This window comes from Aythya fuligula, chromosome 21 (assembly GCF_009819795.1).
Source record: "Aythya fuligula isolate bAytFul2 chromosome 21, bAytFul2.pri, whole genome shotgun sequence".
Lineage (NCBI taxonomy): Eukaryota > Metazoa > Chordata > Aves > Anseriformes > Anatidae > Aythya > Aythya fuligula.
Window position 1 is genome coordinate 2,015,752 of NC_045579.1, and position 60,948 is coordinate 2,076,699.

The 60,948-nt window shown below is 53.4% G+C and overlaps 1 protein-coding gene across 1 annotated transcript; it reads right to left on the reverse strand.

Moving 5' to 3' along the window:
• Nucleotides 1-15,194: 15,194 nt before the first annotated feature.
• Nucleotides 15,195-60,637, reverse strand: EPHA8 (EPH receptor A8). Its single transcript, XM_032201453.1, has 17 exons — nt 60,553-60,637; nt 46,812-46,876; nt 37,967-38,630; nt 27,179-27,334; nt 26,023-26,358; nt 25,268-25,392; nt 24,936-25,098; nt 24,495-24,591; nt 23,623-23,690; nt 22,998-23,123; nt 22,101-22,286; nt 20,944-21,005; nt 20,354-20,563; nt 18,584-18,733; nt 17,263-17,453; nt 16,752-16,907; nt 15,195-15,309 (listed from the first exon to the last, which is right to left on the reverse strand). The coding sequence occupies exons 1-17, from the start codon at nt 60,635-60,637 to the stop codon at nt 15,195-15,197; spliced, it is 2,955 nt and encodes a 984-aa protein (XP_032057344.1).
• Between the last annotated feature and the right edge of the window lie 311 nt (nt 60,638-60,948).

Consider the following 60,948-nt stretch of genomic DNA (forward strand, 5'->3'; position numbering starts at 1 on the left):
TGCACAGGGATGCCTCGCCATGGGGTGTCACCTAGGCCATGGGCCTTAGTGCCAGCTTAGAGTGATCTCATTTTCACAGCCGAAAAGCCTCCATAAGTCATCAGCTTTTGTAGGAAATGCTAATAAAGCCACAAACTCTGCAAGGAAAAGGATTGGGACAGTCAGCTCCATCCGCTCTCCTCCCGGACTGAACTCTCCCGGTGCCTCCCAGGCACAGCTGCCTCTCCCCTGGCCAAAATATTTTCAGCCCAGGAGAAGCTGGGAACACACTGGTGGGCAACAAGCACTTGGTCCTGGGACAGCCACTTCTGCCGTGCCACCAAAATGCCACCAATTTCCTCTCGGTGCCAGGCAGCCTGGAGAACTTCAGCTGCACCCAGCCCAGCCCGCCTGTGCTGGCAGGGAGATGAAAACTCGGCAGCAAAACCAAGGTTGTTTGTTCACAAATACCCTAACAGTCTCGTATCTTGCAAAGGAGCCGAGCAGGGGGTGGGTGGGGGGAGTACTTGAAAAGCAAATGAACTTATGTTTTATGCTTTTTAAGATGTCTAACAGAGTACAAAAGTTCATCTTTAATAGGAGGGCAACACAGAGTGCTTAGAGCTGCAGTTTGACACAGATACAGAGCTAAAATGCCTTTGAAGTACCTTCTGATTCCTCATTCTGCCTGAAGTAACTTTAGATTTATGCAGCAGATGGGAAATAGTCCCTCGTTACGTGGCTCTCTACTCTAGCACTGACTCCGAGATAAGGCAGCCTTATTGCATCCGCACGCCTTAGAAGAGCTCTTAGACAGTGCTTTAGTCTTCAGGGGCCTGAGTCTGTAGTTTGCATATTTTTTTTCTGTTTTTCTCTAAAATTACTCTTGATAAGTCTAACATGTTTTGAGCATCTTCAAAGGAGAACGTGGAGGAGAAAAGTTAGTCGGTGGAGTAGAGGTGATTCATTTTAATTCATTTGAAAACAGCTCTGTGTGTTCGGGGAAAGAGCTTGTGGAGAAGCGACAGGGAATGGCCTCGCCGTGACCCCAGCCTCAAACACGCCAGCTTTGAAGAAGTCTCTAAAAAAGCTTTCGTGCCAGTCCCGTGACTGCAAACCCCAGTGCAGCCTGCATTCCTGCAGCTTCAACTCCCTGCCTGCTCCATGCAAGGTGAGGCGAAGCCCCTCGCTCACCCTGCACATTGCTTCTCTCTTCAGCCCAAACCCTGCCCCTGCAGTGAACCCTGCCCCGTCTGAACCCTGCCCCTCAAATATTTTCCTGTGCCAAAGCTCTCCCCCGAGGTGGGCTGCTTCATCCAGCACGGCCAGAGCAAAGCTGACCAGTGCCAAGGGCTGGAGCATCTCCTTGCCCCCAGCAAAGCACAGGCCAGCCCCAGGGTGTTCCCATAGGGTGCCTGCTGCTTCCAGGGACATTTCGGAGCACTCCTGAGCTCTCCAGAGCTCAGATGGGATTCTGGCTGATGGATGCTGGATGGGACAGAGCAAAGCTGCTGTGCCAGTTGTCATCAGGAAGCCTTGCACATTATATCGCAAATTAACCGAAATAATGGAGGTTGTGCAAACGCAATTGGTCCTAGCAGGATTCACAGCTGTGACTAAACTCACTTTGTCTTTAGCTTTGAAGTTTTCCCCACTGACCAAAGGCAGAGGGCTGTGTTGTTTATCCTGTGCAGGAGGGCATCGTTTTGCAGACACCTTGGTGCTTCCTTTTTCGGGTTGCTTGCAAGTTTATCCAGAACGTGGCCATGCTGGCATCACCCTCCCAGACCCCATGTAATGACTTCTGAAGCCTCCTCGCCCATCGCCCCTGCGGGCACCAGTGCAGACACAGTCTCCTTTCCTGGCCCTGCCTGCAAAACTCCAGCACGTATGACCTGGCATCATGCTCAGCTGCCTTTCCTGCTCACTGCTGCCTTATTCCTGCCTTCGAGTCCAATGCTGGAGAGCTGCTGAAGCCCGGTACCCTGAAGGTATCCCTGAAATTGCTTGTGTGAGGGGGGAGAGCATGGGGGGGCTCACGTAATTGAAACAATCCTTCTCTCAATCACCGTTCTGCAATGTTTATGCCTCACGCTTTGCCTCTGATGTCGAGAGCAAGCTGATAGCCACGGTATTAATAAGTTGTTTGTACAATAATTGCTGCTTAAGATAAATGATTCATAAAGTCCTACCATGGTCTTGGAAATGGTGTAAACAGGGAGAGCAGCTGGAGGACAGCCGTGGGATGCTAATGAGAGACCACCACGGGGGAGTAAATATATGAAGACTGGGGAGAAGGGGGATTAATCCAGCCCCAAGTGCTAGAAAGCATCCCGCTTCCAGAGCTCACCTGCAGCACAGAAGCAGAGCTGTCCAGCCCAGTGGGTCATTAGACCTGAAGTAAGATGTTTTCAAGAGTCACTAGAAACTAGAAAAAGCCTGGGGATGGGGTGAGCAGCAGGTGTGTGCTGTGCTGCCTCTGTTCTTCCACCCATCTCCAGACCCTCTGCAGTGACAGCACTGCCAGGTGCTGTGAGCAGGACCCATGAAGGTGGAGCTGCCAGTCCAGGAGGTTAAATTAGAGCTGTTGTGAGCTGCTGCTTCACTGGGAAATCACAGCGTGCAGTTTAGAGCCGGCTGACTGGCTCCAAGCAGGAACCAGAGGGGCCTCTGGAAGCCTTTAGTCCGGAGGTGGGTGAAACACGGGGCTGTGCTCCTGAGCTGCTCCCAGCTGGGCTGTGGCAGAGGGAGATGGTGCCAGGGCAATGACACCCTCCTGCCAGCATCATCCCACCAGGTGCAGTGTTAAGAGGGGACAAGAGATGGCAGCAGCCCCCACCACTGCCAGCATCCCTGCAGAAAGGCCAGGCAGCCTGTTCCCAGCCACTTCCACCCTTGGGGTGAAGGTGGGAGCCTTCCTGCAAGACCAGGACCGGGATGAACCTTTGGGGATCCCCAAAAGTTGCCCCAACAGCTACTGGGATGTGGCCAGAGGAGAAGGGGCTGCACGTCATGCCTGGTGCTGGCTCTGCTGAACCCCAGGAGCCTTGGGACAAATGAAGAAAATGACAGGCTAGAGGGAAATTAATAGAGCAGAAAATTTGAAATGATGTGGAAATAATTCTTCTGGCTTAAGGAGAGCTCCTCGTATGCTTAATTTCAGAACACAACTGTTTGCATGTTGCTAAATTACAGTATCAAGGCAAGGAGCCCTGACTGGAGCTTATGGGACACGGGGACATTTCCACTCGTGTGGAGAGCTTTCCCACCTGGAGCAAGGTAAGGGTAGGGGTGACCCTAGTTTGCTGTGGGGTTGGATCACGGGGTGGTGGAGGCTTTTCTTGGAAGATCTGGAGTGCTGCTTATGGCCTTCATGAAGATTTGTCCTGTCACCTTTTCATTCCTAGCTCGGCCCTGCCATAAGCAGCTGGGGCAGGGAAAGGAAATGGGGAGGTCTCTGAAGTTTCTGCTGCCTCCAACCCCGCAGCATTTCCAAAACTCTGCTCCCTTTTCATCAAAGGGATGTCTGTCCCATCTGTTGTGCCAAGCAAAGAGGCTGAAACACAGCCAGGCCTGGGACCTGGACAAGCCAGCAGAGACAGGAGGTAGCAATGATGGGAAGGGAGGAGGAAAACCTTTTGTTGGATGGAAACGTCTTGAATCTGCCCTGTGTAAGGGGTCTGGCACCAGCTGCGAGGATGCCACCAATGCCCTGACCTGGTCTGCCACCCCACAGCTCCCTTGGCCTGTGGGATGGATGAGTGGGGGGGATGCCCCCACCACTTTTAGCCATCTAGGAGCAAATGCCTGATCCTGTGCAGCTCAGCCAGAGAGGGAGAGAGCACAGGAGGCTCAGCTCTGCCGCCGTGACAGGATCCATGGGGCTGGGGTGAGGCTGTAGGTCACAGACGGGTCCATGCTGCCCACCTGGAGAGCTGAGGTCTCTTAAGCAAGAGCAGCAGAGACCAGAGACTGCTGTTGAGGGAAAACAGGCATCCATGGTGATGGATCTGTGGTGCCTGCTGTGCCCCATCCCATCCTGGGGGGGCTGTGTCCGGGGGTCTGCGGCAGCCCCCAGGCACAACCTGCCCCGAGGTGCCAGGGGAAGGCGCAGAGCCAAGCAGGGTGGGCGTAGGGAATTTGCTCTCTCTGATGCTGGAAATCTGTGGGGAGGTCCCCAAGGAGCCCCGGGAAGAGAGAAATCAGCTTCTTTCCTGACAAAAGCACAGAAGTTTTCAAGGTGCCCTTTAGGCTTCACAGCGCTCAGTGAGATTGATCTGTGCTCAGCCCCCCCAGAGAAAATCACCGGTCTGTATTTTCGTCTTCCTCACACACAGATGGGCAGGAGCAGCCCACACCTCCCCGTCACTGCTGGCTCCAGCACAGCACGGGGTGCTGCTCTCCCCAGGGTGCTGCTTTCACCCTTTGCACGGGCACCACGGGGTGCCAGAGGGGCACGGGCAGGCAGAGACCCAGCCCTGGGCACGGTACCAGCAGGATCCTCTCATTTGGAGACACTTTAGGCTCTGCAAAAGCAGCTTTTTGCTGTGTGTGTAACCACACACACCTGTGCCCCCCTGGCCATCCATCAGATGCCCTCCCCTGCCCTGCAGATGCCCGAGCACCAGCCTTCCTCTCCCCACATCGTGCCCCCAGCACGAGGCACAGCCTGGTCCTGCCCCATAGCAGCAGGGTGCTGGGCAGGTCCTGATGGGGCCCTCCCAGTTGGGAAACTGGCGTGGGACATCTCTGCCCCAGTGCTGGGCAGCACAAATGCACAGGCAGTTCCCCCGTATCACGGGGACATCCCCAAAAGCCCTGAATCACACGAGCATTGCTAGAAGGACCAGCTGGAATAGCCCACGTCCTCTTGCTGCTGAGCTAGACCACTCCTGGCATCTTTTCTAACCAAGCTGAGCGGAGGTCTCAGCTTCCTCGGGAAACACCCGGGATTCCCAAAGGCTGCAGCCATGTCCTAGTTTTTCCCTGCGTGCCCTAGTTTCATCCCGCTCACCGCTGCGCGCCGGCAGCACTGTGCAGTCAGCTTGGTGCCAGCTGGGGAAATTCCACTTTTATTACAGCAGATGGAGTCCAAAGCCCGAAGTCCAGAAGAAGCACACGCCGTCGGCCTCCACCTCAGCCTGGCAGCCCCAGCAGGAGCCATCGCAGCCCCTCACCATCCTCATGCCCAGGTTAGCCAACCCTTGCCATACAGACTGCAGCAGTGCAGGACGGTGAGGATATTCCCTGTTCCTCAGAGCCTGGATTTCCCACCTGGGTAGGACCTTCTGGGCCATCTCCGTGTCACACTGAACTTTTCAGGGTTCCAAGGTTATCCCTGCTGCTCTGCCTCTACCTGGCTGGAGGTCATAAGCTGCGGCAGTGAAATGCAGCTCACTGCTGGCCCCAGCTTCCCGCAGGGTGATGCCAGAACCAGATACCCCACAGGTTAGCAGAAGGGGAGCCTGGGGATGCTTCCAGGCACCCAGACGCAGGAGCAAAATGACATCTGGTGACACAGCAGGAAAGTCCTGCACACGCAGCCTCCTGCTCACCAAGGAGTGAGACACAGCAGGGCTGAGGAGGGCCCTGAGGAGGCGAAGCTGGAACTGAGTCACCCGGAGGGACCTCGGCTCGTGGTCAGAGGCCACCCTCACTGCCGGGGACCTCCCAGGGCAGGCACACAGCTACTGGCAACTGGAACTGGGAGAAGACTGGACCATGAAGATCAACCAGAAAATCCAAGAACAATAAATCCAACTGGAAAAAAAAATCAATTAACTGTACCATGTGGGTGGGGTGGGTGTTATTTGCTTGCTATGGCATGGGTGAACGTTCAGCTGGCCCAGCATCGCCCACCAGTGACTCCAGTCCAGCGGAGAGTGCACTGGAAGAGCCATCCCCTTCCTCAGAGGGGATGCACGGTGTCCTGGGGCAGCAAGGAGCAGAACGGGGAGGACAGCAGAGCAAAGGCAGCAGAGGCAGGGCGAGGATTACTCACGCTGCCAGAGCAGCAGCTGCTGGCTTTGGCGTGATGGTGGGAGCAAGGATGGGCCCGTGGCGCTGCGGGGAGGAGCGTGTGTGTCAGAGAAACCCCTGGCTGCTTGCTGTGTTGTGCCAGCAATAGCGTGTAAAGCGCTGTCTGCGCGAGAGGATTCACGTGTCGAGCGCTCCCCGGGGCCGTGGGATCGCTGCTCGCTGCTGGAGGCGAGGGCAAAGCTGCAGAAAGGGTCTGGAAGCAGCACCCGCTGCACTGGGCAGAGCAGGGGAGGCACGGCTAATGCAACCCACCCAATTAACAGTGCCTGAGTCACACCGCACGTGGGCAGACAGAGAAATTAGCTCTGGAGTTAATTGCACCTGGGATACCGATGCAGCCAGCTGCACCGCACCTCCAGCAGGTCAGCGAGGCTCTGGCAGGGAGCGGTGCAGTTGGTGCATGGGCTGTGATCGAAATCAACACGTAAGGAAGGTCAGGCAAAGCAACAGCACAGAGGATTGTTCCTGCAGGGGAAGGATGTGAAAGCACAGCCCCTTGTGTCTGAGCAGCCAGTGCTGTCACGGAGCTAGGCTCAGCCGAAGTTTGGAAGGGCTCTCCAGGGGCTGACAGTGCAGCCCCCAGCTCCAAGCACGGCTGACTGCAAAGTCAAAATCAGGTTGTCCTTGGACAACTGAGTGCTGAAAGTCTTCACAGGAGGATATTGTTTAGCCCCCACCTGTACTGCATACACGTAATTAACAGCATGGATACGGTTCAGGGATGCAAAAGGCAGAGGCAAAGTTTTCAGCCATGAGCTCGGCCAGGCTTTTTCCAGGTACTCAAGCATTTAATTGTGCAAAATGTTGGTGCCTTTGATGCCTCCTGCAACTGTTCCTGTGGGAAAGAGGCAACCAAGCTCCTGCCAAGCGTCAGCCACGTGCTCATCTATCCGTGTGGATGGAGCCAGGGAGGAATGGTTCTTGCACAAAGGAAGCCGAGGGACGTTGTTATGCACAAAGTTTTATATCCGATGGTACACGCCAGCTTCAAGGTTACCTTACAGCACAGGGACAGAGAGAGACAGAGACACCGTGGTCTCTGCTGTGTCCCCTTCTCCCTGCCCCACAGAGCAGCTCAGGGGAAGCCCGTTAGCACTCGCATCGTCCCAGATAACTGAAAAAATGTGAACAGTAGGAATGTCCTTGCTAGGTACAATTAACTGCCTGAAATAGCCCAGCTGAATTCTCAGGAGCCAGGCTTATTTCGCAGGCCTGGTCATTAGGAAAATCATCAAGATCGTGCTAAAGAGAGAACATTTATCAGCCGGATCAGGATTTGGGAGCTGACCCTGTGTACCCAGAGCGGGAGCAGATGCTGTGTCATCGATGCAGGAGGTGCCTGGCTGTGCGCCCTGTCCTGTAACCCCTGCACCAGGCAGGGTCCCATCACCCTTTCCCTTCAAGCTGCTGCTCCACGTCCAGCCCCATCACACCACCACGTCACGAAAACACCTTTGGCATCAGAGAGCAAACACCGGGCTAGGAAGAGGAAGAAAGCCAGATGCTGGCAGCAGCAGCGAGAGCAGGCTGCAGGGAGCGGGGCTTGCTCCAGAGCAGCAGGAGGTGGCAGGGGATGGCAGCGGGCAGGGACGGGGACGGGGACAGGAGGGAGGGAGCGGATGGCCAGCAGGCAGGCAGGAGCAGCAGGCAGGAGCCGCGGCAGGCAGCGGGTGGTTAATCAGCCGTCTGCTTCCGTGACTGAGCTCGGCGTTTGCAGCAAAGAGCTCCGCGGAGGAGAAAGCCTCTCGCTCATGAAAGAAACATCAGCGCTAATCGAATCAGGGTACAGCCCAGCAGCACGCGACAGGCCACAGTGGCTCATTCATATTTCATGCTTTGTTCCACTTCGGCGAGATAAAGCCCAGTGCAAAAGGTGGGGGAGCCCTGCCCAGCAAGGGTGGGAACCCGAAGAGCACGGAGGGGAGAAACCGAGGGCTGCATCCAGGATGGGCTGGCACAGGGAGCTTGGATGGGTCTTTCCAAGGAGTCTGCAGGATCCCAGGGAAGATGAAGTCAGCACTCACCTGCTCTCAGGTTCTGGCTTCTGGGGCACAGCAGATCAGCGAGCTGCACGGGGCTCTGCTCAGGATCCTCCGTGCCTGCTGGAGGCTTTTCCTGATGCCTGGCTTCAGGGTGGCTGCTCCTTGCCCCCAGAAGTGGCTCTTCAAGGGCTTTGTCTTTGTAAGGGATGCCAAAGACTCAGCTGTTGTGGGGTCTCCTGCCCCAGGAGGTAGTAGAGGCATGAATAAAGCTAATCCATGGGCTTAGCACCGACCAGGAAAGCTGACAGTTTCCCCCAGGTAGGGATAACCAAATTGTACAGAAACAATGTCCCAGTGGAGAAAGAGTAAATGAAGAACTGGGAACAGCGGCTGACAAGGCTGGGGATGATCAGGGATTGCCACGAGGCTGTGGCACTCCTCACCCTCCTGCCAGGGCCAGGACATCTGAGCGGGCAGCTGGGCACAGGATGGGACCTGTGCACGAGGAGGGACCTGCACCCACGGAGCAGCCCCCCCAAATTTAACCTGCTGTAGCAAGGGGCTCCCCGAGGGCAGACCCCACCTCCTGGGAATGAAGCAGGGTTGGACCTGTCCTGCCCCCCGAGTCTGCAGGCTCACGCTGCATGGGAAGATGCTGAAATCACAACAGGGAAAAGGATTTGGGACAAACAAGCCAAAATGCTTGCAATTCCCTGCAGAGCATCTACAGACCCATGGCACTTCTGCCTGGATCTTGTCGTATGCTTCAGATGCCAGCACCTACACCAGCCACCTGGGAGAAGTAAGAGCCTTGGGCAGTCATCATAAGTACCTCGAATGGATGCTAAACACCTTTAAAAATATAGGAAATACCACCCCAGCTGTAATCCTGACCCTTGCAAGCCAGTCCCAGGTGCCAGCCCCATGTGCCTCCAGCAGCCTGTGGTGCTGTGGTTTCCACCAAGCACTCTCAAATTTCACACTTCGGTTTGTGCAAGGCACTTGGATTTTAGCAAGGCTTGAAAAGTAAACCTGAATATAGATATGGTGGTAGGCCTGGCAAATGGTGTAAGAACAAGAGGCTGCAGGACACTGCAGAGCACCCAGCACCAGGTTTTTACCAGGTTGCACCAAAGCCCTGGGACAGAGCAGGATCAGCAGCGTGATGCTTAAGGAGAGCAAGGTGGGCAGCAGGAGGGCTCTCCCCAAGGGCAGGACCAAGTCCCCTTGCCAGAGGAGCAGTGTCAGGGGCTTTCCTGCTAAAGTGAGGACACAAAAGAGCATAAAAGCTGAGGAATAGATTTTGTCAGTGATGGCAGCAGTCCTGGGAGAGGATCGAGGTGAAGGCACTGCTTTGTGAGGGCAGAGTCAGCGGCTGTGGCTGTCAGCACCGACGCCAGAGGACTTGTCAAAGCACAGGGAGCTCTCCCCGTGATGCCATGAGCATCTCTCATCTCAGCCACGTCCATCCGTCCATCCATCCATCCCATCTGCCTGCATCTGGGCATCTCTGACAGCTGCTCTGCAGAGGAAACGAAATGCAGGCTCCCCAGATCAGCGCCCTCCTGGCTCCCCGGGATGTGTGTGCAGGGAAATTCAAAGAGCATCGTCCCACTGTAGCTGTCCCCCCTGGCACTGCCCCAGCACGTGGGCAGGGAGCTGAAACCCAGCACATTCATTCAGGATGGTGTCTCAGGGCTCATTGTGAGCCTGGAGGAAAGCTTTTTGTACAGGGAGCTGTCACAGATCCCTCCTTCGTGCCTCCTTCTGGACATGTGTATGTGCAAGCTGGGGCTGCCGCCGTCTTGTCTGTGGGGGCACTGCTACATCACACGCTCCTTCTCCAGCTGTCATCTATTTCCATAAAGCCTGCAGAAACAGGCTTATGGAAACTGCTCCGTGCTTGCTGTCCTCTGGCTGGTCAGGCTGAAACCCACAGCAGCTCCAGGAGGGGGAAGGAGCCGCAGGATGGGGCCAGGCACACGCACTGCAGGGCCCTGGCTGGTCCTGAGAAGCCCATGACCAAGTAAAAGAAGGGGAAAGGCTGGAAATGTCTCAGCAAGCTGAGCCGTAACACTTCAGCAATTGATGCAGAACTTTTATTGATGAGGTTTCTCTGTCTCAAGACATTTCAGCACCTGGACATTTCACGGGCGGGCAGAAGGGACCTGAGGGTTGTTCTGCCCAGCACCACGCTCGTGGTGGGGCTGTCTCCATCACAGACAGACTGGCTGGCACCTGCCATAGGTTGTCCCATAGCACCACCTTCCCTTCAGACCTCTCCAGGGATGTGGCACGTCCTCGCTGTTCACAGCTGGGGGGCCTTTTGCTTGGGCCCTGTTTGAAGCTGGCTGCTAATTTTTGATATGCATGCAGCATTTTTTTGGCTCGTGATCGTTCCCATAATAAACAATCATTGCATTGCTCTTAAATGATTGTGAGACCTCAAATGTTAATCTTTTATTCATAATCTTCTTCCATCTCAGACACAAAAAAGAAAAAAAAAAAAGAAAAAACATGTAAATTCAAAACCTGCGAGAGTTGAAAATTTTGTAAGTGCTGCTGACCCTTCACTGGCAGTTCTGAATGTGAGAGAAAAAAAGGAATTGCACTGAGGAACCTCATCTTTTGATAACAGATTTAGAGCCCAGCACTAGGACTCACTCGCTAGCTGCCGACTGCTCCCAGGCCTCCACCACTGCTCAGCACCAAACCCTCTCCTTGGTGCTGCAAGCAGTGAATTTACAGGATTGCTTCCCATTTAGTCACTGGGTGCCACCCCACCCACACCCTCCGTCCCACTGTCTGCCCCTTCAAGGGCCACTTTTCTGGACAATTTGTTGGGGGAAGGTGGTAAAGCAGGGAGTAACAAGAAATCTACAGGAGTGAAAGGCTCTTGGCTGAGGAAGATGCCAGTGAATGCTGGGGAATAATTCATTTTCAGTGTCAGTAAAATGAGAATCTACAATGTGCTGTGGCTGATTGTCAGAATCAACAAGTTTCAAGGCCTTTACCCTCTTCACAAATTTCCTATGTGGTGTGCAACTTTTTAAACTCAGTGATCTATTTGTTTATTTATTTTAATTTCAGGAATAAACAGCGGCTTGTGTAAAGGAAGTGTTGCCAGCTTTGTATGCAGAAATCTTTCTTGCACCTACCTGCAAGTGGTCTGCAATTCCCTGCTGGAAGGACTGCATAAGCCAGAGACGCAGTAACTCTGTCCTGGGATTTCCCAAGACACGACTGCCAGGGGATTTCAACCAGGAAACTTGAAAGACTCTTGTTTTCCTGAACCTGGTTGATACTGACAGCCTGCTCAGCAAAGCAGGTGTAATAGTGCCTGGCTTGTTGGCTATGAAACCCTTAAGCTGCCAAGGGTGCAGAACTGAGGATCCTGTTCACATTCTGCACAGAAAACAAACAAACAAACAAAAAAAACATCCCAGGCCAGGTACATGGTGCTGGGGCCAGTCCCAGATCCCTGTGCTGCTGTCCCACTCCTCCACGGTGCTTTCCAACCCAGATGTGACCGAAGACACACTTCAAAGTCAATGTAGAGCTTAACCTGTGACCCTTCTGAGGGTTAAAATGGCATCCACAGAGGGTATTTCTATCTTGCTTCATGTTGTCCTGAGTAATTTGCTTGGACACGATGCTAAATGGCTGTGCTAAAAGCAGAGAGAGAAAGTGGTTTGGGAATACAGCCTTCCCTGGCAGACTGAGCTGGTATGTGATCAGACAGGAATCGTATTAGGAAACACAAAGCCGAGTTCGCCATCTGTTAACACCATCCACGGAGTGGATCTGACCCCTGCAAACCTGCACAAAGCTGGCACAAAGCAGGCGTGGGTGCGGCGCTGAGACGGGCGGCTTCGTGCAGGGCTCCACGGGTGCTCTGCAAGCCCAGGCTGCCACCTCCAGGCACACGGAGCTCGCAGAGCCTCACTTGTTACTGACACAGCCAAACCCGGCACGGTCAGCTGTGAATTAAAGGCTTCAGAGGTGGCTTGTCGGTAGCTTGGAGTAATATGGGGTGTGACTAGAAAAGAAAACTGCTTTACCAGGTTCCCAAGGGTGCAAGTGGGCTCCCAAAGGAGCCAAGAGCAGTTCTCAAGTGTGCAAGTTGGAATAAAAGTCCCTCTGGAGACATCTAAAAAGGTGTGAAAGTCCTGATGGCTGCTGTGGGACGTGAGGGGGGTTATTTGCTGCCAAGTCCAAGCCAGGGTTTCCGTCTCCTGTCCTCAGAGGGAAGGGTTGGCCTCTGGATCAGCTCCTTTCCAAGAGCAGGTTCCCCAAGCCATCTCCACAAGTGGCTTTGCATGATGTGAATGCCAAGTTGCAATGAGCCAGGAGCAAGGTGCAGCACCGTGGCTGTCCCCGGCTCTGCGTGGTGGGGAGAGGAACCCATATAGGTGTGTGCATTGGCATGAGTGTGGGGGAGCTGCGTGAGGTGAGCTGCAGAGACCCCTCCCAACCATATTTCCTTGAGGGGCGGATAAAGGCTCCAGCAAACCCAAAAGGTGGGATGTAACGCTGATGCGTGGTTTTATGAGGTGTTGGGGAAAGGAGGAGGGTCCAGGGCAGAAGTTAAGGGACACAAGGAGCAGCAGGCATCCTGCAGTCTTGATGTGGGTGGTAGAAAGTCCTGACACAGTGACAAGACAGGCAGACACGAAGACCTGAGAGCAGATGGCAGGGCTTTCAAGCTCAGCCCTCAGCTGGGGATGCTGCACAGCAGCAGCTTCTCCAGCCTGGAGCCGATGCATCAGGACAGGGGACACTGGGGAGGGCGATGGGAGGCCAGAGAGGAGGGCCTGGGGGGAAGGAGGTGCTGGATGGGGCTGGCAGGGGCTGCAGGTGAAAGGACAGCAGGATGGCACGGGGGCAGCTGGCACCAGGCTGGCCTAACCCCACGGCAGGGGCTGCACTGGGGATGGGCACCTCCATCCCTTCAGCTCAGACTTTAGGAGAGAAGGGTTGAAATTCTGCTGGTTTTGTTTTGTTTTGTTTTGTTTTGCTTTTTTATACAATTCCTAAATTACCAGGAGAGGCTAAGCCTAGACATTCCTGTTCCCTAGGGATGTATCCTTCACACATGGGAGGATTTCTCTTGCAGGGAAGGAGGTGGCTAGCTGCGCATCCGAGTGCTCGCCCTTCTGTGCCTGTGAAGCATCCTTCGAGGCCCCTGTACTCTCCGTGAGTGGCAAGGCAGTTTTCTGCAGCACAGGGGCAATAACAGGCGAGGAGATGGCCCGTGGGAAGAAGGAATTTTATTGTCCAGGAGGAGGTGCACACTGCCCTGTGCTGCAGGGCTCGGGAGGAACGCTGTGGTCACTCTGACTGCAGGGCGGGTGCGTGGCGGGTCTGAGTGCAGGATGCGGAGTGCAATACGAATTCAACAACACATTGCATCTGTCCCCCGTTACAAAGAGCTTCCATAGGAAGAAGTAAAGTGCCCGCCACAGCCAGAGAAGCCATCAGGACATAAGTGCCCAGGATAGAAAGCTAAGCCGGCCCCGGAAAGGCCAGTTTAGCCCGGATTATTGCAACTGGGAAATGGCTTTAACCCACCCCCCACCCGCCTGGTGCCCAAACAGTGCTGGGAGAAGCAGACCCTGGGCCAGATCCTGCCCGTACCTGCACTGGGGTGGTGCTGGATTTTCTGTGCAAGTGCTCAGGACAGGATGCTGTGGTGGGTCCCCAGCAGGCAGCGAGGGCCCCCTCCAGCACTTCTCCTTCTCCAGCACCCCCACCCCCCCACCCAAGCCGTGTTCCCAGCAGAGTTTTTGTTGTTTTTTTTTTTTTTTTTTTTTTGCAGTGAGTTCAGCCCCACTTCTGGGGCTTCTGTGCTTTGAGAAACATGTGTGTACGTAACATCAGATTTCAGTAAAACAGTCCCCAACCCATAGAAAATCATATTTACACTCGGGAAAGCCTTCCAGCCCCCAAGCCCGCTCACCCTCCCTGGCACATCTGCATCACTGCATCCACCTCAGCTCTCAGACCAGCTCCACGTGTCTTTGGAGGCTGTTGCTGCATACCAGGGAAGCTTACCCAAAGAAATGCTCCTGCAGGGGACAGAGTAGAGACGAGGAGGAAAGGCCAACATCCCTGTCACCTGGCTTACCAGCCAGGCAGTGCTGGAGATCCTGCCAGCCCTGCCTGACACGGCTGAGCAGAGCCCCTTTCTCCAGCCGCAGGGCTGTGTGGCTGCAGCTGGAAATATTGCTTGGGACCCCCACTCTGCAGACGACTTGGCAGCCCCAAGTATAGGCAGGTAGCATGGGTTTCTCTAGGGTGATATAAGAAGAAAGTTTGGCAGAAATCCCTCTGGCCCCCAACCAGGTGAGATGGGAACAAACTCTCCCACTCTGCTGGGTGCAGCTCTGGGGGAGGCCGGAGTAGATGGCAGAGAAACCTGAGCTTGTGGCCCTAGAAAGCATGCCTGGGCTGCCCCGGGATGCTTGTGCTGTTATCCAGAGAAGAGCAGTGCTGGTGTGCTCACGAGGCAGAGAGTCTCCTGTGGGACCTGAGATTTCCTGAGGCTCCAGAGAGCAGACCTTGGCCGCTTCTTTCCCCGTGTGGGGAAAGAGGGAAAGGATCCTCTGCACAGAGCCTGCCAGCAGTTCCTAGCACTTTGAGCTTGTACCCCGTCCCCTGCCCTCCTGGGCTTAGTGGAGGTGGAACACAAAGTCAACTGCAAGGATCAGGGCCACGTGGCAGTCTGTGGGGCCTTCCTCAGCTCAGGGCTCCACCGAACTCCCCACATGTCAGATCCACAGGGGCTGGGGCCTGTGACAAGCCCAGTCCTGCTGGTCCTGGTATTGCTGTTATGAGTGCTACCCCTCCATCTGCAGGTGCTGCTGGGGCCATCCCGCTGTGTGAAGGGGTTGCCACCCGTCCAGCACAGCTGTGTGGGGACCCCCAGCCCCACAGGGACACAGTAGAGGATGGAGAGAGGAAGGACCTGTCTCTAGCCTGCTTGGAAGTCTGCTCCCCGCTTCAGATGGGGGAAGGAGGCAGCAGGATTGTCGAGGTAACTGGAAAGCCGTATTTCCACTGAAGCTCAAATCAGAGATGCTGGAGGAGTTCCAGATCCTGGTCTGGTGCCCCTTTTTCCTGCTCACCACCCTGCTGCCCCCAGGTCAGGGTAAGTGTTAAGGAATGTCCGATGTGGGTCTGCGAAGCCGGTGATCAGAGATGCCTCCTGGGGCCATTTGTGTTCAGCAGCTGGGACCGCATGGCCTGGATACTGCTCAGGATCTTCTTCTGGTGGCCCATCATGGTGATGCCCAGACTCCGAATGTCCCTGGAGAATAAGGACACTGTCAGACAATCCTCATGCCCACAGAAACACAGCTCCTCCCTGCTTGCACACCCCCTGGACCAGCCCAGGACCCTTCCCCTGGCTCTTCTCCATTTGCCCCTCAGCACCAGGCTGCCCGAGGGGCCCGTGACATGCTCCCCAGGGAAGGAGAGGTTGTCATTCCCCCTGGCACAGCCTCCTGACAGGGCTGCTGTGACAGGTGAGGGGAGAGCAGGAGCAAGGGACACCGCTCCTGACAGGCTAGTAGGTGACAAGATCGATGCTCTGAAATTGGATGCAGTTTTAGTGAGATGCCCTCAGATAATCCAGTCAGAAAGACAGGCAGATGATGAGCCTCCTGCACTCAAAAGTGTGTGAGAGAAACAAGGATCTGTATCCGTTCAGTGCCACAGCAAAGGCCCCAGGTACAGCCCCCGATCAATGCAGATGACAGCCCTCTGCCTGCATCTCTCCATCTTCCCTTTCACCTCCTCCTGCTTTACCCATCCCAGCTCGACCAACGCTTTCACTGTCACATCCTTTCTGAGTCACGGCAGCTACTGCTTTTGGCAAGGAGCAACTCTCCTCAGAGGTAGAAGAGATTTTTTCCAGCCCTGGTACAAGAGCTAACACCAGAGGATGGTGAACGTAAGCCCAGGATATATTTGCCATCTCTTCTGGTACCACTTGTGGCAACACCCCTTCACCCAGCCTTTATCTCTAGGGGGCAATTCCTGCCTCTCTTGCACTCCTGTTCCACACAGACAGCAGCCCTGGGCCCAGCGCCCCAGCACATGGTGATGCTGGAAGCACTCCTGTAGCTCTCTGCTTTTACATTTCTCCCTGCTGTGAGTGAGAAAGGTGGCAAGAAAGAGGCAGGGGGAGGACTGTATTTACTAGGAAGAAGATTTCCAACGCACCCAGGCTGATGCTATGGCCTTCCAGCCACGCTGAGGCCCTGGGGCCTCCCTGCCCTGCTGCAACGAGCTGGCAGCCAACCCAGTGCACAGGGGTCTGAGCTCCTGACATTTCCCTGGAATCCCACACCCTGTGAGTAGAGTATTGTTGTTGTTGTTGTTAATTTATATTTATATATATAAAATGCCTATCACCATGTTGATGAACACTCTTTGGAACCACCCTGTGACAACAGTGGAGCTCCATCAGAGAGCTGCCATGGAGCACCAGAGGTAGCTAGGTGCTCACACCCTCTCCGAACAACTCCCACATCTCTGCTCAAAGTCACTGCTGCCTTGGACATCATCCCAGGGCTCAACATTAACCTGTTACAGACCCAACCCTACTTCCTGAACGATGTATCTCTGGCATCCCCCTCTAGGATGAACCATCTAGGTCAAGGAAGGCAAGAGAGGACAATCACTGCCTGGGGCTAGTGGGACAGCGTGGGGCAGCCCCATTGGTGCTGTTTGCTCTTTGGTACTCACTCGATGTTCATTCGCATCACCATGCCCAGGGAGGAGTACCCTGCCATGGCAAAGTTGTCCCGGTAGTGCCCCAGCCGGATGGAGTCCAGCCAGTCCTCGACTGTCAGGCAGCCGGAGAAGTCAAGGAGACCCCTGTCGAAGGGCGTTTGGGTGAACCTGAGAGCAGGACAGAAGTGATGAATTAGCCCAGGAGCTCGGATGGAGGTGGTGGTCTTAGATGGCCCACCTCAGAGAGGGGAGGACCTGGAGAGCCCTTGCCGTGAAGGTGGGCACACTGCTACGTGGGCAGCGCTGCACGTGCTTGGCTCAGCCCCATTTTTGGGATGCTTTGGTGGGTGCAAGGCAGCAAAATGCAGGACATTTACCACCACCCACCGCAACCAGTGGTCACAGGGCAAGCCACTGCTGCTAGAACTGGACCAAAACATCCCTTTTTCATGGCAACCTGCTCTGCTTGCTGCCAGCTGTGGCTTGATGGGGTCTACCCCTGCTCTTCACGGCGAGCCCTTACCGGTTCACCGTGGCCGTGCACTTGAGGCTGTCGGGGTTTCGGATGAGCTTGTCCAGGACGCCGACGATCTGGGAGAAGCGGGGCCGCTCGCTGCGCTCCTTCTGCCAGCAGTCCAGCATGAGCTGGTGCAGGGCCGTGGGGCAGCCCATCGGGGCGGGCAGGCGGTAGCCTTCCTCCACCGAATTAATGACCTGGAAGGAAGCCACGGCGCTGGAGCAGAGCTGCTCTCCTGCCCGGCTCTGAGCACCCTGAACTGCTATGCACAGGGGAGATCCCCGGTGCATGAGCTGTTAAGGCCATCAGAAGGGGGAGCAGGGAGGTGTACACAAGATTCATGCTAAATGGCAATTTTTATTGCTGGTGAGCTGTGTGCGGACTCTGCAGTAAGCTGAGATACCACACACGTACAAGAAATCACTGCTCTGGGAGCAGATCTATTAAGTGGTCCAACAGGCCTAAAATATTGCAGCTTGCCTCCAGCAGATAAGACATGAGGGCTTCATTCACATTCAGTTATTCTACAACCGGGGCTTGCCACTGCTCAGCAAAGCTGGGAGAAGCCCCGCTCAAAGGACCTGTGCAGACAAGGTTGTGCAAGTCACTGCAGCCACCATCTGTCACCAAAGCCACTTTCTATCACAGGAAAAACAGCACAGAGAGGGGGGATCCCCAGGACTCAAGAGGAGGGAGAAAGCAGGCAGATCTATGGCACCCGTAGGCAAAATAAGGAGTCCTATCGTTCTGCAGAGGCAAAAGCTTTCATTCTCTGCCTCCTTTTGGAAATTTTGCACCCAGATTTTAGCCAGGCAATAACCTACCTTTTACTTTAGTTTTTATGCTGTTCTTGATATAAGAGTGGCCCCTAATGGCACTGCTGAGCCCAAAGCTTACTGCTGGGTGCTACAAGTCTGGAGCTCTTGGGAGCCACGTGTGGGCAGCGGGTGCGGGAGGAACCAGCAGGTCAATGCAGTGGGGTGTCAGCGATCCTAAGGAAGCCCTGACCCCTGGCAGGCAATGGGTAAGGTGGCACAATGTACACTGAAGCTCCCCAGCTCACAGAAAGGCTTGCACAGAGCAGCAGACAGCAGTGGGAGACCCACCGTGCACAACCACACACAGCCAGGAGCCACCGTGCAGCAAAACGAGGGGCAACACCAGGCAACACACCGGTGCCCCCACTAAGGGGACAGGTACGTTGTGCACAGCCCAGAGGGGGTGTGAGGAGAGGCAGGGGCTGCTCTGTGGGTCCCTTTTCCCTGGCACCCCTGCTAGGCTGTCTCGGGACGGGGCAGGAGGCGAGGCAGGCCTCACGTCCACTCACGTCCCGGTTGGTCATGTTCCAGTAGGGGCGTTCGCCGTAGGCCAGCACCTCCCACATGACGATGCCGTAGCTCCAGACGTCGCTGGCCGAGGAGAACTTGCGGTAGGCGATGGCCTCCGGAGCCGTCCAGCGGATGGGGATCTTGCCCCCCTGCAATGGCAAGCAAGGAACATGTTATTTCGACAGCTCCCATAGGAAGGAACAGCGGAGTGCTCGGCCTGGCTGCTTTGGGGCAGGGTTCAGCATCAGGGCCAGGGCAGACACCACACTGTGCTTCTGTGTCAGATGGCTCCTGGCAATGCCAGCTCTCATTACAGGCAGAGGACTGCACATCGTGATGCTCCAGGGCTGGCTGTGCACTGTTCCCTTTTTGCCCCCAACCTATTGGGTTGTTTCCACCTTTTGGAGCACCAGCATGAAGCTTTCATTTCGCTGGGATGCGCCTCTGCCTGGAAAACACGGGCAGCTCCCTTGCCCCTGTTCATTTTTATCTGGGCTAAGCACCAGGTAGGAGATACCAGCTCTGGTGGGTTTCACCGTGCCTGGATGCCTCAAAGCCTCAGCTTATGACATGCACAGTGGCAGCTCCACACTCTACTGACCTCTCTGCTTGCATTGACGCTGGATACATTAAGACAGCATCTCTAGAAAATGGGCAGGAATGGAAAGGGTCAGCCTGTAGGTCAATACGTATGCTCTGGTCACTCAGGTCACCCTCCTGGTCCAGTACAGTCCCTGCCACACCATTTCCTGAAATTCCTTTTTAATGTGAGAAAGCTCAGAGACTGCCTTGGGCCCCTTCTTGCCTTTCTACCAGGCTGAATCCTGAAATGAAGGTTGTCCTGAAGGAATGTTCTCCAGGCTGAGTCACTGTGCACCCACCTCTCAGACTTGCAACCACGTTAGGCCATGCTCTGCAGTGCCAGGAGCCAGCCCAAACCAACCTGAAGCTCTTCCTGCCTCTCTAGTCCTGGTCTTTCTGAAAAGTGATGCTCAGACTCCTCAGCTGCCTCTCCAAACTGACCCACATCAGGGAAGCCTATCTGCCAAAGGACTGCCTCGGGAGAACGATAATTCATTTCATGTCCAGAGAAAAGCAAAAAGAACACATTCCCTCAATGAATTTCATTTCCCCTCCTATGACCTCCACTAGAGGAGCACATCAAGCTCCAGTGCTGTCAGGTTGGCCAGAGAATCTTAAAATAGGTTCGCAGACAAACGTGTCCTACATTAAAAAAAAATCAACTAGGCTGCAAAGCCAAGTACTTGCAAGTCAAAGAGCTCAAGAATTTTCACTCCTGTCCTCTCCACACCCCTGAATGAGGCAGTGTCACCTGGAGAGTGTGACCATGCTACTGAAGACTATCACAGCGACTGACCTGTGGTTGAAGGAGTTTATGGAACTATAGTCTAGGGATGGACTCCAGCAGGGACATGGCAGCATCCCTGTGGAGTGGTCCTTGAATGCTAACATGAGCTGCTGGCTGGGAGTTTTGATAACCTCCCTGCTCTCCTACCCTGCTTCTCTTTGTTCACTGCATACTTCAGCTGCGGGATGTCTCTTTATGAAGGACAGTGTTCTCATATAATGCTTTGAAGGTCAGAAACACTTTGGGTTCATGTCCAGGAAGCAGTGGTGAGTTGACCATCTCCATTCCTGCACTGCCTACCTTGACTTGGGTGTCTAACTTTTACACCCTCACTGGCCTGGGGCAATCACCACCTATAAAGCTCAAAAAAAAAAGAGTTTTAACACCAAGAGCCACGCACCGTGGTGGTATATGCAGCATCAGGGTCATCCTCGAGGACGCGTGAGAGGCCGAAGTCAGACACCTTGCAGACCAGGTTGCTGTTCACCAGGATGTTGCGGGCAGCCAGGTCCCGGTGCACGTAGCCCAGGTCAGACAGGTACCTCATGCCTGCTCCGATGCCACGCAACATGCCCACCAGCTGGATGATGGTGAACTGCCCATCGTGTTTCTGGAGAGGAAATAACACAGAGGTTATCCGTTTTTATTTTTTCCCCCCAGCAGGCCCATTGACACTGCTATCATTAAACTAGCTCCTGAGTAGCTCTTATCTTTGGCGTAGCACCTCCTCTAACTCCAGAGCCTTGTCTTGGCCCAAAGTCCATCCTCCCAGCACCTCTGCGTGCTGCTTGGGCGGGTGACCCTGCCTTTGCAGGGAGCCAGCTGCAGTGCCCTGGGGCTAGCAGCTGCTGGAGAGGGGAAATGCAGCACCCACTGCTCTCACACAGGGGCCACGGTGGTCATGGGGCTGAGGAGTGAGAACTAACCTCATCTCCAGTCTTGCAGCCCAGAGGGATGTGCAATGAATACAAATACAAGAGAGCACTTTACCCTGAGAAAGGCGTCTAGCGAGCCGTTCTCCATGTATTCAGTAACAATCATGACCAATTTGCCTGCAGAAGACAAGGGAGGTCAAGTTAATAGACAAGTCACCTTCCTCTCAGAAGCCGGGTGCCAGGCTTTGCTGGGAGCGACGTTAATTCAGGCCGGTGGGTTGCCTGCTGTCCTGTAGGGTGGTCTCAACCCTGCACCACGCAGGAAGGGCACGGTGGTGGAGACGTGGCCAAAACCCCAACGCTTACCCCTCCCTCCAGGCACTATTGATGTGGCTAGGTCAGCTTTCTTATCCCACTGAAATTTGCATGCCATTAACATAACGCTCTGCATCGCTGTGTGCCTTTGCGAAGGAAGGATCCGAATTATTATTCAATACAGGCAGCCTTTAAAACAAACGCTAATAGGCAGGACTCCTCCTAATCCAATAACCCTGTCCTGGGGCACCGGGGAGCTCTGCGCAGCAACGTGGGCAAGGGCTGCATGGGAAGCTTGTCCTGTAACAGGAGATGACAGGAGTGGTCTTGATTCATCTCGTTAAGCCCCCTCCCAAGGACCGCCGAGATGCTGCCAGAGGTTTGGGCTGCAGCCAGGAACAAGCGGTTCATTTCTCTAATAGGGTTCAAAGGGGAAGGAGGAAAAGCAGCAGGGCTGCCGGGGACAGCCTGTCTCCCTCTGAAGATGTTAATGGGGAATGCCAATCAGGAGAGAAAGCTTCCCGGCACGAAGCATGGCCCAAGCTTGAAACCTTCAGCCTCACTTCAGATCAGGAACAAGCTACCCACAATTTAGATATAACTCCTGGGAAGGGGTTGGCAAACAGACAGGGTTGCACAGAGCTCCCAGCCCCTGCAGCCCCCCAGGCTGCTCCCTGCCAGCCTGCAGCACTGTGCTGGAGGAGCCACATTTTCCTCGATTCCCCCAGGAGATCCCAGGAATGGGAAATATCCCAGCTGCCCTGGGGTCTCCAGTGCTGCCAGAAGGAGGGGATGGGCTGCAGGGGACCCCAGGATAAATGACAAGAGATTACCCAGAGCGGCCAAAGGATGGTGTCTGCCCAAAGCAGCCCCTGACCCCCATCCCCATGGTGCCCCCAGGGGGATATGCCCCCAGTTGTGCCCCACCAGAGGACCCCGTCCCCGCTGGCCACCTACTCCTGGTGACCACCCCCTCCAGGTGGATGACGTTGGGGTGGTCGAACTGTGCCATGATGCTGGCCTCGCTCAGGAAGTCCCGTCGCTGCTTCTCCGTGTAGCCTGCCTTCAGAGCCTTGATGGCCACAGAGATCTCCCTCTTCCCCGGCAGTTTCAGGCGGCCGTAGCACACCTCTCCAGACTCCCCTGCAAGGCAAGCGAAGGTGAGGGCATGGTGCTCAGTTCCTTGCACAGATCCTCCAGCACCACAGGTCCCCTGCCCAGCCCCATATGCCTGCAGCGTGCTCCAGCCTTTGAAGATAAATAGCAGCAGGGATGCCTACTGCTACAAGCAGTCAGGTTTCCTATTGCTTGTCAGCTTGGCTGGCCCTGCACACGGGGTGAGCCTTCATCAGCCCCCAGGGCACTGCTGGTGAAGCTCTGGCTCTGGTTCTGTCCTGTGCTTCCTTGCAAGCCCCTGTTCCTAGGCAAAATCCCATTTTGTTCTGAAAATTTACCACTCTGCTTGCTATTTTGCTCGTCTCTTGTCACCCCAGATGCTTGCTCCGAGGTTTGAGAGCAGGGTGGCCGCGTTTGAGCACCCACGCGGGACAGGGCGAGCCATCTGCCGGTGTCAGGCTGAGCCATCGGTGCCACGCTGGCTGAGCAGCTCCCGCCTGCGCCAAGCTGACGCAGGAGAGTTTATTTCATGCACTAAAAAAAAAAAAAAGCATCCTAAAGCATCCTACTCACGGTTCTCATCTCAGGGAAATAAGGAGCAGATGAAGCCCTGATTGAGCATTGTTACAGAACCGTGCAGCCTGCTGTGGTCCCAGCGGGCCGTGGAGATGTCCCTGCCTCCCAGCAAATTGCCCAAGCAGATGGGATGCAGAGAGGCAGCCCGGGCTGGGGACTCACCAGACCCAATGACTTTCTCAATCTTGATCCGGGAAGCCTCAATTTCACGGGTGAATTCGTGCACGGCTTGGCAGGGGTCCTCATATGTGTGGGGGTCCACATAGAACTTTGACTCGGGGAATTTCACTGTCAGGTTTCAAAGGGGAGAGAGGAAATAAGCTCTTCCACACAACCCTCACAGTGAGGTGGGTATCCAGGAGCTGGGCGTTGGACAGGCAGGGGCAGGACTCCTTGGGGTGACACACTGGGGATCCCCAAGGAAACCCAAGGCACTTCTTGGCATGGCAATGTCCTTGGAGCTGTCCAGGACGTGGCCATCCAGATCTCCTCAATGCGAGTCACACCCCCAGCAACTCCTTCGTAACCCCTCACGTGGGTTTGTGGTGCATTTCCCACTCTTCTGGCCTGCTGCTGACTCAGATGAACCCGCTACAACCCCATTACCAGTACACCCCTGGGACCAGAGCCCCACTTCATCTCTCTTCGACACATCCCCAGAAGCAGGAGTGGACCAAACCCTGGAAACCACAGCAGTGCTGGGGAAAATGGTCCAGGTCCTTGCCCATTCAGGGGGCTGAGATCCTGTGCACGCCAGGGGCAGGAGGAGGAGCAGGGAGGGTCCTACCTTGCCCATTCTGATAGTGCATCTTCTCCTCATCAGAGTCCTGGAAAGCCTTGCTGTACCCGCAGTGCCTGTCACAGAGACACAGGGCTCAGAGGGATGCTCCTGTCTCTTGCTCCCCCCAGCAGCCCAAAGGCAGGGTGAAGGCAATGCATGCCAGGCCTGGAGTTAAGGTTTTTCCCTCCACCAGCTGCATCACTGCGTCTTCCTGGGATGACACTTTGGCCTGGTGCAGGAGATGTTCTGGGTGCTCTCCAAGGCTCAACAGGGCCAAGAGCCGCAGCCCTTTTGTCTCCTCTAGGCAGTGCTGTGTGTGCTGCACAAGCCTGGCTCTGTCTTGCTGAGATGTAGCAGGACAAAGTCACTCTTTAGTTTTTCTGATCAAGAAGGTATCCGTCTGTTTCTGACCTACCCAACAGCCCATCCAGTCAGCCCTGGTACTAGTACTGGTAGTGGTAATGCTATATACATATATACACACATATATATAATATATACACACTACTGCTAATGCTATAGCCATTATTACTGCTCTTGCTATTGGTATGGCTATGGTTGTTGCTATTCAACCTGCTGGCTTTATTAGAATTAGAATGGGGATAGTTCAGCTGGAAAGGACCTACAAAGATCATTGAGTCCACCTGCCTGACCACTTGAGGGCTAACCAAAAGTTGAAGCATATTAGCATTAAATGCCTCTTGAACGCTGACAAGCATGGAACAAGAGGCAGGATGACTCTGAATGAAGGCTCTTGGCTGAGCCCTGACCTATGTCTGCTCTGCCCAAAAATTAGAAGAGGAAGGCTGTGCCCAGGCTCTCCCATCCCTCCTGTCCCATCCGGTGACAGGCTGCACGGACATCCAGAACACACTTACCTCTTCTTGCAGATCAGGACCACCAGCAACGCGACCAGGCCAGTGATGAGGGTCAGGCAGATCCAGACGATTGTCATTGTGTCATACCGGAGAGAGACTGGAAGAAATAGGGTAGGAAGGAGGTGAGTTGGAGTGGGGAAAGCTCTGCTGAACTCAGAGACTCCCCTACCCCACCAGGGTCACTACACTCAATAACAAAGCACCGTCACCTTTCCAACACCAGCTTTGGGTCTCTCCCAGTCCACAAGGCCCATTTACAGACAGGGAAACCGAGCACAGGTCAGGGGCAGCCACAGTGATGCAGCAAGCCAGCAGGGAGAAGAGTCTGGACCCTCAGGACCTCCCCACATCCTCTCTGCCCTGTATGTTCTTCCTTCTCTTTCTAACATATGAGCATGTCTCCGGAGGGCTACCTCCAGCAAGACAGCTGCACACACTCACCTGGTTTCCCTGTTTCCACCTCCACGGTCTGGCTGAACCTCCCACAGCCAGCAGAGGTGCGAGCCCGGACCTGGAAAATGTAGCGGGTGGCGGGCTTGAGCCCCGAGATGGTGGCAGTGGTGCCCTTGGATTTTAGGGTCGAGTAGCTCTGCATTTCCTTGTCCTGTGGAGAAGCGACACCAAGAATCTCAGCACAGCGTAACCGTAGGAAGGGAACAAAATCTTTGAAAACAGCTCTTTGTTCACAGCTGCATGATAGCAACAGGAAAAAATTGCACCCAGCCTAAATCTGCCCCAGCAGGGTTGATGTGTAGACACGAACGCAGCTTTACCTTCTCGTAGTACTTGATCTCGTACTCCAGGATGATGCCGTTGGGCTGGTCGGGCTCTTGCCACAGCAGGGTGACGCTGTTCTGGCCTGTGCTCTCGTGGCGGACTGCCACCACCTGGGACGGGGCTGGGGACACAAAGACAGGGCATGGGCACGGCAGCAGGGAGCCAGAGCCCTGTGCATGTCCCTAGAAATGGTTTAAGACACATTTCTGCTTTAATTAAAGCCATGCAGAGCTGAGTGCTGTGAAGGATGGGAGAACGGGCTTGGGTATGTGCTTGTGTTTGCTTCATTTGCCCCAATCTCTTCCCTAGAGGGGGGCTCAGCATCATGGGAAGGTGCAGAGGGCTGGTTTCCAACCCAGAGGGTTAACAAGAGGGGTCTGTCCCTGCCCTGTCCCCTCTCCCACAGTGCATAAGAGGGGCTTAGCTGCGCTCTGCTCTGTGGTGATGCCCAGGGGACTCTGAAGCAAGGTTCCAGCTGGGCTGGATTGTTGTGCAGGATTTCCTGGTGAAAGAGCATTTCTCAGGAAGGGATTTGCAAAGGTGAAATGTGCACGAGAGAGGCTCTTCCCCACTAAGGTTGTTGTCACCTGCCGGGGGCTGGCACTGGTGTGAGCTGAGAGCAGAGCAGGACCTGCTGCTGGGCCCTTTGGGAGAGGACAGAAGGCTGCGGGGACAACCTGAGAGATTCCTGCTCCACTTTGCGTTCCTGTCAACGACCAAGCATTCTCCGGGGGATGTCTGCTCCTCCTACCTGCCTGGTTTGTCGTGATGTTGGCGACCGCAGCCCTCCTGGCCTCCAGGCTGAGGTCCGACACTCCGTTGACGGCCTCCACCCAGAAGGAGTAGTTGGTGTGCGCCAGGAGGTTGGTGACGGTCAGCGCGCCCTGCGCCAGGCTCATCTGCTGGGGCACGAAGCGGGTGCCGCTGCCGCAGGCCTCGCACTGCCCCACGTCCCCCCCACAGCGCCGGCACAGCACGTTGTAGGTGATGTCGCTGCGCCCACCCTTGTCCAGCGGCGGCCCCCACTCCAGCGTCACCGAGGTGCCGTTCACGCTGGAGACCAGGTTGACAGGAGCCGAGGGGGGACCTGGAAGGGAAGCAGAGGTTCGGGCAGAGCGGGGGGACGCTGAAGCGCGTTGGGGTTGGCAGAGCAGGGTCCCGGGGGAAATGGGGTGGATGGAGAAGTTTCAGGTATTTGTCAGCGTGTTCTGTGGTTCCTGGGGGTGATGCCAAGAGGACAGAGCTGCCCAGAGGGGGAAGTGCTCCAAGGAGAAGACAGCAAAGACACAGGTCTCAGGGTGAGTTGCTGTGTAGGGGCAGGCCGGGAAGCGAGGTGCTGTGGGTCAGGATGCCAAGTGCCAGGCAGAGGAGAGCCCAGGGGGTGTTCTGGGGTGAGCAGGGAGCAATGGGGAGGGGGGAAGCCTTGTGGGGAAGAACAAAGGTGTCCGTGGGCTGGGGGTGGAGAGCAGGAACTGCTCTTCTAAAGGGAAGGGTGAACTCCAGGGGAGATCAGCAGTCTTGGGGGGACAGCTTGGGACCCTAGGGAAACTCAGGTCAGAGTCAATGGAAGCAGCCAGCAAGAGGCTGGCTGGTGCACTAGAGCTCAGATCTCGCCCTGCTCCAGTGCAGGATGCAGCCCCAGGAGGGGAGCAGAGTCTGGCTGGAGATATTTGGAGACCTGCAGGATGAGGATGAGCCAGAGGACAGCGAGGGAGCTCTGCCTGGGGGGGTTTCAACTCATGCAACACGGGTTGAAAGGCTGCTGCAGCACCTTGGGCAGCTTGCTCAGAGCCAAGGGTGCGTGCTGGGCCAGCCAGGGAGCATTAGACGTGTGTGAAGACACAACGATGTGTCCGAGGACAAGACAAGGTGTCTTCAGGAGCCACGGCAGCTGGGGATATACTTACGGGTGCAGGCGGCCGAGGGGGGGTCCTGCACGGCCCGGTAGAAGCTGCTGTCGCAGCGGCACACGCGGGCTGCCCGGCTCTCCGAGTGGCTGTGCAAGGGGCACTTGGCACACAGCTGGTCCCCGGGGGCTGACTTGTAAAATCCCAGCTGGCAGGCTGCAGAGGAGGGAGGGAAGGGGTGATGGTCAGGGGGACGTGCCTGGATGAGAAGCAGCCCACAGCAGCACAGAATTGAACTGAACCCCACTCTCTGCCCCATCCCAGCCCCTCTCCCTGATGTCCAGGTGAGTCCCCCTCCAGCTACCCAGCTGGAAACTGGGCTCTGTGAAATCTGCTTTGGTCTCTCTCCCCCAGGCTGTGTGCTGCCATCCCAGGACCTGTTCCCCACTGTTTCACAGGCAGACTCAGGTGCCTCTGTTTTTTGTGAGGTGCCTGTGAAGCTCGGTGTGCTCTCCTTGCAGCTGTGCCTGCTGCCCAGATCTCTCCCAGCTGCACCTTCTGCACCACCCCACACTGTTACCCCTTTCAAGCACTATCATTTATGGGGCAAACTACATTCCTCACTTCACGGTGCTTTCCATACACGTGCTGGGTGTGTTTAGGTGCCCAAGAACATCCACGCGGGTGGTTTCAGGACTGAAGATCTCCATACCTGGTACATGGCCCTCTGCGTGTCCCTGCTTTGCTGCTGTACAAAGCAAGTATCCTATCTCATTAGCAAAGCTGATTAACTCAGCAGTGACAGGTGTCATGGCAGGTGTCTGGTGTGGCAGGATCCCTCCCATCCAGAAGATCTCAGTTCCAAACAGGCTTTCTCTGTCTGAGTCTCCATATTTATCAAGCATTTGCAGGACCAGTTCCAGTGTTTCAAGCATTATTTCGGGCCCTTTTCATTTCTCATTTCCCCTACTGAGGTAGTAATACCTTCATTTTCCCGTCCTTACCCCCAGTGGCCAGCTCTGCATACACCCTCAATTTTTCCTTCCAAGCATGTAGAAGTGTTTTGTCTGCAATCCAGCACCCCTGGTGGTCTGGGTCCCTCCGAGCTGTCCATTTGTTCTGCTCCTAGGTGCTGATTTGTCTTCTTATTAATAACCTTCCTTTTCTTGCCACGGATCTCCCTAGAATGACTGCTGCCAACATATTTCACATATCCCATGCTGCACAGTAATGCAATAGCCTCCTTATAACCGAGCTACTTCCAGCAGTGGTAGCTGAAGACAACGCTCCACACACATGCAAGCTTAGCTGCTTTTTGGTCCCTCTTCAGACTCTGTCCTCAGCTTCTGAAGCACTTTTGCACTGAACACTACATCAAAGACAAGGGAGCAATTTCAGCAAGATATCCCATGAAGGGACTCTCTTCCAACAGCTTTCAAAGGCACCAGAGGAGGACAGAAAACGAGGGAGGCAGAGCTGGGAGAGGAGCCGTGCTGTCCCAGCCAGCCACACCAAGGACAGGCCAGGCAGCTTGCCAGGCTCTGCTGCTGACTGCTCCTCGGGATGCTGTGCACCGAGAGAGCCAGGGACTCTCTGCCTGCAGCCTCTTGGTTTTGGGCACTGAGATGGGGTGTAAGGCAGAGATGGGGGCTGTTACACTCTCTTCTCAGCTGTGGACCAATTCAAGAGGTAGCCAGCTGGCAAAATAATAAAATTAAAAAAATATATATATCTAAGAAGTAAAAGTTTCCATTTCCTCTGCATGGGAAAGGATGAAAACACAGCATGAGCACAGCCTGCCAAACAGGAATGGGAATAGCCCCACAGTTCATGCAGCATGCATACCAGGATTTGTCTTCTTCAACTCCCTGCGTGAGCTTGCCCTGCAAACCACCAGCTATCATCTCTAGCCAGGTGGCAACCTGTAGCCAGGGACTCTTGATTCAAGAGACACTGAAGCGGTTCCCCCCACCAATATTTAATTAGAGGCAGAGAGAAATGATGATATATCAGGTATGGAGAGGCAGGCCAGGAGGAAATACGGGAACGTGAAGCACAGCAGATTTGCACCAAGCAATTGTAATCACTCAGCATTTAATGCTGTAAAGAAACATTAATTGCCTGTAGCAATAATTCACAATTATTTTAAATGCACCCAGGAGGAAAATGAACCTAAATGACAAATTACAGGTGGATTTGTGCACCAGTGCAGGGCTGTTGGCAGCCACCTCCCTGCACCTGGACAGCACAAGCACGCAGGAAGGCTGGAGAGAGATGGGTCACACACCTCTGTGTGTGTCAGTGCTTGCTGGGGATGGAAGCAAGACACTTGTGAGGCCTTTCACAGGCATGGGAGATGGGACACCAGCTTGGTGCCCATGTGCTAGGGCTCAGTTTGGAACAAGCTATGAGCTCACCTCAGGAATACGCACAAAGAATTAAATCCCTACTGTACCCGATGGCAAGCCTATCCTACTCTGGACCGAGCTCTCCCCTGCTAGGCCAATGGCACATGGAAGACCAGGCCCTCCTGGGTTTGCTCTGAGAAGAGCAAACCAACAGAGAAATGGCCAGGAAGAAAAAGTCAGCCAAAGACATCAGGTCTAAAATCTGCAGAGCTCCATGGTTACAGCGCACGCTGCACCCACGGACATCTGCAGCCACCCACCAGGGAGGTGCAGAACTGCCGTCCTGCTGCCTTCACCACCACCAAGTTCTGCCACCTGTCACAAGTGTCCTTCCAGGAGCTGTGCAGAAGGTGAGGAATTCTGTGTGTTTGTTTGTGTTTTTTTTTTAGTATATTTTATGAAGTTAATGCCCTTTCCCCATGCCTGAGGATCACAGGCAAACAGCCAGCATCCTCTCCTTGTGGAACGCTGAACCTGGGCTTGGTGGTGCACAGCTCCAGCCCTCTGCCCCACGGTTGGGTCCCCTCTCACCATCCCAGCCTGCTGAAGTTAACGCCACGGGGCTTACACCGATCCCCCTGCTGCACAACACATCTTCCCCGTTTTTCCCAGCTCGCTGACAGGCTCCAGAGCAGCAGGCTTGTCTCAGAAACAGCAAGTGTGGGCACGGCTCTGCCAGCCATCTGCGGTTCGGTCCGTTTGTTTCCCTCCCTCTCCGTCCTCTGGGGACAGGACAACATCTGCTGATAAACTGGCAGGGCTGGGGAGATGATAGATGGACCTGTCGAGGAGACACTAGCAGGGAATGAGCCAGTCTTTGCAGCCTGAGCAGCAGCATGGGACAAGCCCCCTGTGTATGCCTGGTGGGACACCGAGGGCTCCTGGAAAGGCACCCTCCATCCCCAGAGGCCAGACTGAGCTGGGCACAATCAGGGCTTCACACCATCCTGGCACCCAGGACTGTAGGAAACCCAGCCTGAAGTGCTCTGGGAGCCTGGGAGAGGGCATGAAAGCAGGACCCTGGTGTGTCCAGGCATGCAACAAGGACCTACAACACATTTTGGGTTGTGCCTGCAGGTCTTGTTAACTGCCTTACTACTTGAGATGCACTGCGCCCAGGTTTCACTGATTTAATCTTATCCTTTGGCATTGCTGGGAAGAGATAAAGATGGAAATAAAGGTGTCATTGCCACTGTGACAGGCAGAGACAGGCACCGGTCCCAGAGCCCTCCAGGCTGCAGCAGAAGCTAACACAGAAAATCCCATCTCCTTTCACTCCGGTTTCAGCATGATGCTTGCGATCTCGGCTCCTGAATGACACAGACACTGAAACAGAGGCATATTACTCACAGCCATCTCTTAAAAACAGGCGTCTACCTCACTGCCCCCAGCTTGCAACCCTGCACCCCTCCCTGTGCCACTTCACACACCTGAACTCATCTCACATCACCCCAGAGGTGATGTTACCCCTACCCCTTCTCCCCACAATTCAAACAATTTCATGCTCTACGCCCCAAAATGTTTTGGAGAGAGAAACGGGGGGAAACTTCCCCCTTGAAGACTTCGAAATCAGTGCTGCTGAAGGCACAGCTGCCTCTGCCCTGCTCTTCTTCTCCACATTACAAATAAATAAAGAAATAAGTGCAGGAAATGTCCAAATCCCAACGTGCTGGGAGTGCTGCTCTGCTGCCTGGTGCAGACACTGTGCAGCCTCGCGTAGGTGAGACAGCCTGGCTTATCTTGGAGCTGAAGACTTTTTTACGAGGTTTATCTGGGGAAATGCTACAGCTTGCAGTGGTAAGGTGGAAGCAAGAGGCCCAATGCTAGAATTGGAAAAAAAAAAAAAAAAAAAAAAAAAAAAAGCTCTTTACAAAACTCAGTCTTGTTGGAGGGTTTTAGACAGAACTACTTAAGGTTTCTGAAAATAGTGCAGTTTTCACCAGACCAAAAACAAACCCAGAGAACTCCGTTCAGGAGGAGTGGAGCCGAATGCAGATGAAGGTACTGAAGGTAACCCTGCATCCCTGCTGCAAGTCTCTGGGGAGTAAAGATGCATAAATGAAGAAAGGACATACAAAACATCAAGAACTTAATCCCAGACCCTGCAGTTTTGGAGGGTGGAAGCCCTCTCAGCATATATATATATGGCTACAGATATATACAGGAGGCTGAGGTTTAAAAAAGGCCCAGCACTCCAGCAGATGCAAGGGAAAAGCAGCTTGTGGCACCCCGGGGCCAGCACAGCCCTCACCCCCGCACAGCTGAGCACCAGCAGCTTTTTGGATCCCTTTCTCCTTCACGGGGATGTGGTGTCAGTAGCATCTTGTTTTCAGGAAGGGGAAGAAGGCATCACACAAGAAGTGTTGACATGGGTAGGATCTGGATCTCAAGTCAAATGCAGAACATTTTTTTTGGCATGGTCCTGCTGCTCTGTGGGAAGCAAGAGCATCTTGCAAGAGCAAGATCTTGTAGTGAATTTAAGGTTCCCAGCCTCCCATTGCATCGATCCATCTCCAGTTTAAGTACTGGTGCAAATAGGAAGGGCTTTCCTGCAAATTGTTGGTTTCTAAACTCCCCAGTGGCTTTCCAGGCATCTGTGTGTTGGTAATCCAGAATAAAAACACCTGGTGATGACCTGAGTCTGGACAAGATCTGCAGAAGAGTTCAAACCAAAACCACTCTTTCCAAACCTGGTGAAGGTTTTGCAGTGCTGCCAGACCCATCTATCACAGTCCAGCTGCTCTTTGGTGTTTTTTATAAGAACTACAGAGACCAACCAAGCACAAATTAAATTTGTTCCATTACCATCAATACCCTGAACTCCAGCCTAGCATCACTCTCACCCTTCATCCGTGTCAGCAGCTAAGCACAGCAAACAGAGGAAAAGTGGCAAACTGTACAATTCTCAGCCCTGGACAAAACCTATATTCTGTCTGTGGGTAAAGGGCAGTTCTGCAATAATCTCCATCCTTCTCAATTCTTCCAGGGAAGAAGAAAAAAAAAAAAAAGAAAAAAAAATGGAAAAAAAAAAAAAAAAAAGGCTTCTGTTTTTGGGCAGTCTTCCCAGTAAGTTGCTTGAGTTTTAGAGGAGTGAGCAAAGGTGCTGGAGGAGATGCTAAGCCCACCTTGTCCTACACCCTGCTTTCTCCAACGTGCTTGCTGGGCTGAATTAGCCATGCTAGATGACCCGGTGGATCTGGTGTCCAAACAAGTCATTAGAAGCCAGGTCTGAGCATATAAACTGGAAGTCCTGGTACAAGACAAGTGTGAACACAAGGACCCATCAGCACTTGTGGAAGGGGCCAAAAGTGCCTGGGTGAGTGACCTGAGAGTGTTCGGATTATCCCCAAAAATACACCAGAGTGGCCTTGGCTTTTTCTATATATTAATCTTGGAAATTACCAAGGATGGAGATCCTGCCACCTCTCCAGTGACCTGTCCTAGGGCATAATCCACCGGAGGAAGAAGTTTTTCCTAATGGCCAGCCCAAATCTTGCAAGCAATTTGTAGCTCTGACACTTCTTTGCAGTCTGTTCCCATATGAAAACTGATACCTGGAATCCAAACAGTCCTACCTTACTTAAATGGTTTGGAAAACAAGCTACCTTTTAAAAAAAAAATATTATTGCTTTATTAAATAGATGGGTCTTTGCATGGGATAAACAGAAGGTGATAATCTTACCATATGCCATTGCCTGTATTTTTAACAAAGCAGCTGACTGGCTTACAAACCAACAATACAAATGCTGTGAATCACTAAGTTCCTTTGATTTTCCTGCCTGGCATCGCTGAAAGGATGTTTGCATAACTCTCATAGCATGTCTTCAAACCGCCACTGCTCCTGCTTGAAAAGAGTATTTTGGATCGCTCACAGCAGAAGCCCCCTGAGGTAGGCACCCAGGGCAGTGGTGCAGCTAACTCCAGGTACAACAGCCTGATAATCTGCCAGCAGGCACAGGAGACTGAGCAGGCATCAGCGAAGTGCAACACAGCCACGGAGCCTGCAGCTCAGAGCTGGCAACCCTGGGCTGGGACTTGCAGGGGAAGTCTCCTTGAAATCCGCGCTGACTTTCAAAAAAACATGAAACGTATTTGAATATGTTTGTCTGGAGCTGCAGTTACAGGGTGTTTTTGACACGCATTTATCTCTCACCATGGTGTATGGTATGTATGTGGTCCAGTGCAAAACCGCCTGATAACAGGAACCCTGACATCCCAGGTTTGATCTCTGCTGACTGACAGAGGCACGCGTGACCCCCACGCACACTTTTGGGGGCCTCATGCAGTGCAGAGCCAGGAAAACAGAGTTTTGCTCGGAGTCAGCCCAGCAACACCAGCGCTCTGTTTCCAACAGAGCAGCCTGTGGTGGCTGCTTCACACAAAGACATGACAGAAGGAGCTGGAGGTTGCTGTGTGATGCTCTTACATGGGCAGGAAAAAAAATCACTGCTGGAGAAAGCAAAGAGAAGCCTGGGGCTCAGCCACACAGCGTATCTCTGAGTCAGAAAGGGAGAAAGAGTCTGCTCCCCCTCTGGGCAGGGTGCTGGGCAGGGTGATGCCTCCTCCATGCTGACTTCCTTCCTAAGAGTCCATGGACGCAAAGCTGTATTCACGAGAACACAATCACCAAGCTGGGTATTTTCTCCTCTTAATTAGCAATGCTGTGGTGCTTTACTTGCTCGATTAAAGTTGCCCACAAGAAAGGTTTAAGGTACATTAAATTTGCTGATTGGTTCGTCAGCATGAATTCCACCAACTGGAAAAATTAAGTGGCTTCCAGATTGTTAACAAGACTCTCTAGATCCATCTCCACTGGACATGTGCTACAAGAGGCAGAAAAGATCCCAGCAGCAGAGAGGTTTGTCCACGAGGGGACAACTACCCTTCTCGCATCCCCATCTCTTCTTCAGTTGGGGTACTGGAGGTGTCAGAGACCCAGCAGTGACAGTCTCCCTCTCATCCCCTTGCCTGGAGCACACAGGCTGCATCTTTTCAGCTCAAGCAGAGCTGGATGAAGTCTACCCCAAGACCAGAGACTGATTCAGCTACACACATCAGAGCCCCACTCAGTAGCTGCTCCTGCACAGTTCTGGCAGTCCTGGTGTACAAATGGGCTGACAGAGCAGCAGATGATAATTGTTGCTCCCTCATTAGTGTTTCCCAGCCAAAGGCAGCAGTCAGATGAAGGCCCTGAGCACCACAGAGGGCGAGGAGTCAGAGCAATCAGGACACCCTGAGGCTAAGATGCCCGGACCCGGATTTTAAATAAAAGTGTCTGAACAGCTCCAAAACCCGTGGTCATACCACAAAGATGCACACCTGCCTCTGGGACTCTTGAGGGTTCCTCTCCTCGTCCCCATCCATCCAAAGGATGAGGTGCATGTGTCCTGGCTCTCAGCCACACAGCACTTTGAGGAGATGGGTTTCTTCCCTCCCAGAGTAGCAGAGCCAGTGTGAAAGTGCTTGCTCCCTTTTCTCATTTCACTGATTGCACTGACCTTATTGAGATGTGTCTCTGTTTGCTCTGTACAGCAGCTGTGGATAAATACAGTGAATTATTCTAATTGTCTTCTTACCTGGTAAATAGCTCAGGCCCTTTTCACTTAGGCTATTATTTATTCTGCTATCTAGGCACAGAAGTTGCTGTTTGCTGTGTGTATGAGACACTGCCGTGCCTTGCTGTGAACTGAGACATTTCAAGGAGCTGCCTGTGGACAACGACGGGTGGAAGGGACAAAGTCTTTTGGAGCTTTGAAACCGGAGGGGGAAAGAAAGTGTGTGGCAGGGCTGTGGTGCTGTGGGAGGAAGACTTGGAGGGGTTTGATCCTTGGGGTGGCCATGGCAGAAGATGCTGTGGGACTGGAAGCCAAGTGTCTGAGGAGCTGGCAAAGCCCAAGAAAGGCTGGGCTGGAAACTGGGTAAATACAAAGGGTCGGAGATCCCAGCCACCACACATCAAGGCAAAGAAAGGGGCAATCCAAGGTGACAACCTAGAGAAAGAAGATGAGAGGCAGGGAAGTTTGCTGATTCCTGTGCATCCTCCACCACGCTCATCTTCACCCCGTCCTTCCCAGCTCTGTGGCACAGCCTTCTGTCTCCTGTAAAGGGCTGCGAACAGCTCTGGCCATGATCTGGTTTCCTGAGCTGTCTTCCATCACTCTGGCAGGTCCTTAGAAAAATGAATGTTAAAAAGGAGGGGGAGCAACCTCCACTGTTCAAACATCTTTAGCTTTGACAAATAAGGCATCTGGCTGTGAAAGGCAAAAGGAAATTAATTTGGAATCACATTTTAAACACTACCATAAAGGCAAAGTATCTACTCTTTAATTTTTCCCCCAAGCAAAAAATGAATTTCCTTGATATTTATAGAAAGATTATTAGGGCCACAAGGAGTGATTTATATCATCTCATCCCAGTGACGGAAAATGAAAAATTACTGGGGACGACAGCCACTGGAATCCTGCTTTTGTTCGCCTGACAATTAAAACGGCTAATTTCCAACTCCTCCAGATCCTCTTGGGTTATAAATCATACCAGAAAGGCACTTTTCACCATGAAAAATGAACTCTGCCCCAATCAAGCATGAGAAGTTAGGATCAGAGATTTGCATCTGTTTGCTATCATGTGTAAATATATATCGATACTCTTGCTCCAGAGCCGCCCAGCAAAGGAGATGCTAGGAAGGAGGTTCTGCCCCTGCTCACCTGATGCTGGCCCATCACACTCCCTGTGCCAGGGGCTGCTGAGGATAAATGGGACAGGGAAAGCAGGAGAAGAGATGATGGTGAGGTCAGGGAAAGGCCAGAGACACTTTTGTCCTGTTTCTTACTCCACGAGGCCTGGCGTGCTTCACCCAGGAGCATTGCTGCTTGAGCAGCATGAGTCTGAGTGCATTTTTTTGTACAAGGACCAGCCTCTGCTTGTGCCCACTGCATCCACCACCACGGAAGGTTGCACCACTCTTCCTCCCTGGCCCTCTGAAATGGATCAGGGGTGATCCCACAAGCCTGGCAGCCATCAGAAAAGGGCAGGAGGGCAGAGAAAGAGCTCTCCCACAGCTCTGCTCTCCAGCAGAAAGAAAATCGTGTCCTGGGAAACACAGAAAAGCGAGGCAGACCGAGCACAGTGCAGCCCCTGGGGCTTCCCTCTGCTCCCAGCCTCCGGGCTTTGGGTGGTGATCTCCTGGAGCAGTCTGCTGTATAGGACTGCCGGAGGGGGAGCATGTGGAGGGCATTTGGTCCTTTGGGACCAAAATTCACAGCTCCTTGCAGTGGTGGAGCTGGGACCCTGCCATCCAGGCAGCTCATGCTAATGCCCTTTCCATGCTGGCACATGCCTGGTCCTACGCACTCTTCACACCCACTCTAGAGGAAGACATATTCTGATCAGACCTGTTTTGGGATGACTTTCAGATCAGTGGTCACAGAGAGGAGAAATTTTGGATTGAAGCATTTATTCTGCCCACCTTTATCGCTCTACATAGCTGGGGACTCTCCAGAGCCAGCGCTGGTCCCAGCAGCACTTGGATCTCTTCCAGCCCAGCGTCGGACGTCCTAACCTTGCATCAAGCCTCCCTAAGACAAGCGCTTCGCTTAACGCTTCCACGAAACTCAAACAAAGGACCCACGCTCTTATTTACAGAGGCAGAGCACTGCTCCCCTAAACACCTCTGATGAAGAAACCGAGAGCAAACAAAGCCGTGCGGAGGGCTCTCGCTGGGAGCCCCGTGCGCCGAGCTCTGTACACACACAGCCCCTTGCCAGCAGCGGCTCCTGGTGCTCGGCTGCTGTGGTCACCCCGTGTCCTTATCACAGTTTGTACAGTCGGCAGCCTGCAGCCTGCCCTGCAGCACAGAGGACCCCGGGGGAGGCTCCCCGCACCCCCAGACAGCAGGGCTCTGCGGCAGCCCTGGGGAGGGGTGATGGATGGACGCGATAACCTTGTTTTGCACAGTTCTGTGCCTTTCTTTTTTTGCTTTTCTCTCTTCCAAACTGCCTGCCAGAAGGAGGTGAGCAATGGTGCACTTCGAAGAGGCCAGAAGTGTGCTTCGTGGGAGTGTGCCAGGATTCGTCTCAGCACACAGCTGCTGGGGGCACAGGGCCGGGACCTCTGGTAGGGAAGATGCCTCCCTGCAGCCAGGGCAGCCCCTGTCCCGAAGCCAGCCCCCATCCCAAAGCCAGCCCCTGTCCCAAAGCCGTGCCCTGTGCACCAAGAACTGTCACTGCCAGGCTCACAGGAGCTCCCCAGCAGCTTGCCACAACCCTTTAGATAAGCACCAAGGAGGCCAGAGAAGGCTTGGGCAGCTCTTGGCCCCCAAGGAGGCTGTCTTTGCATTTTTTATAAGCGGGCCTCTGCCCTCAGCCCTTTGCCCAAAGAAGCCAAGAGCTCCTCGCAGCCACCCCTCTCCTTGCAGGCACCGCTGGCAGGATTTGGGACTCACCCATGCAGGCATCCCGCTGCTCCTCGTAGCCAGCACTGCACACGCACTTCCCAATGGGCACCAACCATTCTCCTTCTGCACTGCAGTACATTTTGGGGGTGTCCCTCTCCTCCGAGTGGCCTACGCACTCTCCTCGCACTTCCACCAAGGAGGACGAGTCTGCCCCAGTCACGGCCTCGGAGAAGGACGCCAAATTCCTCACCATCGCCGGGCACTTCTTGTAGTACACCCGCACTGAAACGATGGCGATGCAAGCGCCTATGTCCTGGAAGGCCAAGTAGAACCCCCTCTTGCTCAAGGGCCCCACGCCCCGCACCTCCGTGTTCAGTTTCAGGCGCCTCACACCCAGGTCTACGTTGGTGAAGCTCTCATCAGCTGCAATGGTGTCAATCTTCAAAAACTGGCTCTCCCGGGTGCTGGTGCCCAGGTCACGGTCAGACTCCAGGTAGTAGAGGTTGAAAGTCTCCTTGCAGGTGCCCAGAACACCTGGCATGCTGTTACAGTCCCGCAGCGTGAATTTAATCTCCGCATAGACCCGCCGCGCACCGTCCCGTTGAACCCAGTTGGTCCGTAGCCAGTTGTTCTGGTTGGGGGTCATGACATTACAGACCTGGTAGGTGTGGATAGGGCTGAAAAACTCATCCATCTCATTGATCGAATCCCACTGCGAGACAGAGAGAAAACAGGTCATTCCACACAATCCTGGTGGGCATGGGGCATGCAGGAGTCTGTGCCATCATCCACCCTGACAAACTCCCTCTGCCCTTGTTGATGCATCTGGGTACGAGATGGTTGCCATCATAAGCTAAAGGAAAATGAGGATGAACAGACTATGAATGTGCCAGCTTGGGCAGTAGAGCCCAATCTGACACAGAGCTGGGTGAATTGCACCTGTGTTTGCAGAAAGGAATGCTTGCACAAGGGTGATCTGATGGCAGAAAACAAGAGTAATGTGGTTTTGGTGAAGGCATCTGGGCTGTTAGTCCTCCAGGCCATGCCTGAAGTCCTCTTTCCTGGTGTGGAACTCGATGCTTGCAGGAGGAGCAGAAAGGTACCTGTGTGGTGCTCTCCTTGGTCTCCTCTGATATGCGATCTCCATGCATAATAAGCGAAATGAACAGGTTTCCTGGTGGAGAATGAGGGTTGGGGTGCCTGCTGAAGGGTGAAGGAGAAACATGCAGCAAACACAGGACTTCCAACAAGAAACAGAGGTCCATGGGGCTCAGAGCAATGCTGCTACCAGGCAAGGCAGGGTCAGCAGGAGCCTTCAGGGTAAGCCCACAGTGCTCAGACCAGCTGAGAGGCCAGATCGGGGCACGCTCTGGGAACCCAGGGGCTTACAACTTGACAGCTCTGGAGTTACATTCAGCAGCAGTAGGGAGAGTCTGGGGAGATGTTGGGGAACAGCAGATTGCAGCAAGCAGGACTGTGATGGAAGGAGGGTCTGGGGAGTCACTGGGTGAGTGAGGAGAGGACAGGGACATTTGTGTGACCCAGGAAGGGATGTTAAGCAGTTTTGATTGACAAGACGTGAAAAGAAGCACTGAGATTTTGGATACAGATGAGCTCTGTAGTCAAGGGAGATGCCTGAACTTAGGTGTTGAGGGCTATCAGACATTTCTAGGGGCTTGCTCTTGCCCCACAGTTCTTCCTCTCCACCCCTACCAAACCCTCACCAGGACCCACAGCCCTTCCATTCTCTGGGGGCTTTGCACTACCTGTTCAGCCCATGTCCCTCTCCCAAGCTGGCAACCCCATCACATCCCCCATGGAGCAGTCCAGGACCTCTCAATTCTTCTTATGGGAGAAGAAGGAAGTAGAATGAAAAAAAGAGCAGAGATTTTTGGACCCTGGGAAACAAGCAAAGCTCCAGCAGCAGGGCACAGATCAGGAAAACAAATCTTTCAAGCACCAGTGCAAGTACATTAAAATAAAGCCCTGGGCTTGTAGCAAAAATGGTGTTTTGTCATGCAAGTGGTGACCTGAGGCTCATGACAGATGCAAAATCAGCAGCAGCTAAGAACTAAGGAGCTTGATCCTCAGCACAGAGCGGGTAAGCCTGAAGACTTCACCCTGGTGTGTGCAAGAGCAGGTGAGGATGCGGATCTGCCATGACAGCCTTGCTACATGGCCACCAGCACTGCAGGGACATGGGGGCAGGGGGGACTCACACCTACAGAGTGCAAGAGGCATTGAAAAGACTTATCAAAAATATCTGTAAGACACTTCTTCCTTCTCCCTTCTCATATAGGGAATGCCTTCCTCATTTAACCCCCTTGACCTGTGCTTCCAATGGAGGAGGCCTTCTGGTGACTTCTGCTAGTGCTGGGGTGATCAGAGCAGTTGTTTCACTGATGTACATCTTCAAAACTCCCCCAGCATCTCACCTCTAGGAGAAAACTCCACTTCTCACTCCTAACGAGCTCAAAGCAGCCTGAAAAAGGCAGCAGTACCAGGTGCAGACCTCAACAAAAACTTGTTCAGAGGGGAGTATGCTGGCAAAGGATGCGAAAGTCAAGCCACTGCCAGGAGAAAAAAAAAAAAAAGGATTTCTGGTTCTTTTAAAAAATTCATCTCCTGAATTTCAGAAATGCCTGAGTTCATTCAGGCACAACCTGGCTGGTAGATCACCCAGGACCTGTTCTGCACCCCAGCACACAGGCAGACAACACGGAAAGGGGCCAGGATACCTGCTCGGCCCTGCTGGAGGCACAAGCTGTGCCTGTGAACAACAATCCTCGCACGGCCCTGCCATGCGCTGCGGCACTGCGGAGGGTGTGGAGATCGTTGTCACAATTAATTGAGCACAAATTAACACAGCATCTGTTTCCTGTCTTTTCCCTGCCGAGTCCCTGGGGAAATGAGGCAGAACCGCACAAGGGAGGAGGCGCACGGGGCGCAGGCATTGCTGAGAGCAGCAGCGGGGATGCTCCCCACATTGCACCAGCAAAACCAGTGGGGCTCGTGGCTCTCCAGCAGTGCCTGACAAGGGGGTAAGAAGAGGTTACTGTGTGCACTGAAATGCCTTGGTGTCCAGTTTGTGTCTTGTCTTGGGGTCTCCAGCACCATCAGCCATTCACTTCTATTCCAAATCTGCCCAAGGAGATGGTGTTTGTGACCATGGTGTCTCATGTGGTGCTGCTGGAACTGGAACCTTCCTCACCACCAGCAGAGAGCATGGAGCCCATCTCCAAGCATCACCCCAGGGTTGAAAACTCAGAGATTTTGCATCTGCAGCATCACTCTTTCAAATGTTGTGCTTGTTTTCGCATTGTCTGGACTGCCAGCTTGTGCTTTGGGTCATACACAGCACCGTGGGATCCCAGCCTGAGAAGGGCCAGGCCTACATGGCAATGCTCTGCCCCTAGTGGAAACATGGAGGGAGGCCTGGAAGCCATGGGCCCAGATATGGCTGCAAGGCAATGCCAGTCCCACAAGCTCTGCCAGGACCTGCCAGGCAGGCTTAGCGATTTGGGATGGAAAGACCCACTTCAGGAGTCCCATGACTTGAAGAGGTTTCCTTTTCAGCTTTTATAGCAAGCTCCTTCCCAGGCCGAGGGGTCTCCATCAGCCTGCAGCAGCCTGGTGCTGGTGACGCCATGGACCCTGTGTGTGCTCCCGACCTCCCACCCCGCCGGCATCCTCCAGCTCTCGGCTGCCAGTTTGAAGCAGCTTTTATTAAACCAAGCTTAGCCCGGCCCCCATCACTGCGATAAGATCCCCTAGCGAGACGGAAATGAGGACATCATAATTAACGTGGCGAGCACACGCGTGTGTGTGTGCTGGGGGGGGGGGGAGCACAACTACATCTGTATTCAGGGGCCTGCCTAGTAGTTTAAATTAAAGTCAACGCATGTTTAAAAAAAAAAAAAAGCCAGATTATGAACGGCAAAAGATGCAAACACCAGATATCTGGGTGGCTGAGCAAGGTCTTAGAAGTCTCCCAGGGCCTTTACAGTGAAGCAGAGTGGGAAGGAGGAGAAGAAGCAGAGGGGTACAAGCATGCAAGGAGGGGCTGCATCCCCTGGGAGAAGGAGCTCAGCCTCTTGCCACCCCAGCTGTGCCCACTCCTCATCCAGAAAGAGACAAGGGTCGAAGCCTCCAGGGCCCTGGGACACAGAGTCTTCCTGACATTGCAAAGCTGCCAGCAGGACATCCCTTTGTCCCAAGAGCAAGCACTGAACTGTGGCGTTCCCCAGGAGCTGCTGAGTCCCTTGCACTACTGTCACAGGGAGAGAAAAAAGAGAAGGACATTATTGCAGCTATAAATCATTAGACGGGGGGTGTTAATGGAGATAATCCCATGAAATCACTCACTGCTATGGCTAAGGAGGGATTTGTTTGGCAGCTAACTACCCTAAGCTTCACTGCAGGTGATTAACTCCTGGTAGTGACCAACGTCTGGGGAATTAACAATAACACAACATTTACTGAACAAGCACCAGGAGATGAGCTTTTATCTCAATTACTTGTTTAAATCTTTATTTCCCAATGTTCCATTCTTACCCATTTCTTTTTTAAAGAAAATGTGGTTTGCCGCAGCTATAGCGTGATGGTATTCCACTGGGCAGAGAGGCTCTGGATTGGAAAAGAAACCCATGGAAATGATACAAGGACACCAAAGGGACAGAGGACAGAAGATTTAGTCCCAGGCAGATGGGAGAGCCCCAATACCTTTTGGTGCTCCTAGGAGGCAGCCAGGACACTGGATGGGGATCTAAATGGCATGTACACAGCACAGCTCGGACTGAAGCCCTGGTGAGCAAGGTGAGCTCAGAGCAATGGGACGCCCTGCTCCAAGCACTGTGACAGAGCTGGCAGTCAGGCCTTGTCTGTCCAAGCCACACACTAGCTGTTGGCTGCAGGACCAGAGTCAGGCTCTCTTCCTGGACGTTTTAGCAGACAGACCAAGGCCTCGCCTTCAGAAACATCCCCTTCTGTATACAGTTTTCAAACAGTTCAGTCCCAGGGAGTTCAGAGCAATGCCTTACATCAGCATGAAATCCCCATCCATGATGTGCAAACACTGCTGAGAGACCATCCTACAGGCAGAAATGTGCTGTCTGTGCTCCCAGCTGGTTATTTAAGTAAAGGCTGTGGGGGTGCTGGAAGGGGCAGCAGGGAAGTTGGGGCTGTATGGGGGGCTTTCTCCGGCACTCAAGGTGCTTCCACTATAATTAGCTTTTGCAAGGCATCATTCAAGCTCCTTAGATATCCTGTGTCTGAGCAAAATCATTTCCTGTTTGACTTTGTAAATCAAAGTAGACGATACAATAATTATTAATAATATGTTGACTTATCTCATCAGCATTTTAATTAGTCAGTAGAAAAGCAATTTGCAAAGGGGCCGATCAGGCTCCCTCTGATCCAGCGGGTCACGTGCCAAGCAAGGAGAGGGGAAAGAAGGGCACTGGGGCACTGGGGCATTTTGCTGGAGAGAGCTGGCAAAGCAGAGGCACAGAAGGGACAGAGGCAGCCTCTTTGACAGCAGCGATAAGAGTCTGATTTTCAATGCAAAGGGAATTGTTCTGGGGACGGAGTGGGCTGCAAAGCTCCTGGGAGCCCTTTGAAGTCATAATTGAGAGGAGCCGCAGCCTGCAGGATGGGGATGCTCCCCGTGACCCTTCCGCTCACTGCACGTGTCTTGGCATAGAGGTGAGGGGGGACACAATTAAACCTCTGAGCAGCTATTACAGCCAATTACCCCTCAGTCAATTAACTGGCAAGAGAAAATGTCAAAACAGGCCGTGCATGCCTCCCTGATGGCTTGACACTCCCCAGGGCCAGCAGCGCTGCTGACCCTCAGCTGTGCCCAGCGCTACGAGCCCCCTGCTCTTCTGCCCCTGCTGGCCACAGCCAACCCGGAGAGGAAAATCCTTCCTGTAAGGTAGGTTCATCTTGCTCACACATGTGATGAAAACATTGGGACTTCACAAGCTGTCGCTGTAAAGTTTAACTGCAGCACGTTTCCAGTTACGCACTTCTGACGCTTTGGACCATGCGCTGGCTGTGCACCAGGATCTCTGTGTCCAGAAGAGGAAACCTCTCCTGACATGTCCAGGAACCCCAGAAAAGCATGGCAGGACCTGCAGGTGCCAGGAAAGCAAGCTGTAAAACATTAAGGATAGAGCTAGCTGTCACAGGACCCCTTCTTAAGCCCGTCAGGAGTGGGACTGGGGATCTGTGCTGCTCAGTGCCAAGCAAACCCCCAGGCAGAGTTACTCACCTCCCCACTGCCACCCCTGTGGTGACAGGGCTCACACAGAGCAGGAGAAAGGAGAAGTGCGTAAAGCAAATGCAAGTTCGCCTTCAGCCAGGGAGCCAGAGCCAGCAATGCCACCCGTTGGTGGGAGGTTGCTGTGACAGGTGTCTCTCTGTCCCTGGACAGAGCAGAGACACTGCAGGGAAATCCCTAAACCCAAGGAAATCTGCACACTCAAGCACCCAGCTCAAGCAGGACAGCCAGCAAGGAAGGGTAGCACTGGGGGAGCACTGCTACCTCTTTTCCAGCAGGAGTAACTGAATTAAGGACATGACAGCAAGAAGAAGGGACCCCAAGCAAAACGTGGCTTCGCAGTTCACCATCTCCACACCAGACCAGCAGCTGGGCTCAGCCCAGCTATCACAGCCCAGGGCTGCCAGAGGTGCAGGACACCACAGTGGGCAGGGGACAGTCCCAGGGACACCAGAGGTGAGTCTGGGCTGCTCCTGAGGTGCTGACAAGCAAACTCAAGCCCTTTCCCAGAGCAGAGATCAGGCCAGGCTTGGACACAGGTGGTGCCAAGCTACCAAGCCCGAATCACCCAGCCTCTCTCCCCTGAACCCAAGCCCTGCTGCAAGGGCACCTCAGGATGCAAACAAATCATTGGCACTGGCAGCGGGTGCCCCACAGCAGTAAACCATCCTGCCTCCTTCTGTGGTGATGGCAGCTGGTTCCAAGTGCGAATTTACTACCCAAAAAGCATCTGGAGCTGAAGGACCAGCAGGAGGGTAAAAGAATGAGATGTTCTTTCAAGATGATGCAGTGCAATGGCCCATGGAGAAAGAACCGGGACAGACAAATGTTCAGAGAAGCCATTAAAACATCCAGCTGGAAAAAATACGCAAAGTTGTTTGTGCAAGAATCAAAACCCAGGCACACTCCTAGAAGGTGTTCAGGTCAGTTTTCACATAGCTATGTGCTCATCGTCTCCACAAAAAGGTCATGAATTGGGCAAAAGCACGGGGTAAGTGAAGAGTGGAGTTACCCCATGGCTCACCTAGGACTTGTAGGAGGACACAAAACCACAAGATGGCCAAGAAGTGGTTTAAGACTGGTGTTTTTTAATGCAGCATTCCATGGGAGAGAAAAGCTTAGGCACTATACAAGACTATTTTTTTTTTTTGCATCCAGTATTATTAGTTCGTAATAAACATCACCAAAATGCTGACTTCAGATATGAGTTAGCATTCGGGATTTGCTGTTAAAGGGCTGCTGGGCATCTGCTGCAGTGCGAGTGAGCAGCATAGCAGCAACTGCCCTGCAAGCCAGCCCCAGCACCCTACGGTTACAAACTCCCACATGCCCACACGTCCCCAGGAGGCCTATGCCAGCCAGCTCAGGCAAATTCCTTGCCAAGTCCAGCCTGTGAGTGAGCACCCAGAGGACAACAGCTCCACCACCCAAACAAAGGCAGAGCAGGATTCGGGGGCTGGCAACCAAAGCTGAGCAAATCCCCACAGCGGTGGGTTTTTAACAGCGACCTTTTAACGTGTTGGAAGGACTCACTATGGGGTGTGGAGGATTTACCACCGCTGGCAATTTGGGATCAAGGACAAATTTTCTAAAAGCTAGGCTTTTCTCAAATGTGAGCTAACTGACGTGTAAAGGCCTGTATTTATGCAGGAGATTACATCACGTTAGCTCCATGGTCCCCTCTGACCCTAGATCTATGAATCTATTATGTTTCCAAGACAGTCATAATTGCAACAGCTAACTGCTAAAATTAGAGCGGAGTTAATGATTTAATTTATTTACATATATGATAATGTCTGATATAAATCTCATCATTGTTATTATTATGAACTCACAGTTCTGATCACTCCTCCTCAAACAGACAGCACAAGGACTGAAAGTCTCAAGCAACAGATCAATGAAAATGATTAGAAGCCTGGGAAGATTTCTGTAGGAGGCGGAATTGAAAAGATTAGCACCATTTAGTTCAGAGAGCGGATGAAAAAGAGTGGATGTGAAAAATCAACGCAACAGCAAAAGCTAGGAAGGCACCCCGACTTCGCACATTTTGTGTATGCAGTAAGCCACGCTATGCCTTGCAGTTGGTCCTGTGTGTATTTATGGAATTTCTTCTGTTCACTAAATCAATGAGAAAAAGAAAAAAAAAATCCTTACAGCCAGGCCACTTCCATCCCAAATTCACATTTACAATTTGAAGAAAGCTGCTGTAGAAAATCTGGCCATGGAAATGCAAGCGAAGGGAATTTATGGGGAGGATCCAGCCAGCATAGATGGCAGGCTGGCTTCACCTAGGATGAAGTGACTGGCTCAGCATTCCTCCTGGCCATGCTGTGGGGCTATGCTTTTATATATCAATTCCCAATAAGAAATCAGAGCTTGTTCAGAGCTTCCCAGTCATTTGGGGCTGTTCCTCCTGGTGCTTCCCCAGTACAGCAAGGAACAGGAGGCTTCTCAGCGTGAGTGCTCACTGAGCAACCCAACTCTGGAGTTTCCTAGGGGCAGAAAATTCCTTAGAGCTCAGGGTCAGGTGGCAACCTGGTCCATACACCCTGTCAGCGGTCACCCATCCTCCTATTGTCCCCCACATGCCAACAGCCACTTCATACTTACCCCGTGTGAGGGATAAGTCAGCCAGCCCCAGTCCCCTGGGATCGTTGACGTGTCTAGCAAGTTCACTGGAAAACACAGGAACAAAACACTGCATTAGAAAGCTTGCACTCCACCCCCTAAAGCAAGGAACCAAACCTCCACAACGTGCCAGTCCTTGCACCCCGATTGTGCCTTGCACACATTGTGAGGCTGAGACACCTTCTTGTTACTGGCAGGGACCTGCTTGGCTGCAGCTCATCAGCAAATGGTGTTCCCAGAGCTGCTGGGCTAGGGCTGTACCTGTACCAGCAGTACGACAAAGTGGTGTACCCTTTTGGAGAAGAGGGGGCTGCAAACAACTGGTTAAAGGGGTTGTAGAGCAGAGAGGAGCTGGAGAAACAAAAGACAAGAATCAGGTTGTCCACCAGGTCCACCCTCGGCCAGTGCCCACACAACTGGGCCATCCTTTCTCATTGTGACACTGCTCCACTGGTGGCTCTGCTGAGCTTTTTCGTCTCATTTCCCTCCTGGCAGAACTCGTTTGAAGTTTTTTGCTTCAGCAGCCACTGTAATTGCACACACAGTGCCTGCCTCCGGCACAAAGGGACCCCCCTGCAATCCCGGCTGACACTGCACTGGGGACCACAGGGGAAGGACTGCGTGAGGAGGCCCATCAAAGCCACCCCTTCAAAAGCCCTGCTGCCATCAGGAGCCCAGCGTAACGAGGAGACACAAGGCAAGGGAAATGGTTTCAGTAGGGGAACACTCGGAGATGACTTTGAGCATGTTCAGGAGCTTCCCACTGAGACCGATGTGGTGTCGGCAGGGGGAGGACAGTGGGGCACCACGGCTTGGCTGCATGCATGGGGTGTTCTGCCCCTGAACGCCATCTGCTCTGTCTGCCACCCGTGAGCCCCGTGAACACCCAGGTTCTCCAGTATCAGGCAAAGGAAACTTCATCACTGCCTTGTAACACCCTGAGCCTGCTCCAGCCCCTTCATACACCTGGTCAGACCTGGTCCAGAGGAGGGCCAGAAGGATGACCAGAGGGCTGGAGCAACTCTCCTATGAGGAGAGGCTGAGAGAGGTGGAGATGTTCAGCCTGGAGAAGAGAAGGCTCTGGAGAAACCTTATAGTGGCCTTATAGAGGGGGCCTACAGTCCCTGGAGAGGGGCTCTTGCAGTCCCTGGAGAGATCTGGTGATCTCTCTTGGGCCGAGAAGTTCTTTAAGGTCCCTTCCAACCCAAACCATTCTCTGGTTCTATGCAGGGTACTTCCAAGACCCACGACCTTGCTTAGCTCTTGGTGAAGGACACAAGGCCCCAGCTGTGGGCTGCAGACCTAGAGGAGACAGAGGCTCAAGAGCGGGTGCCAGTGAGGTGCCCCAGCCCCTGAAAGTGAGTGCAGCGGGTACAGACCACAGCTGAGCCTTGCCGTCCCTTCCCCAGCACCAGCTCCACCAGCTCCAGAGCCCACCAGTGCCTCCAGCTTCCCCAGAGCTCCCTGCCCTGCAGCCACCCAGCAAGGCCAGGCCCAGCCTGGGCACCATGTTCCTCCTGGCTGTCCCTCCATCCTCCTGAGGGCATTCGGTGGGGCTGCCAGGCTGTGGCTCAGCTGAACCCCAGGCTCTGGAAGGAATATGGTCTCGGCAGCCTGTTGTGGGGGGACAGGGCACATTGGGGCAGCAGCTCCAGCCCCAGCTCCGTGTGAAGCGGGCCCCAGCAGCTGGAGGAACGGGTGCCACTTTCATTTACTATTACCAGGCAGGGAAGGAAAGGGGGGAGAAAGAAGCAGGGACGTGAGCTGGCTGTGAAACACCCGGACGTCATGCTCCTGACAGAGCAGATTAGGAGCTTTTGAGGCATTTATTAATGTTAGCAGAACAATTTGAAAGAATTTCCAGGGTTTCTTGTGTGACTTCATTGGCCCAACAGCAGGCCGAGCCCCTCCGCTCGCTGCAAGGCGCTGCTCCAACTGCTAGAGAGGCCCCTTGCCCTCAGCACGGCGTAATTACCTCGGAGATCTCAAATCCATTTTTATTTGTTATTGTTAATCTGAAGATTTTCTGCCTATTTTCCCTGGGTAATTCGCCCAGCGGGAGCCTGGGCCGCGGAGTTTCCCCGCTCGCAGCGCTGGAGCACGGTGCCGGCGACCCTCAGCGGGCTGGCCGCATTTGCAGCCCCGCTCCCCGCCGGGGTCTCTGCACCCCCTTTCCCACGCCGTGACACACGGAGGTGGGCACGGCTGAGCCTCGCTGCAGAATGGGATCTCCAGGCAGTGCCAGGAGCCTGCACAAGCAGGAGAGCACACCGCCATGGAGGGATGCTCGCCAGGCTTCTCGGCGCGGCGCTGCGTGGGTGCTAGCGAGCCCTGAGGCTCTGGGACAGAGCCACGCAGACCCGGCTTGCCTGCTGTCACTTCTGAAGCTGGTTAGCAGCACCCCGTCCCATAGTGTGGGTCGTTTGGCTGTCACCCAGCCTCACGCACAGGAAGGAGCTGCCTCCTTTCAGGTGCTTTGATGCAAAAACAGCTACACGGGCACGCAGTCCCTGCCATGCTCCTGTGGAGTGGATTACTTGTGCCTCTTTGCAGGAAGAGGGATAAAATAAATATTGCTTTTATTCCTTGGTAAGTGGTTCAGCCAAGTGCACAGGAGTCCTACACATTAAACCCACTGCAGTGGGCATTGCACAAATACAAATGCACTCCCTGTTCTGGAGCTCTTGCATTAAGTTACTGTAAAGCAAACGTATCTGTGCACATGAAGAACCACCTAGCATCACTGTCGCATGCCATGCTCAGATACGGGGAGGTCAATACTCCACTGGTACAAGAGCAAGTGAACTCTTAGACAAGCATGTCGCTGCCACATGCCACAGTTCACACATAATGACAGCAGGAACGCAGCACACTGCTTTTGACACTTGAAGTGTGGTCCCTGCCCAGAGCACCACAGGGAGCTGTGCCATGGTCCTCCTGGCGCTGAGCTCCAGCCCAAACTACAGAGCTTGTGCCAGGGGAATGGCTTGCTCAATTGGCAGAGGCATTCTAGGCAGAGAAGCAAAGCCTTTAGCAGCTCCCCTGGCGGGCTCCTTCCCAAATCCCAACCGGCCATTCAGGGAAAGGCCCCAGACCAAAATAAATGTGTCACTTTTGCCTTCCCATAGGAGCCTGGACAGCACACACTCCGGTTTGCCCCAGGAGGTTGACCTGCTAAAGGGAACCCGCTGCCCTGCAAGCAACAAGAGCCCCAACCAGCACCCAGCAGGTGACGTCCCGGCTTGTGTCGCTTCCCTGCTTGCAGAAGCAGCTCACCCTTGGTGCAGGAGCACAAGCAAGATCACCACAAAGGACTCCTTTCAGACTAGATATTTCTCAGAAAATGTGCTGGTTTGGGAGACCTCTATCCTACAGCTGGGTAATTCTGTTTGATGTTATGGACTGTCTGCACGTATCAGTCTCAAACTGCAAGCTCCATTTTTTTTTCCTGAGCACCATTTTGATTTTCACTATTCTGTGCCTTGGCTTTGACTCGCCGTATTGAGCCAAAACACCAGGAGGTGTCAGGGGGAATTCTCGCACTGATGGAATAGCTGTCAAGCCTGATTGCCCGTTCAAATGGAAGCACCTAAGGAGCAAGCAGGTTGCTTCCCCAGTGCAAACTAGACTCCGGAGCTGAAGCCTTGTGCAGGGGAGCCCTACTTGCTCCTTGGAAAAGTTGTGCCATGTAATGTTGTGTGATTAATGCACATTACAACCCCACACATGCAAATTATGCAGGAGTCAAAGAGTAGATACGTGTATATGTATGTGTATGTGTATATATATATATTTATACCATCATTTCATTTACATACATATCTGCATCCATATTTGTATCCATATTCATATCTCCCAAATTCTAACCGCCACTTGAAATGAGCGAGGAAGCCGAGGCAGAGACCAGCACACAGGGAACGTGCATTTTGCCTCGGTTGTTTTGCATCTCTTGCGCTGCTTAAAGAGGGAGCACTCGGAAATCCTTCTCAGCGTTTGGGCTGGTGACCACAGTTCCTGCAGGGACGCGTTATGTCCCAGTACACCCAGCAGTCCCAGTGCAAGAGCTGCACTGGGGGAGCTGCTGATGAGCGGAGGCTGAGACCCGCAGCCTGCCTGGGGGTGCGCAGAGTGATCAGGGCACGGGGAGGGGGTGGCACGCTGGGGGCTCAGCCTCCACAGATCAGTGGGGGACCAAAGAGGGCTCTGAGCTCCCTCGCTAATAGTTAACCCGCTCCAGCCCTCACTCTAATTACTCCACCGTCTCCCTCCCAGGCGGCAGGCTTTGTAGCGCAGGCGTGGGGAGGAAGGGTCAGTGGGAGCAGCCCCGTTCCCTTGGGCTTCAGTTCCTCTCCATCACAACTTCAAAGGCCTCCCAAGATTCACAGCAAGGCTCTTCCCCCCTCCCCGCCACAACGCCTTTTGCATCGATAATTAAACTCTTCGCAGCACGGTGAGTTGCTCCTGCTCTCTGCCACCCGACGACCGGTGGGCTCAGCCTGCACAGCCCCACACAGGTCCCCCTGCCCCACACCACCCCATAGCCACAGCCTGCTCAGTGGGGGCACAAGGCAGGAAGGGATAACCTCAGCGGGGAGAATAACCTCAGCGGGGAGAGCCACAGGGCTATGGGAAAGGGGCAGGGAGAGGCTCCCTGGCAGGAGGGGAACAAGAGCCAGCGGCATTCATTTCCCATAATCTCGCACAGGACTTTGAAGGGGCAGGTGGGGCCAGGACGGGTCAGCTATTTGTATCCCACCAATTAATCCACCAGCCCGCTGAATAGCCAGCTGTGACCTTCCCAAAATTGGGAGGGGAGGGGGCAAAACCGCACGACAAAAAACCATGCCTTACTTCCTCAGTGCATCGGGGGGGAGATGGGACGGGATGCTTCGCTTTCAGGCTCCCCCTTCCCAGCACAGCAGTCACCGGCCGGCACAGGAGGTAGCACCAGGGCAGTGCTTTGTGCCGGACCCGGGTGGGTTTTGTGAAGCAGCCGCTTGTCCACGAGGCTGCATGCACGGAGGGCACAGCAGCGAGGGTGCTCACACCAGGAACCCGCTGGCTCCACTGCCCAGAGAGGAAATTTAGGTAAATATAAAAGATGTCACCAAATCCATCAAGAACACAGGATTTCCACATTTCTGGAAATGCCAGCAGCAGGTTGAAAAAAAAATAATATATATATATATAAAAGAAAAATGTTCAAACTATTGTTACAAAAAAGCAGTGCTGGTTTTGGATGTGCCCTAGTTCTTATCTCAGGATTTCTCGTCAGACCTATGGATTATTGCTGTGAACTTCCTGTATTTAATTTTATATAATTTTTTTACTGCATCAGGAGTGGTAATGCCCATAAGGACTAGCCCAGAGGGTCACCCCTTTTCAATATACCAGGAGCAGGAAATACTTTGATGTAGGAAGAAAGCTTGTTTGTTCAATCAGTGCTAACAAAAAGCCACAGCTCAGGTTTTAAAAATAAAATGATCAACCTGATCCTTCCAGACCCTGCGTGATATCACGTAAAATAATGCACAGTGCAAGCGCATAATCTGTGGTAGGACTGAGATGTCGTGAAATAATATATATATATATATAATAAAAAAGAATCAAAATAAAACACTAAAAATAAAATATTTCCAAGGCTAAAAATCTTGAAATTCAAGGGCAGCTTTTTTTCCCAGAAAAAAAAAAAAAAAGAAACATCAAACATCAAAAAACAACAACAACAAAAAAACGTTCTCTCTCAAAAATATAGGTGAGAAAATATAGACATAAAATGATCGCATTTTTTACTCGGTTTGAGACTCCTGATGCTCGTGTGCAGTGGGACACCGGGGCTAATTGGGCACGCTGGCTTAGGCAACCCAAATTAAAGCACCGCCGGCGCTGCGGCAGCAGCGTGCATCCCAGCCTCACGGCACACACCGTGCAGCAGCAGCGTACATGGTGCACAGCCAGAGCCGGGCAGAAATAACCCAGAAATGTTAAAAAATGTTAGAAAATGCAGGCTGGTGTGGGGCCCGAGGATGGACTGTAGAGAGGCAGATCCAGCACCGAGCCTCAGTGCAAGGCGGGGGGCACACGTCTGCTTGTGCCTCCCTGCTCCCAGGAGCTGTGCCGGTGGGGAAGGAGCTGCCGCAGGCCTGAGGGGCGGCTGGACTTGTTGTAATTCAGGGCAGAAGACTGAGGAGGAGGTGGAAAGGCTCTGGGGATGGGGGTAAGAAAGGTCAGGGAGGCAAAGGACTCCATGGAAACACCCGACATGAGAGAGGGGAAGGAGCGGGACTGTGGCATGGCTGGGAGTGGGCAGGCGCTGGGAGAGCGGCTGCGGCTCGAGGGTCCCCGCAGCATCCTCTGCAGACAGCCCGGGGATGGCTCTGCAAGCCCCAAGTCCCCAAATCTGGACTTAGCCATGGGATTCCTGCGAGCCACCTCCACCGCAGTGTCCCCAGCTCAGTGCACGGCGGAGAGCACGGCCCTCGGCCAGCAGAAGGAAGCCTGCACCCTGCTAAATCAATCCGTCCAGCCCCATTGGGCACCCCACCGCCCGGTAAAGCAAAAGGCCTTGCCCTATAGTCACACCTATAGAGCTCTCCCCCCCCAAAAAAAAACACAATGGCCTCTAAAGACAGCATCTTGAATCTCGGCCTGACCGGCGTCCCCAAATCCAGGAGCTAGAAGGTCACGGATCTGCACTGGCTTTTCACCAGGCTGCAGTCTGAGATAGCAGCTCAGGGACAGGCTGGACATCTCAAACCACCAGTAATAAAGTGTCGTGAGCACCTTTAAAAATTATACAAAAATTATACACCTTTTCAGCCTGCTGTAGTCAAAATCTATGTGATGCTCACGGAAACGGGAGCTTTTCCAGAGGGGTTTGTGTCGCTGGATCCTTTGAGGTCCCCACATCAGTCCTGACTTGCCCTTCTCTTCTCTCACCTATGCTGGCTAGGACAAAACAGCTCCTTGTCCAAGAGCAGCTCAGCACTCTGTCTGTACACCACAAGCCATCTCCTGCCTGTTTGGGATTTTGCACTGTCCCCATTTCTTACCCCAAACGGGGACTCCCGCAGTGTCACGCAGCCGCTTCCCGCGCTGCCCAGTGACCGACCTTACACACAGCCTGCTCTCCCCTTTCGGCAGGAAGGCTGGGCTTTTGAAACTGGGCAATTTCAATCTGGAAGTCACAGAATAGCGGAAGGGCTGTGGGGTTTGATTTTCAGCCCTGTGGGGGTCTGTGTTACACCCCCTCTGACAGACAGAGCCACATTGAAAGTCAGATCAGGTTTCTCGGGGTCTTGTCCAGTCAAGCATTCAAAGTCTCCTGGAAGGAGATTTTTGGCCACAGCCTCTCTAGAACCCTGCTCCAGCACTTTGAAAAAATAATAATAATAATAAAATAATAAGTAAATAGGAATGCCCTCGCTCAAGTGGACTTGGCCCTGCACACTCAGCCCGAGTCCATCAGCAGAACAAATCCTGCAGCATCCTGAAGCAGACACCCTGCTCGTCCCGCTGACTCCTACATCCCAGCAGTCCTGACAAAGACTTGAGGTTTATCTTCCCTGGAGGATTCACGAAGAAAATGTGAATTTTTTTTGCAAACGTGCTCACTTACCTGAATTACTTGAACAGTTTTCAGATGGCAGTATTTCAGGCTGTCAGATGCTTTTCTCTGATTTCTCTGAGGAAATTTACTTTCACATTCCTTGGCTACCCTAAACCATGCTTAGCTGTTTGTAAACTGATGAGTTTATTTAAGCAAGTTAACTTCTTTAATGTCAATTACTTTGTTCTTTTAAAAATACCTTTCTAAATTTAACCATTTTCCAGGACAAAAATATGAACACTAAAAATGTTTGAGCAGACGGTCTGTCTGTTTCACGCCACCCGTCATGAAATGTTGTGAGAGTCTAAAATTTGTAGAGGAAAATTTCCTCATGCAACAGATCCCACATCTGAGGAAAGACATCAGTATCAGGCTTCATTATAGAGGTGAATTTTTCACCAGACTCGAAATTTGTGGTTGCCTCTGTCCAGCAATCACTGCCTGTGCAGCACAAGGTGGACGCTGTTAAGACTCCCAGTATTTTAAATGTGAGAATCCAGATTTGCAGCAGAGAATACAGGCAAAACCCTAATGCTGGAGGAAAAACCTCTGAGAGAGGAACTTGCAGAGCCTGATCTCCTTGGCTTGCTGCAATGAGGGATGCGAGGGACCCTGGTCACACCGTGTGCTTTCAAGGAGAAAGCACGGGCTGCAAGGGGCTTTTTAATCTCACAGAAAAATCCTAACAAGAATAAATGGCTCAAAGGTGAAGCCAGACCAATTTGTATTAGGGAAAAAAGGGGCCCAGTTTTTTAACACGGAGGCTGATAAGCCATTGGAACAAATTACTAAGGGTGGCGATGGTTCTGCCTTCGCTGATGCCTTTAGATAAATGTCAGATACTTTCCTGGGCCAAACACAATTCATTAGGCTTTATTGGTGTGACTGTACCTGGTCCAGAAAGGATTATGCCCTTTAGGTGGTAATTTATGACCTCAAGTACCACACATCTTTGTAAGCAGTACATGGGATTTTTGTGTGTTTGTGTTTTGAAGGAAACACACCTGCGTGATCCCACCGCTCACTTTTGAACAACCAGGGCTGAAGGGGTTAATTTTTTCTCGGGGTCAGAAGAGCAGTTTTGAGCACTGGTCATGCTAACAGCCCGGGTTAGGAGCACGAACTATCAAAAACTGTCAGGGTATGAATAGAGTTATCATATGAATGGATTTGCTCTGGAGATAAAGGGAGTGCTGAAAGCTGCCAGCGAGGCGAGCGGAGGCGAGCAGGGACAAGTGAAACACAGAAACCAACCAAACAAAGAGCAGAGGTGTCGGGATGTCGGGATAAAACCAGGAGCCCTGTGTGCCCAGCACACACCAGTCCCAGCAGGTCTCCCTCTTCCCTGACTGAGGGGCTCTGGGCATTCGTTTGTTGTTTTGTTTTTTGTTTTTTTTTCCTTTTAGGTAAAATTTCATTTTCTAATAATTTTTCAGTAATCAAAAATAAAATAAATAAAATAAAATAAGACATGAAATGAAATGAAATAAAATAAAATAAAATAAAATAAAATAAAATAAAATAAAATAAAATAAAATAAAATAAAATAAAATAAAATAAAATAGAACAAAACAAAAATTAAACAAAACCAAAACAAAAATAAAACAAAACAGAAAGTTCCTTTGTCCCTCTAAGTAATCAATCAGCTTTTCTGCTGTACTTACATTTGGATTCATCAGATCTATTTCCGCCTTCACCAAAATGGGTTCCCATTTATTTTCACTGTAAATAAACCCCTAGGAATTCAGGAAACAAGTATTCAAGGATGGGGAAAAAAAAGAAGCTCACAAAGTAGGCTCATTCTGTGTGCATTGCATTATTTTCCTGAAAATTTAGGGATTTGCTTTCCGGAATTTTTGTAAGCTATTATTGTGAGAAGAACATAAATGAGGGTGAGACCAGAAACATATTCCCCACGAGCCCACCTACGGTCATGCGAGTATTTGCTTCACACCAGTGTTTTGTGAGCAAACAAAAAATCACACACCCCAAAATGTCATTATTTCTAAACAGAACTGAAATCAACTCCCCAATTCAAACCGGTGCTTCTCCACAGCCTCCACCACTGGAAGTTCCTGTACCAAAACCCTTTTGTTTGCTCTCACCACGGAGGAAGTCTTTCCACCACTGCAAAAAGCCATTTCCTCTGCCTTTCCGAGCGGTGCTGAGCCCACAGCCCCAACTCCAGCACTGCTGCTGCCGGGCTAGCAAAGGAGCATTGAATAAATACGCGGATGAGTTTTACCTCTTTTTCTGTTTGAGCAGAGGGGCAATTAATGAGATTACAATCGAGAGATTAGCAGGGGAGATTGGCACCAGCCCCGCTCTGTGCTGCGCGCCAGCCCCTGCGTCGGCAGCGAGGGAAGGCGTTGGGTTTTCCCGAGGACCCCGATGCTCTCGCGCATCCCATCCCTGCTGTGGGGAGGAACAAAAACACTCCAGCACCGGCCCCGTGGCCTGGTGAAAAGACGGACATCCCCGTGTCGGTGTCTCGGCACCTTCCCCTGCGCATCTCCCACCGTTGCCCCAGACTTTGCAGCAGCGAGGTGTCTGTCCCCTCTCACCTGCTCCACCACCACTGGTAAGGCTCTCAGTTAAGCATGGCCTCTTTGGCTATTTTCACAAATCCCAAATCCCACATTCTTCTTCTTCTTTTTTTTCTTTCTTTCTTTTTTTTTTTTTTTTTTTCCCTAATTGTCCCCTTTTTTTTCTTTCCCTGCCCAAAGGCCACATTTCTGGTACCTCAGCCATTTCAGAGGCGATGCTATTCCTTCCCTTTCCTCCCCGCCTAGCCCTTTCCCCTCGCTTCTCATCTGCCCCAGCCCTTCCTGCATACTCCAAAAATCCAGGAGCGATGCCTGCAGGTCCCCCCGCCGGGTGCTGCAGCATTTCCTCTGCAGTGCCTGCACCAGCTGAGAGGCAAAGGAGAGCCGAGCCGAGCTGAGCTGAGCCAGGCCGAGCCAGGCACAGCAGCTTGGAGCAGACCCCAGCCCAGCAGCAGGATGCGAAATGCCATTTTCCAGCAGAAAATACCCTCTTGTCACACGCGTGCCGAGCCCAAAATGTGGTAAATTCTGCTAATTTGATTTTGTTTCAATACAGCAAAGATATTTCACATTTTATTATTTAACTTCAGGAAGTCACATAAAATATCCGCATGAATATTTGTGCTGTGCAACTCAGTGTATATACTGCCAATATTTTAGTCTATCACACTATTGCCATAATATTGAAAATAACTTTTTTTTTTTTTTATCTCTATGCTCCAATGCAATTTAATAATTTTAAACACTTTTTTTTTTTTTTTTCAATGCTCCCAATGAAAATATTCCATATCCTGCGGATTTTCCCCTCTCTAGGAAATATCTGCGGTTTGTCTTTCAATGCGTTTTGCAATGGCTGCCACACCGAAATGTGGGCATTTCCCACAGAATGGCGATCCCCTTTTACCACCAGCTCCCATTTCCAGGGTACCCGCTGAAAAAAAAAAAAAAAAAAGGACAAATATAAACTCAAAACATTTTGGAAAAAAAAAAATAATAATTTTTCAGGAAAGAGAAGGGCATTGGGAACTCTTGGAAGGGAAAGAAAATCAAGGCAGTTTCTTCAAGTTAGCGCACATCTCAACGTACCAATTGCCACCCAACATGGGCACGCGGATCACAGCACATGCCGGCCTTCCCTTTGCTTTGTAGCTGTAAAATTTTGCACCCTGCAGATTGTACACAAGCACGGGGTGTGCTGGGGTGCACAGGAGGAAGCAGCCCCTGCCTTCCGTGGCTGTGGCCAGCATTGCAGCCAACACATTTGTGCCCAGGGCAGCACGATGTGCTGCAGAGCTGGGCGGCGAAGCCTTGGGCTGGGCAGCCTCAGGGCTGTGCTGTGACCTCCCCGTGTCCCCATTGCCAGCCCTGTGTTAGGCCAGCAGTGGCCTTGGTGCTGGTGCCTTTGTCCACCCGTCCGCGGGGTGCTGGGGATCCCAAGGCCACGTCCCCGGCTTTTCTCTGCCCGTATAGCTGAGCCCAGCGGATGCCAAACTGCACCACGCCGCCACAGGGCTACAGAGGGTCAGGCATCCTCGGGGCAGTGGAGGGAATGCCACTGGCTTTCTGCTGGGCCCCACGCCTCATCCTGACACCGCTGCAGCCCGGAGCCATCCTGCTGCATCTTCCACACCGCCTGGCTCACCCCATGCACCACTCATCCCCCTTCCTCTTCCCACGGCTAGAGACTAGCTTTCCTTTCCAAATGTCTTGTGGAAAGCTCAGGTCTTTCGCAGCCAGGGGCACACAGACAGCAGCCTGGGGCCCAGCTGCCCCTTTAGGTGCTGTAAAACCCACACCAGCAGCCAGTGATCTCCCTTATAGTCAGGAGGGGCAGCCTGTGGGTGTTACAGGAGGCACTGTCCCCTCTCAGAGCAAAGCCACAGGCCGAGCTGAACCACACAGCTCCAGTGCAGGCCTGCGCTCTGCTATTCTGCATCTCTGGGCTTTGCCCCTTTTTTGGGGCAGGCACAGGGACAGGAGCAAGATCAAAGCAAGCCAGAACAGCCCAGGAGGTTGTACCCAGACACCAGAAGGATGTTGGCAACTTGTTCTTCTCCTCTGCATACCTGCCTCCTACTTCTCTTCCTAGGATGCTACTGCATCCTACAGAGAGCCGAATTTCCAGCTCCCCTCTCTGCTCCTTTCACCACCCAAGGAAGGAGGAAAGCAAGAAGCCATTGGCCTCTCATATTGTGCCCATGCCCGGGACTGGCTGAGCTCAGGCTGGCCGCTGCTCCCCTCGGAGCACTGCAGCTCCCCGTGCCAGTGCCAGGAGGCTGAGGGAGTGCAGGATCCAGCCCGGCAGGAGCCTCCTGCACCACCGCCAGCCCTGGGCCAGGCGCACGGGGCAGCTGCCATGGTGTGGAGTAGGGGTTCAGGGGGGCCAGGATCCCCTCCTACCCCCACAAAGCTATCCCCAGCAGTGAGAGCCCGACGCAGACTGCACAAGGGCAGGAAAGGAGCAGGAGTGCCAGGACGTGGGCAGCTGGCAGAAAAGGGGGTTGGCACCAGCTAGAAACCATTGGTACAGGTAAGGAAGACAAGATGGGTGGGAGGGGAGGAAGGAATGCGCATGGGGAGATGGCAGCAGGAGCAGGAGCAGAGCCCAGCCGGGTGCCACAAAGGGCACGAGGCAGCCCGTGGGCCTCGGCGTGCCGGGAGGGCCGCAGGGAGCAGGAGGGACACCACGGGTAGGGACGCCAGCACTGGGGCTTGCTGCGGAGGGCTGCGCCGTGCTGGCCGTGGCTCTCAGGCGTAGCAGGAGGGAGGAAGGATGCTGCTGCCGGTGCCAAGGACACGCTCGAGAGTGGGAACAGCAGATCTCCGGGTGATGAAGATCAGCAGCCCAGGGAAGCAGTCACACCGCTGCCAGCACGGAAGGAGACAAGCGAAGGGCTGACAGACCACGGGAGCGGCACTGCCAAAGCTGAGGGGGCCCGAGCCGCAGGAGCAGGGCTGAGCAACCAGCATGGGCTGGCCCCGAGCACGGCCGGGAGCTGGGTGCGGGCCTGTCAGTGCTGACACAGACGCTGGGAGAGGATCCTTGCCTCCCTGCTTCCCACTTCAGAAGTTTACAGCCCTTTCCCTCAGGACAGTTCGCCACCCGAGTGCCCTCCTGGCTTCTGCACCCTCTGTACCGCCCTGCCGTGCCCACCCGCTCATGGTGCCGCAGCTGCACCGCCAGCACGTACGCCCGAGCTGCCTCCATGGAGGTGACCATGGCTGAGCTGGCTCCTGTGGCCTGGTCCCCTCCACAGCCACCCCCGCGCGTTGCAGCAGAGCCCTTCCAGGGGAGGACAGGCAGAGCGGGCAGGTGCTGCTGCAGAGATCGAGTCCTCTTGCCCAGGCTTCGAAGTTTAGCCTCTGTGCAAAAGCTCTGGGATTAGCAAACTCAGGCAGGCAGGAGCCCGGAGCTCGGCTCCCCTGAGATCAGGGAGAACTAAGCCCAGCAAAGTGAGCTTCTCCTGCCCGCAAGCCCCTGACGACACATCCGAACACCCCAACCCTATCGCTCCTCGGTGTCCCTCCCAACGCCACCCCGTCACGCCAAGGCCACCCCACTCCCTACCTTCGCTGGTGGTGGCAGACAGGCAGGCAGCCAAGGCGATGATGATGGAGAGCGAGGACGTCAGATCCCCCTGCGCCCATGCCATGGTCTGGCGGGGCAACCGGCTGCGGGATGGGGCAGCTGGGGTTGTCCTGGCACCTTTTTGCGAGCGAGAGCCCGGAGCTACAGCACACGGCGGCTCATGCACAGGCACTTTGCGCACATTGCTCGCATCCACACAGGCGAGCGGCTCGGCGGGGAGGGCGCAGCCTGCCTGTCACTGCTCGCAAGCCAATGGGGTGGGTGGGCTCTGCAGCGAGCCCCCCTTCCTGCTCCACACGCACACGCTGTACCCAGCCGGAGCATCCCAAATGCAGGCTCTGTTCGCCGGCCATCCTCTTTTCTTCCCTCCCTCGT

Coding starts and splice junctions, on each gene's coding strand:
- EPHA8 (XM_032201453.1), bottom strand. CDS start 60,637: ATGGCATGGGCGCAGGGGGATCTGACGTCCTCGCTCTCCATCATCATC. Junction 38,631..46,811: donor TGACTTATCCCTCACACGGG/GTAAGTATGAAG, acceptor TCTGTCTCGCAG/TGGGATTCGATCAATGAGAT. Junction 27,335..37,966: donor GCAGCGGGATGCCTGCATGG/GTGAGTCCCAAA, acceptor CCTCCTCTGCAG/CCTGCCAGCTGGGATTTTAC.